General features: G+C 51.2%; 1 protein-coding gene across 1 annotated transcript; it reads right to left on the bottom strand.

The window, feature by feature from the left end:
• Nucleotides 1-29,601: 29,601 nt before the first annotated feature.
• On the bottom strand, nucleotides 29,602-59,545 carry LOC131492394 (liprin-alpha-1-like). Its single transcript, XM_058696022.1, is given in 14 exon segments — nucleotides 29,602-29,770; nucleotides 30,436-30,587; nucleotides 35,203-35,422; nucleotides 37,201-37,280; nucleotides 38,510-38,572; nucleotides 39,864-39,995; nucleotides 41,966-42,049; nucleotides 43,607-43,734; nucleotides 45,330-45,483; nucleotides 47,004-47,339; nucleotides 47,725-47,889; nucleotides 48,161-48,262; nucleotides 58,005-58,097; nucleotides 59,439-59,545. Coding segments are annotated over 13 exon segments (1,842 nt in total). The 5' UTR covers nucleotides 58,062-58,097; nucleotides 59,439-59,545.
• Between the last annotated feature and the right edge of the window lie 12,275 nt (nucleotides 59,546-71,820).

Below are 71,820 nucleotides of genomic sequence, written 5' to 3'. Positions count from 1 at the left end.
AAGCACACGAAGAGCCTCTATGCTTCTCCATACAGTCCAGCACAAAAATAAAAACAAAGAAGAAATGAAAAGACAAGATAAGACAAGACAAAAAAAAAGACAGAAAAGAAAAGAAAAGAAAAGAAAAGAAAAGAAAAGAAAAGAAAAGAAAAAAACAAGAGAAAAGAGGAGAAAAGAAAAGAAAAGAAAAGAAAAGAAAAGAAAAAAATGAAAAGGAAACGAAATGAAGGGAAACGAAAGGAAAGGAAAGGAAAGGAAAGGAAAGGAAAGGCAAGGAAAGGAAAGGCAAAGCAAGGCAAGGAAATGAAAGGAATGCCTGGGTGGCTCAGTCGGGGAAGCATCCCACTTTGGTTCATGTCATGATGTGACGCTTTATGGTTTGAGTCCCACGTCGGGCTCTGTGGTGACAGTGAAGAGCCTGGAGCCTGCTTTGGATTATGTGTCTCCCACTTTGTCTCCCCCTCCCCTGCTCAAGTTTTGTCTCTACCTCTCTCTCTCTCTCAAAAGTAAATTATATTAACAAAAAAAATTCTTTTAATAAGAAAAGGAAAGAAACAAACAAGAAAACAAAAAAAGAGAGGCACCTGGATAGCTCAGCCTACTCGTTTAAGTGACCAACACTTGGGTTCGGCTCACGTTTGTGAGTTTGAGCCCTGTGTTGGGCTCTCTACTGACAGAAAAGAGCCTCTCCTCAACAGTGTCTCTCTCTCCCCCGTCCTCTACCCCCACCGCTGCTCTCACTTTCTTTCTCCCTCAAAATAAATAGATAAACATAAAAAAAAAAAAGTTTTACATCATATCGACCCAAAGAAGAAAGAAGAGAAACAGACCAAGAGGAGACACATAGACTGGAGTGATTGGATGCAAAAGTCAACTGTCCAAAAACCATTCTTGACAAATGGGAAATTTTCAGAGACTCAAAACAGATTCTCAAACTGCAAATTATCAGAGCTAAAATTAAGATCTCCAGGTGCCTGAGTGGCTCAGTGACTCACTCCAGGTGCCTGAGTGGCTCCAGGTGCCTGAGTGGCTCAGTGGCTCAGCATCTGACTTTAGCTCGGGTCATGATCTCGTGATTCGGGAGTTTGAGCCCTGCGTTGGGCTCCGTATTGACAGTGCAGAGCCTATAGCCTGCTTTGGCATCTATGTCTCCCTCTCTCTCTATTCTTCCCTTACTCCCACTGTCTAGCTCTCCAACATAATTAAAAGACTAAAAAATCTTGTCAATGGCATTAAGAACTCAGTCCGTGGGCTTCACATCAGACTAGACACAGGTGAATAGCCTCAGTGAACTGAAAGATGGGTAGGTAAAAATATATCTAGACCATACACAGAGGAAACGTCAAGAAAATACACAAGCCCAAAAGACACAGAAGATATGGTACAAAGGTCCAATAGGAACCCACAAAGTAGAGGAAACACAGAATGGGTAGTACCACTTCACTACAAAGACAAGAATCAAAACTGATAAAAGAACCATGAGAGTGACTCCACAAGGAACACCTCAGGCAAAAAGATGTTAACAGTCATGAGAGGACAAAGAGACCGCCTTCCATGGGACAACAACAACAACACTACCAGCTGACTCTTCAAGAAAAGCAAATGAAGCCAGATGATGGATTGGCATGTATGAAAGGTGAACTAAAATAGCCACCAACCTGGAAGTCTTTACCTAACAGAAACATTCTTCACAGTGAAGGCAAAGTAAAGATGTTTTTCAGGCAAAACAGAAGCAAAAACAAAAATAAAAACTGAACAACAAACAAAAACAACACACACACACACACACACACTCACACACACAAACCATGACTACACATCAACTACAGACACAAACTAAAATCAATATTAAAGCAGCTTGTTGCAGAAAAGAAATGTAGTCTCTGAAAGAAATATAAAAAAACAAGGCTTGCAGAACAACGTGACAACAGAAAGGGTAACTATGAGAACAAACCTTAACAAGTATTAAGTGCACGAAAGAATGACAACCAGGGGAAAATCCATCTAAAACATAAAAATATTAGCCAACGAAAGGTGAAGAGGAGTTCAGTGTGGTTCAAGTGTCAAAGAAAAGAGCAGGGGCGCCTGGGTAGCTCAGTCAGTTGAGTGTCCGACTTTGACTCAGGTCAAGATCTCACGGTTTGTGAGAAGGAGACCCGCATCAGACTGTGTGCTGATGACTCAGAGCCTGGAGCCTGCTTCAGATTCTGGGTCTCCCTTTCTGCTCTGCCCCTCACCCGATTATATTATGTCTCCCTCAAAAAACAAATAAATCTTAAAACAAAGAAAAGATAAAAGGAGAGAGCAGTGTCAGGGAAGCAGTACAAGTCCTGAATCAGGCAGGGGTCAGTTTAAAATGCACTTGCCTCTAGAAATAGATATATTCCAATTACCTAACAACTCAGTGTACAGATAAAAACTCCCTCCTACTTCTAAAGGAAGGCTAGAGACCAAAAGAACACAGAACAGCTGGGACAAAGAAGAAACTAATAATACGGTACGTGTAAACTAACATATCAGTCATTACATGTGCACAAATACTGCAAGCAAAAGGTTGACTCTCAAATGCGTTAGAAGGAAACTAAGCCTACGCTGGTCACAAAGGTACACCTTAAAACGTAAGATCACAGACAGGTGGAAGTAAAAGATCCCCAGGCAAACCCTACCGAACAGAAAACTGATGTGGCCGCTAGGACCCTCCAATAAAGTAACCTCTATAGCAAAAAGCTCTACTAGAGACAAAGAGGAACATTTCGCGATGGAAGTTCCATCTACCAAGAGAACAAGACTTCTAAACTTGCATATAATAACGCAATCTCAAAATACAGAAAAGTTGACAAACATAGAAAAGGAAAAAGAGCCACATCCATAAGCACGATGGGAGACTTGACGATACATCTCTCAGTATCTGACAGAACTGACGACAACAGAAAACTCAAGGCAGTGTGACGGGGCTGTCCAATATGGGGTCACGTGCTTTACTGCAAGTACTTGAACCGCGCGCGGCTCCTCAAAGTGTGACGTGTGCAAAGTATAAAATGCACACCACATTTTAAAGACAACGTGATAAAAGAGAATGCAAAATCATTCATAATTTTTTCTCACGCCGGCTATACACTGAAATGATATTTTGGATATGCCTGTTAGTTATATTATTAAACTCATTCTCGCCTATTCCTTACTTGGTTTCAAGTGGTTACTAAAATCTGAATTCTGTCATTAAGAAACTTCATCTAACCTATAAATAGAGACTACTGCATTCCCCCAATACACATTATTTTCACGTGCCCGAGGAACAGTTCATGAAAACGAACATATGCCAGGCCATTAGGAAAGTCAGCTCAACTCAGAGGACTGAAATACTGCAGGGCATATTGACAGATTGCATTAGATTCACAGTTCAATTCCCCCAACAATTTATCACGCCCAAAATGATGGGATGAAGACAGGGAGACTTCTGGTAATGACCAGTCATGGGCGGCTGAGAGAGCACCGTCACCCCTGCCACCACAGGAGGACAGGGAGAAGCAGGCTGTCGATGAACCAGGAAGCTGACTCTCACCTGACTCGGAATCTGCAGATGCCTTGATCTTGAGAACTTCCCAGTCTCCTCAACTATAGGAAAGAAGTTTCTGTTTCTTATTAGGCAGCCAGTCTATGGTATTTTGTTACAACCACCCCAAAACACTGAGACAGATACCTTCATGGAATTAAGCTAGAAATCTGCACAAAGAGAACGAGAAAATCCCCCGAAACATCAAGATGTGTTATGCTCCTAAACATTGTGATGAATTAAGAAAAAGATGCCACAATGAAAGTTAGGAAATAGTTTCACATAAAGATAATAAACATTTGGCTTATCAAAACTTGTGAGATCAGGAAAGGTGTGCTTAAAGGGAGACTCATAGCTTTAGAATACATATATCATAGGATAGCTCAGTTGCTTGGTGACCAACTCTTGATTTTGGCTCAGGGTATGATCCCACGGCCACAAGATCGATCCCCAGCCTGGCTCCACACGGAGTGAGGAGCCTGCTCGAGACTCTCTCTCTTTCTCTCTCTCTCTCTCTCTCTCTCTCTCTCTCTCTCTCTCTCTCCCTCTGACCCTCTGCCCTGCTCATGCTCTCCTTCTGAAATGAATCAACACACTAATAAGCAAGTAAATACAATACACATACTGGAAAGGAACAAAGGCTAAAAATCAAATGAAGGATTTAGTTCAAGAACTACCAGATGGGACAGCAAACAATCACCAAGTAGATGGAAACAAAAGGGCAGAAATCAGTGCTGCAGGAAACAAATAGTAAATCACAGAAATCAAAAAAGCCCAAGTTGGTTCTATGAAAAAGAAACAAAGCACAAAGTACCAATATCAAGAAGTTCTAAAGCAACTATCACACCAGATGCTGCAGATAGGAGGGATATTAGAAACCAGTTGACACTTACTCCTTGGAAAGTTTGGGAGGTCAGAGCAAACTCCTAGAAAACAAAATGCCTTATCTAAATAGACACAAGAAGATATGGGAAATCAGAAAAATCCTATTTCCCCTTAAGAAAGGAATCTGCAATGAAAACCCTTCTCACAAGGAAAACCTTACACCAGCTGTTGGCCTAGCACTTCTTCCCAAAAGAAAAGAACACACACAAAAACTTTTCTGGGAAAGCACAAGATGTGCTTCTTCCTACGTTGTTTTAGGAGGCCAGCACGACCTTAAACCCAAACCCCAGCAAGGACGGCACAAGAGGGTGCAAGGGAACACCCACCTCTCTCTTGAATACACATGCAAGAATGTAAAGCACACTATTTACAAATGGAATCCAGTGCAAAGAGAATGCATAGACATCAGGTTTGGATTAATCTAGAAGGCAAAAGTTGTTTTAAGTTAAACCACAACATTACACAAATCACTTGTCCCCAAAGATGCACAAAACACATTTCAGAAAATTTAGTATTATTCTTTCTTTGATGATTGTTAAAATATCAGAGCAAACTAAAAATAGAGGAGAATTTTCATGTTTTGACACAACTATCTACGAGTAACGCCACGGCAAGTGTCATATGTACTGGTAAAATACTGAACTCTTTTTTTTTTTTTTTTTTTTTTTTTAATTTTTTTTTTTAATGTTTATTTATTTTTGGGACAGAGAGAGACAGAGCATGAACGGGGGAGGGGCAGAGAGAGAGGGGGACACAGAATCGGAAACAGGCTCCAGGCTCCAAGCTATCAGCCCAGAGCCTGACGCGGGGCTCGAACTCACGGACCGAGAGATCGTGACCTGGCTGAAGTCGGACGCTTAACCTTAAGACTGCGCCACCCAGGCGCCCCAAATACTGAACTCTTTGGGACACCTGCGTGGCTTCTAGTCGGTGAAGCGTCTGACTCTTGATTTCAGCTCAGGCCATGATCTCACGGTTCATGAGTTCAAGCCTGGCATCAGACTCTGTGCTGACAGTGTGGGGTCTGCTTGGGATCCACTCTCTTTCCCGCCTCGCACTCCCCTTCCCATGCATGCTCTCTAAATCAATAAAGAAACAAACAAACTTTAAAAAATATTAAGTATACAGAAAATTATGAAACCCTTCTCTCTCGTATCTGGAAGGAGACAAGGACACCTACTCTCACCACTTCCCTTCAACACAGTACTGGAGGCCCTAGCCAATCCAAGGCAAGAAACATACAAATGGTTATACTATTGGATAGAAACCAAAGAAACTTACCACAAGGCAACACAGAGAACGTAAGGCAGACATACACAAGAATGTGAAAAGCTCTGCCATTCACAGATGTGTTCCACACACATAGAAAGAACTCATTCAAATCAACAGAAAACAAAACACACAACCTAATCACAAAGTGGCTTCCAAAAGGCAATTATTTCTCAAAAGAAACATGTAAGTGGCCAAGACACACACAGGGGCGGGTCCCACGATTACACCATACCTCCCAGCACCTGAGCCCCAGCAACCAGGTAACACACGAGAAGAGGCAATACCAGGCATCGGCCAGCCCCGAGCTCCCGCACGCTGTTGCTCGTGGGGAACAGACACGTGCCGCCACTCACGCCCTGCTCCTCCAAGGCAACCCAATATGATGCATGTGGATCTGCAGGCAGCCTCTGCACAAACCGGAGCAGCCACAGCAGAAACAATAAACCGTGCTGTGCTCACACACTGGGCCTTCGACAGCAGGGGAGGACCAGCACAGCCACACAAGGAAAGCAGGTGCATTGCGCACACACAGCGCTCAAGGGTTGGCTCAACATGAAGCGAAGAACAAGCCAAAGCAATCGCCGGTGAAAGTCAAGACCGTGGTTGCCTTTGGGGGACGTTCGGTGGGAGTCAGTAGGAGGTAGGAAGCATGGTAAGGTTCCATTTCTTCATCCAGGTGGTGGTTCCAAGAATGTGTTCGCTGAGTGAAAAATATGGAAGATCAGCTGAAAGTAGTGGCCTAGGATGTTCCAAACGTCCACCGCGTGCCACACAACTAGGCCGCTCTGTGCGGGCAGCTAACCCCCAAGAGAAGCAAGGAAGCCCCACCCATCTGAGTGCAGAGTCAGGAAGGGGCATCCAGACACCCGAGGAGCTACTGCCACACCCTACTCGCCTCCAGCTGTTCCTCTGGGGGAGTCCACATCGCCTTCCTAAACATCATTGGCCACAAGACACTGAATGCAGAAGCAGCTGGAAGAATAAACATCTTGCACTAAGCCAATGCCAATGCCAATGCCACGCTTCTACACAGTGTTGTTCTGAAAATGTACGTATTTTTTGCATGAAAGGTATGAGTACATTAATCTGCCCTAATTTATTGTCTTTAAGTGAATTCATCACATCTGAGATGCTCGGATTTGGTTTGGTTTCCTTAATGTTTGTTTTTGAGAGAGAGACACAGGGCATGTGAGGGGAGGGGCAGAGGGAGAGGGACACAGAGAGTCTGAGACAAGTCCAGGCTGGCAGCTGGCAGCACAGAGCCCCGCATGGGGCTCTAAACTATTAACTGTGAGATCACCACCTGAGCCAGAGTCGGACCCTTAACACAGAGAGCCACCCAGGCGCCCGCTTCAATTCTCGGTTTAACCTCACCACAGTAGAGATCCAGAGACACAACCCCCACACACGAAGGCTCTCTGGGGCCCTCAATAATCCCCTGATGTCCAAGTGTCCCGACACCACCGAGTCTGAGAAACACTGACCCAGGGAACAAAGGACACTCTCCCCTTCTTCTCGTCAACTTCCCAATTTCGATAGGGTTTCGCCAGCTCACCAGACTCTCTAAGGCCTGGCCCACAGGACACAAGGGCCTAAGGCGGCCTCTGTTCGTGGCAGCCGCCTCGGGGGACAGAACGTGTGCAGCCTGTGCGGGGTCAGGGGACGGACAAGGCGGGAAGGTCTCCGACAGCCTCTGCGAGGGCGGGCGGCACACTCCTTACACGACAGCTGCGGTTGAGGCAGGCACCCGGAGAACCTCCCAGAAGCCACTACCTGCAGTGAGAAGGGCCCTTACTGCCTGCCAAGCGGTTAAGCCAGCACTGCCACGGGAGGCGCCCCCACACACACCCCGCCGCCACAGAGCGGCCACCACGACTGACTCACGTGAGCCTGCGGGCCTCCACACAGACAGGACGGCCTTCCTCCCGAGGGTGGCCAATTGCTGTCCCCCAAGTGAGCAGAACCAGGGCGCCCCGAGCCACCCGGCCTCTCACGGCTGGCACTGTGGCCTCTGCGGGAGTCCGAGCGGCGCTGGGTCCACCAGAACTCACCTGCCTCAAACAGGAAGGTCTTCGGAGAAACAGGGACCCCAGGGCGACATCCTTGTAGGTGGAAGACTTCTAGCAAGGGAGAAGCCGGATGCTCAGAAGAGCACATCCCTCGCCCTCCACAGCACCTGCGGGCTCCTACCGCCTTCAAGAACCCGCCGGCCTCCTGCCCACCTCTCCGCCTGGCAAATGCACTGTGGCGCCAGCACCAAGAACCATGTGTAAGAACCATGTGTGGGCTAGGACCAAGGGAAACCTACTGCAGTGTTTCTCCAGAAAGGGGTGAAAAGTTCCTGGCACTGGCTTTTGTTGCCCTGTCCTTTGAAGCCAGTAGTGACACCTAGTTAACCGATTCTGACTTGCGGCCAACCCTCAGGTATTTGGAGAATGGCTCTGCTGCACCAGTCCTTGAGTGGGCTCGGTCCAGCACGTAGAAGATCCTGAAGAATATTGCCAATGGATGAAGTGTCTGCTCTGCAGGGTGAAGGCATCTGTATCCTCCAGTGGTTGGAGTTCTGCTGACGAACCGATGAAGATTGGGGGCGATGGTGGGGGTGATCCAGAGCCCAAGACCAAGAAAGATCTCCTGAAGACATCTTTCATACAAAAAAGGTGATTTTATTAAACGATGGGGACAGAAACCACATGCAAGAAAATCTGCACCGGGGTCCTGACGGGTAACTCATTATTACACACCATCAGGTTGGCAGGGTGTCAAGGATAGGGTTAGGGTTAGGGGGAAGCAAGTTTTCAGCGCCTTGAGGGACTAGGTGTGGCTAGGGAAATGGCCTTCATTACCACATAATAAAACCCAAGTCATGACACCCATTCAATGTATATGGGCGGGTGCATAAGCTTGGAGGAATACTGCCAGCATATGCCTTCGGGCAGTTGAAATAAAAGAAGTTGACTGGAATGTTTTCAAGGTTGGGATAATGTTAGGCTTAGGTTGTGTTTTGCCCCTAGCAAAGGGTCATCACCATCACCGAGCAGCTAAACTCCTAGAGGGATGTCACTCTATCCGTTTCAGGGATTGTCAGTGGGCTATAATCAGTAAGGGAATTTAATTTTCATTTGCCGTAGCATCACACATTACCATGACAAGCGCTTAAGGCCCTTCTCTCTGTACTCAGGTGGTCAAGACTGTCCAAGGTATAACAATCATATCCCACCCAGGGTGGGAGGAGGGGCTAGCTTGTGCTTTACCCCTCAGCCTGCCTTATGCTCCCTCATCATATCCTCCCTGAAAAATGTCAAATTTGAAACCTTGAAGATGGATGAAGGTGGAAGGTCTCAACTTCTGTAGCTTCTTTGTGCTGAGTAGGGACATAGAGTCATCCCTACCTATATGGATCCTTATTGGTCTCGTGGGCAACGTACAGAGGAGTTACAAAAGGCAGTGGCGGCTGGATCCAAGGTGGGCCTTCTTGAGTAGAAAGGCTCATCATTTGGCTTCAATCAAGTGTAGTGATGGAGTCGGCAACAGGCAGGGAGCGTGGGACATCAGGCCGGTGGAGCCTTCCGGGCCCTCCCAGCCGGGTTCTATGGGACTCCTCGGCAGCCTTAGGGCGAGCGAATCCAGCCACCCGGCCCTTCCATCCCGACCGCCCCACCTGGTGCAATCCCGCAGCGGAGAGCCCAGCGCCCGCGGGGAACATCTCCAGCCCGAGCCCGCTGCCCTAGCTGGGCGTCGGGAAATGCCAGGGGCCCTGGGGCTGAGGGCTCCTGGGAGGGAAGAGGTCCAGGACCCAGGGAGCCCAGACCTATGGCGGAGTCGGAGTCTGGGGTCTCGCTGCCCCGGCCGCCTGCCCACACTCTCCTGGGTTCTCTTATCCACCCACCCAGCCCCACCCTCCAGCCCTCAGGTGCCAGCCCCCGTCCCGCCCTCACCGTTGCCCCCCTCCGTGCGGGTGCGGGTGTCGGTGGTGTGTCAGGAAAGTTGCAAAGCTGTGGGTGGGTTCCAGCCGATGCAGTGGGATTTGGCCGGGTGCGGGGAGCGGGGAGCGTGCCCCTTGTGAAGTGGGCTGGGGTGTGTGGGCCCGGGATCCAGGTGGGGCAGGGAGGGGCCGAACCAGGCCTGTTGGCTTTCTTGGCTCTGGAGGGGCCTAAGGAGCAGTGCCTGGGGTGTGTTTGGCCCCAGGCGCCGCCCTCCCTGGAGAGAGAGGGACACAGGCAGGGAGGGGGGACATGCGGCAGGAGCCAAAGGAGAGGTGAAGGAAGCCAAAGGCAAAAGCCAATGGCACATGGTAATCCCAGGCGCTCTCCCATCCAAGTTCTAACCAGGCCGACACCGCTCAGCTTCTGAGAGAAGACTGGGGTCGGTCACTTTCATGCTGGTATGGCCATAGACGCCAGTGGCTGGCGCTGGGTGCCTCAAGAGCCTGCTCCCCGCCACCCAAGCCCAGCGGTTGCCGCGCTTCCCCATGCACCTTGCATCCTGCCTGCCTGCCTGCCTCCGCCCTCCGCCTCGGGTGCCTGGAGGGAGGCGGAGGCCGCACAAGAAGACCCTGGCAATGAGCTGTGGCGCAAGCCCCGTCGTTCTCCCATCCTGGGACTCTTGCAGGATGCTCCCGGCCTGGCCCCAAGCCCGCCACCTCTTCCATCCCGCACCGCACCGCACCGCACCGCCCCTCGCAGCCCCGCACCACACCGCACCGCACCACACCAAGATGGGCTGCTCAGTGGGAAGAGGGTGGAAGCTAGCGTGGGGCATCAGGCCGGTCGAGCCTTCCAGGCCCGCCCAGCCGGGTTCTAAGGGCCTCCTCCGCAGCCTTAGGGCCAGCGCATCCAGCCACCCGGCCTTTCCCTCCCGACTGCTCCACCTGGTGCAATCCCACAGCGGAGTGCCCAGCGCACCCGGGGAACATCACCAGCCCCAGCCCGCTGCCCTAGCTGGGCGTCTTGAAACGCCAGGGGGCTGGGGATGAGGGCTCCAGGGAGGGAAGAGGTCCAGGACCCAGGGAACCCAGGCCTGTGGCGGAGTCGGAGTCTTCGGTGTCGCTGCCCTGGCCGCCTGCCCGCAGTCTCCTGGGTTCTCTTATCCACCCACCCAGCCCCCACCCTCCAGCCCTCAGGTGCCAGCCCCCGGTCCCGCCCTCAGCGCTGCCCCCCTCCGTGTGGGTGCAGGTGTGGGTTGTGTGTGAGGAAAGTTGCAAGGCTGTGGGTGGGTTCCAGCCAGTGCAGTGTGATTTGGCTGGGTGCGGGGAGCGGGGAGCGTGCCCCTTGTGAAGTGGGCTGGGGTGTGTGGGCCCGGGGTCGGGGCGGGGTGGGGCGGGGCGGGGCCGGACCAGGCGTGGTGGCTCTCTTGGCCTGGGTGGGGGCTAAGGAGCAGTGGCTGGGTGTGTCTGGTCCCAGGCGCAGCCCTCCCTGGGGAGAGAGGGACACAGGCAGGGAGGGGGGAGATGCGGCAGGAGCCAAAGGAGAGGTGAAGGAAGCCAAAGGCAAAAGCCAATGGCACATGGTAATCCCAGGCGCTCTCCCATCCAAGTTCTAACCAGGCCGACACCGCTCAGCTTCTGAGAGAAGACTGGGGTCGGTCACATTCATGCTGGTATGGCCATAGACGCCAGCGGCTGGCACTGGGTGTCTCAAGAGCCTGCTCCATGCCACACAAGCCCAGCGGTTGCCGCGCTTCCCCATGCACCTGGCATCCTGCCTGCCAGCCTGCCTGCCTGCCTGCCTGCCTCCGCCCTCCGCCGCGGGTCCCGGGAGGGAGGCGGAGGGGGCGCAAGAGGACCCTGGCAAGGCGCTGTGGCCCAAGCCCCGTCGTTCTCCACTGCAGGGACTCTTGCAGGATGCTGCCTGCTTGGCCCCACGCCCGCCACCTCTTCCATCCCGCACCGCACCGCACCGCCCCTCGCAGCCCCGCACCACACCGCACCGCACCACACCACGATGGGCTGCTCAGTGGGAAGAGGGTGGAAACGAGCGTGGGGCTTCGGGCCGGTTACCACACCACGATGGGCTGCTCAGTGGGAAGAGGGTGGAAGTGAGCATGGGGCATTGGGCCGGTCGAGCCTTCCGGGCCCGCCCAGCCGGGTTCTAAGGGCCTCCTCCGCAGCCTTAGGGCCAGCGCATCCAGCCACCCGGCCTTTCCCTCCCGACTGCTCCACCTGGTGCAATCCCACAGCGGAGTGCCCAGCGCCCCCGGGGAACATCACCAGCCCCAGCCCGCTGCCCTAGCTGGGCGTCTGGAAATGACAGGGGCCTGGGGATGAGGGCTCCCTGGAGGGAAGAGGTCCAGGACCCAGGGAGCCCAGGCCTGTGGCGGAGTCGGTGTCTGGGGTGTCGTTGCCCCGGCCGCCGGCCACCTGCCCGCGGTCTCCTGGGTTCTCGCATCCACCCACCCAGCCCCCACCCTCCAGCCCTCAGGTGCCAGCCCCGGTCCCTCAGTCGGGCTGCTCACTGGCAAGAGGGTGGAAGCGAGCATGGGGCATCCGGCCGGCCGTGCCTTCCCGGCCAGCCCTGCTGGGTTCTCATCGCCTCCTCCTTAGCCCTTGGGCGAGCGAAGCCAGCCACCAGGCCTTTCCCTCCTGTCTGCCCCACCTGTTGCAAACCCACCCCGCAGCCCCCAGCGCCCCCAGAGGACATCACCAGCCCCAGTCCGCTGCCCTATCTGGGCCTCGTGAAATGCCAGGGGCCCTGGGGATGAGGGCTCGAGGAGGGAAGAGGCCTATTTCCCAGGCAGCCCAGGCCTGTGGCACAGTCGGAGTGTGGTATCTCTGTGTCCCTCCCGCCCCTTTTTTGTCCCCACATCCATGCACCCCAGCTCCAAGCCTCCATCATGGCCCACCCCCCACCCTCCAGCTCCTAACTCCAGGACCCCGGACTCCGGATCCCGGACTCCGGACCCCGGACTCCGGAACCCGGCTCTGCCTGCAGTCTGTGCTGGTGTATGTAGTATTTCAGGGAATGTACAAAGCTGGGGTGTGGCTTCAAACCCATGCAGTGGGATTGGGCCTGGTGTGGGGAGTCGTGAATGGGGAGCGGCCCCTTGTGACATGCAGTGGGGTGTGCAAGGCAGGCCAGGCCATTGGGCTGAACTGGGAAGTGCTGAGGGAGCACTGGCTGGCTTGAGTTTGGCCCCAGGAGCGCCTCTCCTGGTCAGGGAGGGAGGGGGGTGGGCTGGCACCATAGAAGAGGTCAAGTAGGTCAAAGGCAAAAGGGAAAATCCTACAGCACCCGGTGTTCCCAGACGGTCTCCCATCCAAGTACTAACGAGGCCCGACCCTACATAGCTTCCAACACAAGAGGAGATCCGGCGTGTTCTGGTTAGTTTGTCCCCAAATGCTACCTGCTGCAGTTGGGCTCCAAAAGATCCCTGTCCTCGCCTCCCAAGCCCCGGGCATATCCCATTCACCCGTGAACCTGCCTGCCACCTTGCCTGCCTTCTTGACTGGCTGCCTCCCGCTGCCGACCTCCGAGGGCCCCGGGTCGGTGGCGAGGGCCACGCAACAGGCCCCGGGCACCCCGGAGTGGCGCAAGCCCTGGTGTTCTCTGATCCCGGTACTCTTGCAGGCTGCTCCGGCTTGCTCCCACGCCAACCTCCCCCTCCATCCCACAGGTCACGGCACCGCATGGCACCGCACATCGCAGCATCTCTGCACACCACACCACACCACCACTTACCACACCACACCACACCACACCACACCAAACCACACCACAGCACAGCACACCATTCCAGGTCCCGCTGCTCACTGCGAAATGGGTGGGAGCGAACAGCAGCATCCGACAGGCCAGGCCTTAGGGGCCCCCTGGATTCTTAGCGCCTCCTCCCCACCCTCGGGCAGCCCCCACCTGGCCATTCCCTCCCATCTGCGCCAACTGGCTCAAACGCAAACCGGAGCCCCCAGCGTCCCCAGAGAACATCACCAACCAAAGCCCGCTGCCCTAGCTGGACCTTGTGAATTGCCAGGGGCTCTGGGGATGAGGGCTCCGAGGGAGGGAAGAGGTCCAGACCCAGGCAGCCCTGGCCTGTGGCATAGTTGTAGTGTGGGGTCTCTCTGTCCCTACCGCCCCTCCTTTGTCCTTGTATCCAGGCACTCCAGCCCACACTCTCCACCGCAGCCCCTAGCTACCACTCTCCAGCCCCACGCTCCCATCCCCCAGCCTCCAGCCCTAGTCCCCAGCCACCGGTCCCGGCCGCACTTTCCCTCTGTGCAGGTGTGGGTGGCGTGTTTCTGTGACTGACTGATTTCTCTCAGCTTACCCCCTTCCTGTTCCATCCACATTGCTGCCAATGACACGATTGCGTTCTTTCTCATTGCACATAGGGCCCATTAACTCCCAGTGAGCATACGTGAAGGTTGTTTTCAACCCCCACCGACAACTAATTTCTGATGTCAACGAAAACGTGTTGTGCTCCTCAAAACCTGGGGCATTGAAGTCTCTTGTTTGTGCAGTGACTATTACTGTGCTCTTTGCCCCCGCCACAGACTGCCTCAGCATCCTGCTTTCGGAGACTCTCAGGGATATTGCATGCCCAGTCGTTTCGCCAGCAGGTGAAGCCAAAGAAACGACTCAAAAAAAACTACACAGAATCAGAACCCAGTCCTACACACTTGGGCATCAGCTCGTATGGGGACTCTGCCCTCCAGATCAACAGTGTTTTACCTACGGACAGGAAAAGCTGCAAAGATGGCAAGTGCTCCCACCCCCCTACAGTGTGTGATGACAGATGTAGGGTTTCTTTTGGTACATTCAGGCTCCTAGGTGTAGCTAAAATATGTTCCATTTCTCTATAACCCACAGATTTTCCATAGTCATAGGACACCAAGCTTCCCTGGGGAATCGTGCTCCCACTCTCCTCCCATGCTACCTGAAAGCAATCATTGGCTGATTTACCAAAGGATCCATTGACCTCCTGTCACTTATCACTCGGGGCTCAAAAGGCTGCAGTTGGCATGGTAAGAGTCATGACGAGGGAGAATGAGCCAGGCTGAGGCTAAAGCGCAAGTTAGAACCCCCCTTGCCACCCCACGGTGGGTCTGAGGGATATCCCCTGGGCACCACTGCTACTCAAGAACAAAGGAAAGGGGCTTAAGCCCTTGCCGTGCTAATGTGGGAAACTCAGGCACAGGAAAAATTAAATTCCCTTAATGCCTATAGGCCATCGACAACTCCTTGAAACCAGCACAATGACCTCCCTCTAAGAGCTCAGCTGCCTAGATGATGGCTCTTTGCTGGGGGCAAAAGAGAACTGTAGCTTAACATTACCCCAACCTCCAGGACCCTGTAAGTCCACTTCCTTTGTCTCAGTTTCGCCGAGATATATGCGGGCAATCATCCTCCAAGCTTATGGCCCCTGATCTACATTTAAAGGATCTCATGACTCGTGTTTTATTAAGGGGTCATAAATAGTGTTTCCCTAGTAACAGTTAGCCCCTGAAGGTGCTGGAAACCTTGCTTCCACAATTCCTTAGAGACTTATTCCATCCCTGACCTCCTGCCAACCTGAGGGAATATAACGATGAGTTAGTTGTAGGACCCCAGCACAGCTCCTCCAGGCATTAAGAAAACCACCTTTTTGCACCAAAGACGTCTTCCAGAATTCTGTGTTGGTCATCAGCTGTGGACCAGTCCACCATCATTCCCAAACATCATCATTTTGGCGTCCCAATGTGGGGCTTCGAATCTTCTCACCTTGACTCTGTGCTTCAGTGTCAATTTGGTGAGTATGTTTTCTCTTTCCTCATTTACTCTCATTTCAGGGGATTTTTGAGAAGTAGGGTCTTATGGGAACACTTTTGTGGGGATTGCTCTGGCTGCAATCCTCTAGGCTGTGGCGACTCTACGGGGAGGAGAAAGCCTGCCTTTTGGTTGGAAGTTAGGACCTTGGGCAGAATGGCAGTGAGATGCAGAAACTTGACGCCCTCTCTTTATTCCTTTCCGTGTCTACAGTTGTCTGTCTTGGGCAGTGGACAGCCACCTAAGTGACTACCATGTCTGCCAATCTTAAGACTCCCGTGTGTGAGGATTCCTCCTCATTGGTCGAATGTGACCCCCTCCATATCTCTGGGCTAGCCTCTTCTGCATGCCAGATCTCCACTGAGAGCTGACCGAAACCAGTACCTGACTGAATTAAAACCCAACAGGGCGCCATTTCCTAGGGAGGTTCGCTGTGAAGACTACGCGGGTCGAAATGCCACTTATATCATGATGGATTTCTCTTCTGTTTTCCCTCAATGTCCTCTACTAACTACTACTTAAAATTGGGTCATTTCCCCTTGTCAAACTCTTCTAGTATTTTCCATGGGTTGAAAATGGCAGTTCCTTCTCTGCCTTCTCAGCAAGGGAGACGCAGGTCTGTAAGTCAGGCACCCATCTGTTGTCTAGAATGCAATGGGGAAGCCGGTAGGGGTGGACAGGCTAGCATCCCTCCTTCAGGAGCCCTTCCCCACCTGGTTGGCACTCATAGTGATTTCGTTCAAGGGATACCTCGGGTCACTTTGACATCTCGGGAACCCCTGACATATCCTGTGTGGGGGATGCTACTGGGGAGTCGGGATGGATTCTAGGGGTAATGGACCTTCTCTCTCTCTCTCCTTTTCTCTCTAGGTGGAACGTGGGAGTTCCTCTTTGGTCCGCAAGGATTCTCCCTTAGGATGCCTTTTGAACCCACTGGAAACAATTGGGTTTGAAAAATGTGGAAAGGACTGATCCTGTAACACTGCATGGCCTTACTAAACAGGGCACATGGACGGCTGTTAGCCTAGGTTCAGCCCGTCAGGGCTAACCAGGCCCAAGGGCCTCTTGCAGGATGTGTTTGGTCAGTAACCAGGCCGGTGAGCTCCCCGTGGATATGTTGATGACAAATGTCTAAACAGGCCTCCTCCTGAGAAAACTCAGGCACTGAAGGAAACACAGGCCATCCCTGAAAAGGGAACGCTGACTCTTCCTCCCTGTTCCTCTGCCTGATAGATGTGAGAGCCTCTCCCTCATTCTTTTCGTGGGTTAAGGGCTACAACTGGAGGCAACTGTGCTCAGGCTACCTCAGGATGGAGACTTTAAGGAAAATTCCCAAGCAGCTGCCGAGCAGGGACTGGGGCGGGGGGCTTCTGGAAGCTCTGCACCTGGACGGCCACCCCTCAGGCCTGAGTCAAGGTGCTATCTCGAGAGGCCCAGTGCATACCCTGCTCTAGAGGGAGGGGCTCCATCACCTGCACTCTGGTTCCCATGACGCCTCACTCACCTGGTCAACTCTGCCCACCTGGACACCAAACTTGCCTCCAATGCCCCTGATGGACTGGACCTGGGACGAGTGCTTGGAGAGCTTCGACTGATACTCATGGCCGACAGCTGATTGAAACAGGTCACAGAGCAAAGGTGTCAGCTGCCGGGCATAGCAGCTGTATCAGACACCCCCGGGCATGGTCCTCGGGGAACAGGCCCCACCTTTGTCCACACCAGGGCTCCTCCTGGGAACAGGCTCTGTGTGCAAGCTGGTGGAGGAGGGATCCCCGAAGCCACCCAAGACCCTACCAGGTGGGGCTTGTGATCTGAGGGGCATGGGGAAAGGGCCACGAGGCCGGGACCATCCACAGCCGAGTCTGACACCTGGCACCCACAGATGGCGATACAATCACTAGCCTGTAAAGCGAGGCACTTGCCTACCGTGTGGCGTAGGAATGAGGACCAGAGATTTGCGGCGAGAGGCGGAGACAGACTCACGCTCTTGGTGACACCATGTACTCCACCACACTACCCAGAAACTGCAATTGCAACGCCTGCTCTATCCACATACATGGTCTGCCACGCAGGAAAGTCTAGGCTTCCCGCCACTCTGGCCTCAGCAGGGTCGGCCACCCATAGCCTCCATGCCACACCGGGCACCACAGCACTTTGTAAACAAAGCTTCTGGAATGCAGCCCCCACCAAGCATTTATATATAAGCCCGTTTCTGCGATCTGCCCACCAAATTCAGTAAATGCCAGATGTCCCACATCCTCCAAAGCTGAAAATATGGACTACCTAGCTCCCCGGCAGCCCCCGGCCCTGCCTGGCCTCCCAGCACCAGGCTCTGTCCCCAGTGTGGACGGCCCAGACGTGTGACCCAGTGCAGGCATCTGAACCTTCCCTCTTACTGCCTGGGACACGGCACATACACACCCCTCCACCTGGTCTCTCCAGGGCCGTACAAGATATCTGGGTCAGGAGAGGCCGGGGTGAAGAGGAAATCAGGAGGCCCTTCTCAGCACAGTTGAAGGGAGAGAGCGGCGAGGTTTATTCCAAACTTCGGAGCCATGCCACTCTATCCCCTCCACGGCTCTGCTCTGATGTCCATCCTGCCTGGAGACCTGAGGCACCCTGGACTCCCACAGCCTCCAGGCTTCTACTCAAAAGTGCTGACAAAGCTCCCCTGGAGGACAGCCTGCGGAAGGGACTCCCCAGCACAAAACTTAGCAGAAAGAAGTTGTAAGAGAGCTTTTCTAAGAGTACTGCCAGAGATGCAGAGTGGCAATTTTTCCAAGTTTTTTCTTTAATCAAAACAGGTTGATCCAACTGAGAAAATCATGCCTATAACTAGGCATCAGCACCAGGGAGGGCGTGGTCTGGAAGCCTAGTTTCATGGTCCAGGCAGGGGGTTGGCCCAAGGCCAGGAAGGAGCCCAGGAGCGAGAGCAGGAATGAGGTCCGCCTCACTGGCTCACCCGCAGACAAGGGCAGGATACCAGACAGCAGTGCACACTGGGGACTGACGGCTGCCACACCTACCCAGGCCACACTCATGCAAACACGTGCCTGCCTGAGCAGAGTTTTCCTCTCCAAGACTCCATCACATTCTCCTCAAATCTTAACACAGGGATCTCAGGACTCTTTCCAACTCAGAGAGGACAGGTTACAAAGAACTTCAGAGGTACGTATTTTTGAGTCTCATTTTTTCATCTTTATTTTTTTGTGTGTGTGAGACAAAGACAGAGCATTTCAGGGAGGGCAGAGATATTGAGAGAGAGAGAATCCCTAGGAGGCTCTGCACTGACAGGAGACAGCCCGATGCAGTGCTCAAACCCAGGAACCGTGAGATCATGACCTGAGCCGAAACCGGGAGTCAGACACATAATAGACTGAGCCACCTAGATTTCTGACAAGTTGGTCCAATCTGGAAGAGCTGGAAGCCAAGCTTGCCTACAGGTGCAGGGAGGCACGGAGAGAGGGGCTGTGAGCCCATGGCAGCACCCCACCAAATTCATCTGTAAGGGCAGTCTCCCCACTATACCAGGTGTAGACACCTGGGCATTTCCGTCAGCTGTCTGGGTACCATCACCGAAGCGGCTGGTAACTCATGAGATATCGCTGAGCGCCTGCACGGTGCCAGGCCAGGCCCGAGGTAAGGAGGACAGGCCCCAGCCGCAGAGAGCCTCCACGGAAATACAGTAATGTCCAGGGTGAGTGAAGGACCACAGGCAGAAGACACGGGGGAAAGGCAGCAGCAGACAGGCTGGCGGGAAGGAGGGCTCCTCAGGGAAGCTTCGGGGCCTAGTAAGGCCAGAGCTCAAGGTGTTGAGAGGACAACAGAAGCAGAGAAGCCAGCAGTGACAGCTTTGTTGTTACTGCCATCAAGCTTCTCCTTGATAGATTCATTGTTTGCCCCAATGTGTCATTTTGCCAACCCAAAGCTAGAGACCCAGACAGAGCATGAATTTCTCTCCGTTTCAAATCCCTACAACCCCATGGGCACAGGCTTTGTTTCAGGAAGGAAAGGCCTCTACCTGTTTCTCTCACTGTCCCAAGCACGCGGGGGTGACGGGTTGTCTGTACTACAAAAGGCAACCAGGCAACTTTGTAGAATCCAAAGATGATTCCACTCCCCACTCTGCATGTCTAGATATCTCCGGGAATGATAGTCACACCAGGAAACGTCCCTGCCTGTTTCCTGTAGCTCACTCTTTGTCCAACCCCAGCGTAGGCAAATTCCAGACCTGGTGTGCGGTGCCCCTAGGACGCCCCAAATATCTGCTCTGTGTGAACACAGTTCAGCGTGGCTCACTGTGACCCAGTGGTGCAGTTCTGCACTTGGCTCAACACTGAGTCCGATCTGAGCAGCATCTGGAATTACAAGGGACAGGTTAGAATTATAGACCAGAAATTCCATATCAGCTGATGGCTTCCCTTCTATGCACAACAGAGGCAGACATCTCTTGGGTCCGAATAAGAGACACTGCTCAAACTGGGAAATTCACATCTACAGGGAGGTCTGCAGAATGTATACAGGTACCTCACTGGAGAAACATGTAACACCACCCCGCTACACCTGAGTCTCTTGCAAGGGGCGTGGAATAGAGCAGAAGAGCTCCGGGTGTCTCAGGACAGAGGATGCAAAGTGCCACCAAAGGCTGATGTGTGCAGTCAACCATGCTGAGCTGGATGGCAGAGGAGGCTCGCCCACTGTCCTCAGTGAGTGCTCTCTCCCGGACTCACAGGAAGTGACTACACAGAGGGCCAGGTCGTCAATGCCTGAAGGACAGCAAAGCACCTGCTGGCTGAAGCCTCGCCCGCACACTGAAGGACAGCCTCAGGTCTGGTTCTGGCACCAGCTGGCTGAAGTCTCGCCTACGCCGTGAAGGAGAGTCTCTGATCTGGTTCTGGTCTACACACTGGCCCATATTAGGCTCGTGGTGAACTGGGGGCAGCAGTGACACCAACACCCACACTCAAGATGCTTCTGGGCTTCCGTCCTCCACCCAGAGCCCCCCCCCCACCCCCCAGTAAGGCCTTCTGCCACATTGCCCACACCCCGGCACACATGAGAATCCTAAAAGAGCTTCTAAAACGCAGGAACACCTCATGAGAAAGGTCAGTCAACAGAGGAGGATCTCACCTTCAGCGCATGGACTCAAAGCTCTTCTGCAAGAAGTCTGAGCCCCTACTTCGCCAACTCTGTGCCCGAAGTGAAACGGCACATGCTGCCAACACTGACCTTGTCCATCCAGTCCTGCCACGTGCCGAACTTCCTGCCATAACCATGAGAGGCTTTTGTTCCTCTTTCAAGCTCTTTTCCTTGAGGGTCTGGTGTTCTTAAACCTCATTCTCTCTCAACTTGTGTATGCTTGAAGGGAAGAAGGGGAAGGGAAGGGAAGGGAAGGGAAAGAACTGGGAATTGTGGGAGGGCGTCGGTGCCTTGTAAGGTGACACGTGAGGTCACCTGGTGGGATCTCTACACCACTAGGCCCCATTCCTCCACACCCCCAGTCCCTGCCTTTGCCAGTCTCCCCTTAGTCTGCCAGGCGCATCTTGTCAGTAGGGCTCAGAGTCAAGTTTACAGGGAAAACAGAAACTAATGTGCTCCGGGCCAGTGAGTCATCCCAAATCCAACAGTAGGTGTACGAAACTTGGAATTTTCTATATTCATATGGTGAAAAGGTTCTCTTTCATCAGGTAGCGGGATTAGGAGAAGCACTTTGCAAGCCTCAGCTCATAGCAGAGGGGGAAAGCAAGTCAACAATCCCACATCCCAGAGACTCTGAGGACGCTAGTCAAAGACAGTGAGGCAGGGGCGCCTGGGTGGCGCAGTCGGTTAAGCCTCCGACTTCAGCCAGGTCACGATCTCACGGTCCGTGAGTTCGAGCCCCGCGTCGGGCTCTGGGCTGATGGCTCGGAGCCTGGAGCCTGTTTCCGATTCTGTGTCTCCCTCTCTCTCTGCCCCTCCCCCGTTCATGCTTTGTCTCTCTCTGTCCCAAAAATAAATAAAAAAAAAAAAAAAAAAAAAAAAAAAAAAAAAAAAAGACAGTGAGGCAAAATGTTTAGACAGCATCTCTTTACTTGAAGTACTACTGGGTTTACATATTCTTACATACTCGAAGGTGACCTAAGAGACTATCAGAATTTATCATCTAAAGCCCCTTTCTACATTTAACACCGGGAATAGTGAAGCAGATCCCAAGCTGTGGTCAAAATATGGCAAGTCAAGAAGCCTTTAGAGCTGTCACAATCAGGGGACCACAAAATGGTACAAAGGCCACTCCACAGGGCTGTCCAGGGGTCACCACGTCCACACATCTGGATGACAATCCCAGAGTATACCGAAAAAGCAAACCGGCCCTGGCCACTGCCCAGTGTCCTTGGGATTTGCGATGGGGGTAGAACCGGCTCCAACACCTGGAACGGCCACAGGGTGCCCACGACTGTCCCAGGGGTTCTCCCAACATCCAGCATGTTTCAAAGCCACGGGAACAGAAACGACGATGAGAGCAATGGTGACTCCACCAGCTCGGGAGTCGGCTCCCAGGGCCTCGACATCCTCACGTGGCTTCTGTGGAAGGTGTGGGCTCAGCAAGTCAGGGAGGAACCTACACTTGTGTCTAAAATACCCACACGACAGACTTCACCCTCTTTTGGGAATGATTTCCTGGCTCTGCCTCAGCCAAGAACAGCTTCATTTTCCTGAAAGATATTGGGGCCAAGGAAGTCGAGCACCGCAGGTGACCAAACAGATCAGAGGGATGGTCCCTCACAGTAGGGACGGGAAGGTCCAATCGGAAGCCGGTGAAGCCTAAAGAAAACTCTGAGCACAGTTTCAAGGTTCCTTTTACCTACACTTCCTGACTAGGAAACACCACCGGGAGAAGTGGCAGTGTAAGGCCATGCCGAGTCAGGTGCAGGGCCCGCTCTCCCACGGGACAATCCCTCGGCTCTCCTATTTGGGGCCTCTCATGAAAATATGGGACTTAGAAAACAGCTCCCCAGTATATCCCACGCGCAGTGACAGAGCAGGAAAAGTAGAGTCGTGGAGGGGAGTTTAAGGTCAAAAGTATTCCAAGACATGGTGTGTGGCAGGAACGCCCACTAGCAGAGAGCATAGGTGACCAAGTCCCCTGATGAAATCTCTGCTCTTGAAGACAAGATGCTAGAATCATCAATACAGGAACTGTTTGTGATGGGAGATTCTAAGCCACCACGTACCTACGCGAACACATGTATAGAAGCACAGGGTCACGTGTTGTGGGAACATCAGCTCCCAAGACAGACCAAATCGTGCCAGTGTGGGTTCACAGGAAAGCTGTGTCCCCCTGGTCTGTGTCTCTGCCTTTCAAAAGACCAATTTCACACTAGCATTAAGATAGTCTCTTCCTTGGTGTGCTCATGGTGCCCAGAAACTTTCACGGTCTTGGCCCCCATCTCTGCTCCTTTCCACTTATATCATTCAGAAAGGTGTGGTCAATGAGGAGTGAAGCCCACACAGGGGATTGTAAGAAACACAGACAACCCAAATGAAAACAAGAGGAAAATCACCTTTGGGGAAAAGGGAGACAGAAGGACACTGGTGACTCATAGCACAAAATAGGGTCAGTTTCCCATGGATCTCATCAGCACCCCCTCTTCCTTGGGAATGGGCATGGTGTGGCCTTCCTAAGATTCCACATCTGAAAGAGCAGGGCCCCGGGTTGGGGATGCCTGGGAGAACGGCTCTCAGAGGCCACCAACAAGCTCTCTGGCCACAGTGTGACAGCTCTAAGCTTGAGGGGCTGGGCAGCTGGGCCACCAAGTGCACACCCACAGCCCCGTGGGTTTAAAAATTAACATGAATAAAAAAGAAAATAAGATGTTGGAGACCAAGACAACCTTAGCCCTCTATTTTTGCAATGTGACGATGCCTTACTCACTGCTTTAATTACAAGTGAAATTTTTTTTTGTTTTTGTTAACTTTATTTTGAGACAGAGCACATGCATGAGTGGGGGAGGGAAGAGAGAGAATCCCAAGCAGGGTCTGTGCTGTCAGCCCAGGGCTCGATGCGGGCCTCAAACCCACAAACCATGAGATCGTGACCTGAGCCGAGGACAAGAGTCAGACGCTCAACCAACTGAGCCACCCAGGCTACCTTAATTAAACAATTTTCAATTAATGGACATTATTTTATTCTCCTGAAAATGTTTACAAATAGCTTTTACTTAATATTCCGAGAGCATCCTGGCCTGAAAACCAGAGCCATGGCCCTGAAGCACGGAGGCCAGGCTGTGGGCCTCCCCTCAGCACCAGTGGAGAAAGGTTCTGTTCGCCTCCTCTTAGGATGGCTGGCCGGATGCACTGAAAACAATCCAAGCAAGCGGGACGGCAGCCACCGGTTGCGCAGGAGAGGCTGACCTACTCTCTAACTGCTGGATGTGCTCTGGTGTGTGTGCCCCGAAACCCTGTAGGCAGCCACCATGCCCATGGCTCACAGCGGACGGAGGCCTTGGAGGCGGCACAGTGGGACACAGGCCTCCCTGCACCTGGCCCTCACCACAGCCCAGGCTGGCTGACATCCTGGCGTCCAGGCCTGATGCTGCTTCCTCTCACGTGTGGGCAGGATGGTTTCCTCTTGCATCACTGTCTCCCACGCACGTCCTAGTGCCTTTCCAGAGTGGTTCCTGTCTCACGGGTCCCTGAAAGTGCCTTCTACCAAAGCAGAGAACACACACCCCCACCAGGCCCACGCACGCTCGTGGCTAGGAGAGGTCCAGCACACTCGAGTGAGAAGATCAACCGGCAGTAATCCTGATGCACACCAGAGGTCCTCTTGACAATTTTCCATCTTCTGCTTTCTGCCTGGACAGTCTAGGGCCTGTCGTGTGACCCGAGAGTCCTCTTCCCCGTGGGAGGGTTGGGCCCGTCCTCCCCACCCTGATGCCTCCGCGGTAGGACTAGGCAGAGCAGGCCTTCTCCAGAAACAGGTGGACTGGGGAGGTGGTCCCATCTATGTCCAAATCTCTGGAACCTGTGCATGTGACTTTATTTGGAAAAGCAGGCTTTGTAAGTGCAGCTACGTGGAGGACCTGGAGACCACCCTGGACTCCCTGGGGAGGGGGCTGGGGAGTACACGGAGGAATGTTCTTAAAACAGGAGTCAGGTAAGACCACCGAGAAGGGACAGAGCATGGGGCCCAGCAAGCACCGAAGCCGGGCAGGATGGAGCCTCCCTGCTCCCGCTGAAATCTGCCCATGCACCCGGTGGTGTGGACACAGCGCTGGCCTCAAGTCAGGACGGGGAAAGGTGCCGCAGGAAGACAAGGAGGAGAATCAGAAGAATCCACGCCACTTGTTCCCACCGAGGACTCAAGCGACAGGGGGGTAAGAGAAAGCAGAACGTCAGAGATGTTGAGAAACACCATCAAGTGAAGCCACATCATCAGGAAGGAGGCAACAACCCCTCTTGGGCATGCGCCTGCTGCCCCTCTGCAGAGGCCATGGGGACAGACCCCTCCCGGTACCACGGAGCACCCACCTGGGAGGTGGCAGGACTCGACCAGCAAAAGGCGAGGAGGAAAGTGTGAAGTCACAACTGCATTCAGAACACTCGACGTGACCCACAAGAAAGGACCTTAGGGGCAGCAGTGATGAGTGTACAGTGGCCTCAAGGAGGAGTGTGTAGCGGGAGGAGAGTCAAGGGTATTCGGTGGGACCTGGCGGGTCTGTGGAAAGGCCTGCAAGCCCCGGAACATTCAGTATGGGGGAACACAGCCAAGGATGGCTAACGCGTGTTCTCAGAGAGGCCACACCCCTCGGACATCTGCTTGGTGCTTGGTCTGTTTCTCAACTGACATTTCTTTTTTAAGCATCATTGGATTCACCAAATCAAGTTTTAATAAACCGTGTGCAAACGAATATACCTATGGGGAATTGGTCTCTTTGCAGAAACTCTCAGATGCCTAACACTTACCCAGCTTTGGTGGGGAAAAAAACAATCTTAGATGTAAAACGCAGGGAAGCACTTTGTTGTTCCAAACCTCACACTTAACACTAAGGACTAGGAAGTGCAGAAACTAACGATCAGCCAGCAAAGGTTCTCAACAGGAAGACACAGAATGACCTAAATATGCCCTGACAGAAAGGAGAAGGGAAGTCTTACTCCACAGAAAGAAACTATGTGTCCTTCACAGTTAGTAAACGATCAGCCCTGGCGGCAGAGACAGTACAGGAAGAGGAAATCCCAGCGATTGTCAGCTGTGCGCTCCACACAAGGCCCACGGGTCAGGGCGACCATCCCTTGACCCAATGGCCATAAGCTCTCTGTGGCGGGGAGGGAAGGAACCATCCCAGAGTCGCCTGAGCTATGAGGGATCTTGTGCCACAGCCTCCCGAGGTGGCCTCATGAGGGCTGCTTCGGAATCTGTGTCTTCTCCTGTCTCTGCCCCTCCCATGCTCATGCTCTGTCTCTCTGTCTCTCAATAATAAATAAACATAAAAAACGTAAGGAAAATCTACAAATGGGGAATGAGGTCCACTCTTTAAGCTTGTTCACAAACAAATGTAAAAAGTTGATTTCCGTAAGAACAGTAAGACCTTTATTAGAGTTGCACTACATTATTTCCAGGGTCTCGCGTCTTCCTCCTGGGTGCACACCCAGCACTCTGCCCCGCGGTGGGAGCCCAGTGCTTCCTGATTGGTCTTCTGAGAGTTGTGGTGCCAGGGAGCTCAGGGTGGGCGTGGGGCAGGGGTGGGGGGAGGACTGGCCCAGGTCCCCCCCCCGCCCAGGCTTGCCGCGGCCTCAGCTCCCAGGTTCTGCGGGTCACTCCAGGCAAGCTGCCCAGGCCCCCAGGACTAGGCTCTGATAGAGCCAATGCACTGAGGACACCCACGATGCCTAGCTGTAGTAGGTGGAAGAGCACACTAATATTCAAGCAGATAAGCAGAAGTTAGGAGTCATCATAGATCATTGAAGTCTGAGCGCGCCACAGCCTTGTTACATACGAAGTCGGCCATTCTCCACCATTGTTCACATTCCAGTCAAAGAGCCTCCCGTGGCGCCGTCGCCGAGGGGCTGGGGCAGGTCAGCATGTCACGGACCGACGACCAGCTGCATCTTCTTTGGCTGCATAGAGGACAGAGAGGAAGTGGCCCAGAAGTCTGCAGGGAGAATCTCTGCTGACCCAGCAGCTAAGTCACAAATGTCCTTGGGTCTACACTGTTTTCTCCAAGAAGGTGCCTTCCTAAAGTTTTGTCATCCTCCAGAAATCAAGACTGATTGGAAATTAAAAAACAAAAGTGTATACTAAAGTTACCAGCCCTTTAAAATGACCTCGCTCTGCAATTTTGTTTACAGGTATTTACCCACATTCCTGACAGCCATCGGGCCCCCTGCCCAGAAGGCAGTCCCAGGGGGTAAAGGGAGACAGGGCCACCACACTTGTGCCAGGACCCTGACCGGGCACAAGTCAACAGAGTCCTGGGCTGCCTGGGCCTGCTCCACTGTCTATGTGAAATCACTTCCTGCCATAGAAGAGACTACCTTTTCGCTTTCCAAATAGTCTTTAAGCTGCAGACTGTGCCACACGCTGGGACAGTCCCACAGCACCCTTTCCCTTGCCCTGTTCTCCTCACAAGCATGTGTTCATTCTTATGGCAATCACGACAGTCTTAAGTAGTGGTGTGGGAGTAAATCAGTCCTGGTTTTGTAGAAGGAGAATGCAACGTTTTGTGTCTTTTCAAATAAATAACTGAAACATTCCTCCAGAGCACAGGGCCCTGGATTGCAGTGAGATATCCGGCTACCCCCAAAACACAACTTACAGGCTCTATTCCCAGGCTGCAGCCAACGTGTTATGTCAAAAACATTTCTGAAGACTATCCGTGTCAAATAGCAAAAATGAAAGAAACCAAACTCCTTATCTCTGTGAAACTATTGGTGTCTCAATAGCTAATTGGTTTATTTATTTTCTTATAGTTTTCTTTTTTCATTTTTGAAAGAGACAGAAACAGCAAGAGTGGAGCAGGGGCAGAGAGAGAGGGTGAGAGAGAATCCTAAGCAAACTCCCCACTGTCAGCACTGCGTCCAATGCGAGGCTCAAATTCACCAAGTGTGAGAACATGACCTGTGCCAAAACCAAGACTCAGATGCTTCACTGACTGAGCCACCCAGTTGCCCCTGTTTTACAGTTTGAGAGACAGAGAGAGAGAACGAGTGTGTATGAGGAGAAAGGGGCAGAGAGAAAGGAGGAAGACGACCCAAAGCAGGCTCCACGCAGAAAGCAGCCAACCCACACTTTTTGTTACCTCTGAACTTACAAAAATACACATTTCGGGGAGCACTGGGGTGGGAGAACCAGAAGGCACTACCACAAATATTAGTGTTTTCATTACAGAAAATATAAGGATGTGAAAGAAAACACATCAGCAACATCTAAGGGACAGAATTTTCCCAGCATGGTTCCAGGAGCAAAAGGTCTACTTTCAGTATCAAATTGCATACAGCCAGGTGGCAACTATCCAAGTTAGTGTAAAACACTTTTATACACTTCAAACATAGGGACATTCAAATCAGACCACTGTTAAACAGTTTCTACAAATTTCCATTCCCAGGGAACCAAAAGCCTGAGGGTTCCTACGGAATTGTGAGCAATAACAGAAATAACGGCAATTCACCTGAACTACAACTGACAGCGTGCCGGTCATGATCCTTATTATGAGTTCTGAGAAGGAGACTACATTGAGGCAGACGGAAAGAAACCAACGGACATGTCCGGGGGCTGAAGCGGAAACGGCCTCTACAGGGAGGGGCTCTGTGGGCCCAGTGTGGACTTGAGGCACCCCACTCCAGACCTCGCAGGCTCTCAGGGCATTGAAGAGTGGCCACACGCCTTGCCTAATGTCCGGTGTATCACAGAGCCCACTGACTTCAGCCCTGGCTCAAGGCCCCATCCCGTCGTCCCACCATCCCCAATGTCCCCCCTTGGCCCACCTCCTGCTCCACCCCGCTAGCCTGCAAACCACCTCTTCTGTTGAAAAGAGCTCACTTTTATTTATCAGTTGTCAGATCACTGGGATATGGTTTCAACCTGCCTCCTTCACCCACTTAACTCAGCTCTGGGACACGGTCAACCCACGTGTGACATGATCTGCAGTGGAAAGTCCCAGAGAGATATGCCCGCACCACTCCTCTGGGCCCCCATCCCGGGCATCACAGCGCCTCAGCTGCTTGGTAGCAAATGAAACCCACTGCTGTTACTCGTTGTCAGAATCGAGACCAGTTGAAAATAAGATGTACTGATTAGACTGCAAAGGTCAGAGTCTATTTAAGAGAAACTCAAACACTACAGGGGAAGGAAACACAGGGGCAGCCTAGTGAGTGCGCCAGAGAGGTCACCAGCATGAAGGACAGGTTCTGAATGCTGGTGACCAGGTCCTCACAGGGGCTGCAGTTACACATAATGTGATGCAGCTTCTGTGTTGCAAGTATCTCGTGGATATTTAGATGCAGACACTCCTGAAAGCCATGTGACGGAAGTGCTCCCACTGTTCCGAGTTACAGGTGAGAAAACGGAAGCACAGGAATGCTAATATGGACTTTCCCCAGAGCCCCAAACCCAACTGTGCAGGAGCCAGGCTCAGACTCAAGTGCTCTGGGGCCACACCCTCACGTGAGCCACAACATATCCTCCCTGCACAACTTCTCAAGGTACACTGGGAATCCATGTGAGACCCTTCAAGATTTCATACGTGCTCTACGTCCTCCAGGACCCACAGTTTCAGAGGAGCCTCAGGTTCAGCGTGGAGGACATAATACTGCTTGGCAGCTATAGACTATATTGAGCAAACAAACAGCTACTGCTTTCAAAACAGGTACAGCTGAAAAGTGTTCAGCAAGGTGACAAGAAACACAATGCTTATTTTTTAAAGTTTTTGGTGTTTTTCAGCTTGTCTGCCCAATTTTCTGAGTCCCAGGGCACCTTGGGAGGGTTTTCAATTCAGTGGCTCCAATTCAGTGGCTGTGGGGAAGCAGAGTGATGAAATGGGAGGTGGGGGGTGTCAACGGCCACGGGAGGTCTCCCGACACGGGGAGGGGTCTGCAGGCAGAGACACCACGGATCTAGAGGAATGAGGCCAGTAAGACCACCCACACGCTGCAAACACGCAGGGGACACCAACCTGGTCATGCAGGCTCGTCGCTGGCGTGGCTGGGGTGGACCTTTTCTTTTCTGGCGAGCAACCAGCGGGTGGATTTTGTGATGCCCTTCTTCTTGGGGGCATTGTTCAGTGAGTCCTCGTTATTGCTAGTGTTGCTGAGGTTGCTCAAGGGGCCATCCTGAGAGGCTGTGGATCTGGGGGACGCACAGGAGAGCATCTTCCACGCGTGCTCGTCGCACGACACACCGCCCCACGTGATTAGAAGCACAATCCCCCAGCTTCTAGGGAGGGCTGCGCCCTGGGAGCTGACACTGTCTCCCTCCCAAGTATATCTGGAGTCCAAGCACCTTGGGTGGAGAACGCTCAGCACCCCTCCCTGGCCGTGACCCGGGAGCACGGAGGACATGCACACCTGAGCCACCCCAGGACGTGGTGCGAGTAACAGAGAGGCTGCTGAAGCTGCCTGGTGGGGGTGCGGGGAAGAGAGCATGGCTCCTGACAACCCCACAGGGCACAGTGCAGCCCAGGAGAGGAGCCCTAGGGAGCATGTCACCCAGGATCCACCGGGAGGAAAAGGCAGGTCTCAGGACTGCTGGTGTGTAGGATCTGAGCAAACGAGGTTGCCCTACAGCCACCAGCATCACAAGACTCTGGTCTTTCCCACCTGCCTTTTGCCCTGCTGGCCACACCCAGGGCACCCAGGCAGGTATCCCAAGAACACCGTGCACGTAAACTCAGTTCATTGGCCTTTCTTTGGAATCGCTGTTCCGACCCTTTCTCCCCCATGGAGAGATCAAAGGGTTCTCAGAGCTGAAAACCAGCCCACAGGCATATCTCCTACGATGCCTGTGCCCCTTACTTTGTGGCGTCCCTGATGTCCTCGTGGCTGGCCTTGGGCAGTGCCCCTTGCTGCAGCCTGTCCAAGCTCAGGGACCTCTGGGAAGAAGGAGCTGATGGTTCCCATCGTGTCCTTGCCACACTATCTTGTGACTCTTCCTCCAAAGGCAGCAACTGTGGGGTGGAGAGGAGAGTGACATCAGTTCACCGTGCACCCAGACAGAGGAGCACACAACCCTGAAATGACAGCCAGCAACTCATTTGAAAAGCTATGAGCTGTGCTTTGTGCAGCGTCCAAAACGACTTCCTAGGATCGGCCTAACGCCAGGGAAAGGGTGGTTTCGCGTCCGGGCAGTGGGCCCACTGAGACCCCCAGCCCATCTGCACCGAGGGGTGTACCCTCCCCAGGACCTCGCACCACCAGGAGCCCGGCCACAGAAGGTAGAGGCGGAGACCCAGACCATGTCACCATACACCACGGCCAGCTGAGAAGGAAGGTGCTTGTTTCCTGACGCCATTCAGGGCAAACCCTGGTGAGCACGGAGCCCTCCCATGCACGATTGTGCAAAGCTCTTTGTTTGGGGGAAATGGAGCGAGCTTGTGGCCTAATCCACTGTCACTTCTGGTAGCGATGCAAGGCTGGAATCTACAGGGACGTGTGTAAAATGACAAGGCACCCAACCCCCTGACCCCACACTCGGGTCTGACTTCTGCTTCTCGGGGACATTTCGGTTGAGGTTACAAACTGACGGACTCATCGGCAGCTTACAGACAGTCTGCTCGACACGGTGGAGACACAGTGTCCCTTGGCTGCCGTCACGACAAATGAACCCCTTCTGACTCCATTTTTCCTTCTGTCACAGGTTGTGGGTCTGTGGCTATGTGGCTGTGGGCCCTGAAAAGGACCGTGGAGCCACGGACCCGCCAGCGTTATGACCCTTGACAGGTCCTGGTGGTGAGGCAGGGCCGGATCTCATGAGACACACGTGTAGGACGGGCGAGACAGGCACAGCCAACTGGGTTTGTACCAGGACCTCCGAAGCTGCATGGGGCTCGGGACACCCATGGCGGTCAGCACCAAGTGGAGCTGAGCTCAGGGAAGACACAAGCATAACCAACAATTACAGACACCTGCCTCCTCTCCTGATTTCCATGAGAATCATCAGACAACAAAAGGCTACCTTAACAGGCTACAAATTATCCACAGAAAACCAAACAGGGTTAGACTTGCTTCACGCAAGTAGATTTCATACCGAGGTGGAAGCAAGGATATGGAGAAAACAAACACCGAAAGGGAACAAGACAGGGAGCCACACTAGCGACCAGGCTATGAGGTGAGCAGAGACGGAGGGTTCCGGGAGCACACCCTCCCCTGTGTCGCAGCGCAGTCCACACACAGGCCCCCGCCCAGCACTGGGTCCTGCCAGACTTGTGCCTATGGGCCATTTCAGTCTCAACCAGAACGGGAGACTCCCGCAAGGCTGGGAAGTGCAATGCCCGTGCTGGCCCTGTCCGCATGGACCTGACTCCCACTGCACATACACCTAGACTTCATCCCCCAAAACCTCCAAAGAGCCCTCCAAGTAGCCATCAGTGAGCTGGGGGAGCAGGCCGTCCTGCCTGGGTGTTCATCACACGACCCTCTGTTCCTTGAGAAAGGCTTGCCACAGAGGAAAAGGCAGCACGAGCCAGCAGAATGCAGGGCGTGCCCTGTGCCCCGTCGCCGATGTGAGCTCCTGAACTCTGAGGACCGTGCACCGATGGGCAGTGTGTGGACACCCCAAGGGCCATGATTCTTTCGCTGTCCTCACTTACCAGGAGGGCAAGGCAGGAGAAAAAGACGGTGATTAATACACCCCGGTCACAAAACCACCAGTGACCGAACTGGCACTTGAACGCGAGAATTCAACTGAACGGACACACCATCTCTGCAGTGGAGGGGCTCCCCCAGCTGCCGCCCAGCTCTGTATCAGAGGCACGGCCCTGTCAGCACATGGCTGGGAAGGTCTGGGATGGGGGTACGATCCAGGAAGCAAGGCATCCCAGTTATGAGGCGGACTCTCTGGTCGAGGGTTCCGACCCGAGGCACGGCGCTTCCCCTGAGAATGGGCACACCCACATCATTGTCCCCTGGACACAGGAGGTGTCCTGTCCCAGTGAGGGGCACTGTAAATGGGAGAAGGGCGCCCGAGCAAAGGTGGGGTATGTGGCAGAGTGGTTTCTTGGCCAGTGTTTGCCCTGCAAAGTGTCCTCATGCACAGGACCCCGGCTCTCGGGCTCTGGTTGCACATCTGGAAATGGGCTAACCACACAAGCTGTGGCTCGCGGGGATGTCTGTGAGGGCCAGGTAACAGGATCCTAAACCACTGCACACACCAGGTGGCGAACCCGAAGAGCTCATTGAATGCTACTGGCTACGGCTGTCAAAAGCGGTTATCCCGAAATCGAAAGTCTATGGCTCTGCTTCAGTAATTTCTCTTCCTAGAAACTTCTATGTCTCATGGAACTAAGTACGCAGCGCAGCGAGCAAGACACAAACGAGAGACAACGGCGAGCTCTGGTGGCCGTCGCAGGTACCGTGGAAACCGGCCGCCACGCTCGAGTCCCCAGTGGCTCCTGTACTTCCCCGCACACGCCAGCCGCTCGTCCTTACCCAGCTGTGGTGCTCACTGTGAAGAGACGGGCACTCTCCCCCACACCACAGACAAACACGGCTAGGTTGCACTACGAAACCCTTTCGCTTCCTCCGATGCTTCCTTACATCACTAGGCTGACAGAGGCATGCAAAGAAAGGAAGAGAAATCAGATTTACTGCACACTAGGAAGTTAAAATTTCCAAGACAAAACGAGCAAACATATTTTAAAGAGAACAACAGGATGGATATAATTGAGAGAAGATTTAGAAACAACCACGACTGGAAGCAGAACTTTGTGCCACCACACATGTAAACGTGTGTTTACCAGAGACGCTACCAATTATCACTCAGGGACGTAAAACTCCATTACAACATACACAACTCATTAAAACATGGCATCCTGCCGAACAAAGACATCTAACAGGTGCCTATTCTAAACTTTCCTGTAACTGTTCTCCTTGTTGAAAACCAAGTTACACCTTTACAGTATCACCCTAGGGGATGCCGAAGTTCCCGCAACACCTTGTATAACTCCAAACAAACCCACTCTGTTAATGCCCTGCTGGACGTGAATGTGAAATCCTGACCTAGAATTTGAGTGACAACCTCTCACAAATCACTGTGCTGGTTACAGGAGGGTGCCCTGGGCAGGTACGTGATAAAAACGGGCTTAGGGGCAGGTGACAGCTTCACTTGTAGGAGTCCTGAGTTTCAGTGTAGAAGGCAGTACTTGTGCTCAGTAAGCCCATGAGATTTGGAGTCCTGAACACGAGCGTCGGCTCCGCAAAGCGTGCTGTCTGTATCGAGCTTCCGTTCAGCTATGCTCAGTGCCTTATGTCTTTTGAAGAAACACTTCGTTTACAGATTATTACCTAGATCAAACCCGTATCCACCTGTACTATACAGTGATACGCTAACGACAATTTATCACTATTGGGGCAAAACCCCACTATCTACTGACAAATGAAGATGCAGGAGAAACAACACGAGCCAGCCACGACTGACCACAGACGCTCCAGGGCAAAACAGCAAACTGACAAAACACAAACCACAGAACTTTTACCCTGTGTCTCCTTCCAGCTAGCACTGCGTCTCTGCTCCCAACCAGAGTTCAAGTCCTCCAGAAAGCTGCCCCTACTGTGTCTACACAGACTCTGGAACTCTGGCGAGTGGGCTTTAGCGCAAGGGCTCCTGGACCAGACCACCGTGCTCCTCGGCCTCCACCTTGCCTGGCCCCACCCAGCACGACCAGGCCACCGCTCTCCCTTTCCCTGAGCACCTGGCTCACTGAGCTCCTTCCACCTTGTCGTGACCGCTTGGTCTCTGCCAGTTCTGTGTCTCTCTCTCCACTGCCACACTGGGCAGTGCCCAGAGACCCACCCTTGGACTCTGGGGCTATCCACAGGTGCCCACCTAGGGACTTGTCAATCATCTGTCAAACAGAAATAGATTACTAACACACATATCGCCTTACTTCCCTTTCGCTGCTGGTCTCTTCTCACTACACTGTGCACACATAGGGGTGCAGGCCTATCCTCTGACTTTTTATCTATTTATTGCTTTCTTTGTTTTATTTCAAGTGGGGGACGAGCAGAGAGAGGGAGAGAGAGAGAATCCCAAGCAGGCTCTAGGCGCGGTCAGCACAGAGCCCCATGCGGGGCTGCGGGGCTCCGGGGCTCGATCGCACAAACCCAGAGATCGTGACATGAGCAGAAATCAGCAGTCGGACGCTTGACCGACTGAGCCACCCGGCGCCCCTCATCTGGGTTTTTCAGTCATGCTGCACCCTAGCTCTGGGACGATGTCTGCACCAAACTTGTTCCATGACTACAGGTGCTCAAAACTTACACAAATATATAAAAATATACGCAGCCGAAGAGACAAAGGACAAAAGTACTTAGACTCCAAAGGTGAATTCTTTGTTGTTTAAGGATGAATACACGTGTTCATTTAACCTTCATTAGCGTTTCAAACCCTTACTAATTTGCATTGTGCTGTACTTAACACTAGGTCCTATCTTAATCCACATTGCTACTTGATACAAAGAAAGAACAAAAGCTCTCAAAAGTAAATTCTAAGGCAGCAAAAGAAGAATGGGGGAAGCAGCAAGGAGAAAGCAGCCTATCAGTCCTTTAGTTCCAGAAGAGCCTCACAGACAGGAAAAGGCAGGTGACATTGGAGCTGGCAGGTCGGTCCCACGAGAGCCCCCAGAGGATGGAGATCCTTGCCTTGGAAGGCTCATGTCGCAGACGGGCCACACGGCCTTTCCGGCGGCGCTGCAACACCGTGCTGCTGCTGCTGCTGCTGCTGGCATCCGTGGGGCTGTCCGCCAGACGGAACCTGGAAGCTGGGATGCTGCCGACATGCGTCCACCTGAAATACGGAGGGAAACAATCAACAAACACGCACACACACACCGAGGTTGTTATCTAAAGAAAAGGGGACTTTGTCAGCCAGGCCAAAACCCGTCAATTAGGAAAATGAGGTCACAGAAAAAGGTCTCCAATGAAGGCATCCTTGCCCCTGGCTCCAGTGCAAGCCCGCTAGCCGGGTCCTGTGGAGACAGGGTCTCCCGGGCCCAGCAGGTGCAACGCATCCCCGCGGCCCAGACGTCCCCGAGGTGGAGCAGCGCCTGCCCCCAGTCAAGCTGTCATCCAGCGTGTCTGCACCACCTCCTGCCCAACTGACCGGGAAGCACTCCTATACGTCCCTCTGGCCTTCACCTGCCATCGGCCCACGTGTGCCAAGGCCCTCGCTGTGATGCCAGGTGACCCCAGGTTTTCCTCCACCAGCCACTATCGGCCCCAGGGGCATCCGCGGCAGGATCATTGGGAACCACAGCTCGCAGCTCCCGTACACAGGAGGCAAAAGCGTCTCTGGCCTCTGTGCAGTTAGACTAACAGACAAATGTCCCCCTTGGCCACAGAAGTCTCCAGAAAAGTTCCATGGAGCCCCCAGCCCCTAGGGTGGAGTCACTTAATTGGGCTGTCAGCTGCTCCCCTCAGCAAAGGCTCTGGGCACGAAGCGGTCAGCAGCTGTGAAGGAGCACCCGCCAGCCCACGTGCCCGGCCTCAGCCACGGGTTCACCCTCCACACTTGAACCCTGCACGGGAGTCCAGTGGCTCCTTGATCTCTGGAAAAGAAGAGAAGCTGACTTCCGTTTCACAAATCCCAGTGCGGCCTGAGTGGGCCTGCCTTTGGAGCAGGAGCCTGCACCTAAGGGGGCCCAGTCAGCTACTCGAGGCACTGTCACACCAGAATGACTCTCACCTGGTACCTATTTCCTACAAAGAAGCAAGCAAACCTTTTAATACCTTGCTGACAATTACTGTCTGCAGGAAGCAGCTCACAAGCCGGCTGACCCGCTCCCTCACAGGCGACTCACCAATGTCCCAACAGACTTAAAGCGATTACATGTCATTCTCCAGTCTTTTCAAAAAGCTAAGAAACTGGGAGCACTGCGCTAACCCCACCAATGTGAAGGTGACCTTCACAACCATGGCCACGTGTCCACTCCCATGGTGACCCCACTGGTGTTACCGAAGGGACCACAGCTTCCGGGGACGCTGGGTCCGAACCTGGCACGCTGGACCCCTCCTAGCCCCACACCATCACTGCCACACTCGGTGGAGGGAGGCCGCAAATAAACCCACCCAAACACGAACAGAACTTTCCCTAACTTCCACGCCTCCTCCCATGGCTGTGAGCTCTGTCATGCCTCCCGGTCTCCTGAGATTCCAAACCTAACCTCTGCAATGAGGTTTCACTTCTCCCTCTTGCCAACTACGAAGCTACCGGCTCCCTGAGCTACATCCAGTCACTCTGCCCATTCGGCCAAAGGATTCCTCTGGAAGATACACAGCAGGTGCTAACATATGTGTTTGTGAGGTGGTTCATGTTAGGCACGGTGAAGGGCAGTGTCCCCCCCAGCCCCGCCCCATCATCAGTTAGGTGGTACCTGGAAAATGGATCGCATCAGACTACAACACGCTCAGGGTTATTGTGTGTAACTCTGATCCGGTTCGGGTCATAACATAGCACACCCACGGTTCTACATTGGAACCATGAGCTGGTTCAGGTCATACTGGTGACAGAGGGAAGCCGCCCCCAGCCGCATCTCAAACACATCTGTGACCCAGGAAATGTCATACCCGTGGTGAAGCGAAGAGCCTCTCAGTCTTGCCCGCTTTAATTCAGCCCTCAGTGCTTCCATGCTCTGTAGAAGCCGATCCTGCAAAGCAGCAAATGACAACGACACTCACTGCAAGCAAGGTTAACGATTCTTTGCCTCAAGAGTCCGTTCAACACGGAGCACAAACTGGTAGTGGCCAGAGGAGAGGAGAGTAGGGGCGGTGGGCAAAAGAGGTGATGCTGATTAGGAGGCATAAGCATCCAGATATCAAATAAGGCCATCTCGGGGATGAAAAGCACCGTACAGGGAATACGGTCCGTGATACCCTAAGGACTCTGTATGGTGACACACGGTGACCACAGTGATGGTGGTGAGCACAGAGTTACGCGTGCAATTGGTGAAACGGTATGCTGTCTACTTGAAACTGATACAACACTGTAGGTTCATTACACGATGGGGAAATTTAGCAGTTACAAACCCCAAGACCATTGTCTCTAAGAGTCCTCCAGTAAACACCCGGATCACCAAGTGAACGTCCTAAACCCTACTGAACAGTTAGGTCTCAGGCCTAGCAAGGTTACAGAGGAGAAACACCGAGCCACTAACACTTCTTCCTAATTATGTAGAGAGGAGCAGGACTTTCTGGGCGGTGGGGGAATAGCCCTTCTGTGCAATAGGCACGTGCTCCTTCGTGGACCCTCCGCAGCCCAGACTCACGTCTGCACACGCAGCACCAGGGAGCAAAACCGAAGAGGACCTTCGGTCACACAACAACGCCCTAGGCAGTGCCGTCCCAGGCAGCAGACACCGCCGCACGTGGCTAACTGAGCGCCCAAAATGGGGCTGGTCCCGACCACAGGGGATGGAACTGTGAGACGCCCCGTCGGTTGCAAGGACTGAATGTGGAAAAACATTGTAGAGTAGCTCCTTCATGTCTATACTATTTACATGATACAGTAACACGTTGCCTGCATCGGGCTACATGAAAACTAACATCACCCGTCTGTTTGACCATTTCGAATGCAGCCGCGAGAATCCTTGGGATGACACCCGTGTCACCTGTTACCTTCCTGCTGGGCAACGCTGCACTCAACGAAAGGTTTGCGTGAACATTTTAGCTTTCGAGCGGACCCCCGAAGGGACTCAGAAATCTGAACCCCATAGGCTGCACAGCTCCAACTCCGCCACATGCGTGCCATTCAGACTTGCCAGCGTGGGGCCCCTCGAAAGCACAGTGGTGGCTCGCCTTGGAGGAAGTGTCAGCCCCAGAGGTCACCTGCTCCTTTCCAGTCTCAAGGGATCACTGAATGATTGAGAGATGGAAATACCTTCTCACGTTGCGTTTCTTGTAACTGTTTTTTCAGATTGCCCACTTCTCCTAACGGAGACTTCTGAGAAAGGTACAGTCCTTTAGTGTTGATTCTTTCAAACGTTCCACATGCTAGAGTACACCTACGTTTCTCTTTACAATAACGCAGCACCACAGAAAAGGCATGGAGTGGATGGCCATACCAACGAACAGGGTCACATGACCACAGAGTGAAATGCTGTCTGTGAAACTGCAGTAACAGCCTTTACTCATACTTTGTCCATGTACAATTTCTTCACGGATCACTGTCTGACTGTAAGTATGACAAGTTCCTAAGTTTACTTGCAGCAGGTACACTGGTTCGTACTAGCTTTTAGGGTCTGTGATGCCTCAGTCACTTGGAAAACCTGACCTAAGTTTCGTACATAGAATTCCAATCTCACATACAACTATTCTACCTAAAGGCTGGCCCCAGTGATCAAGGTAGAACCTCACGTGGGGTATAATAACGCACCTCATAATGGGTTTTACCCAAAACAAGTGTGTCGTGTAATTAGCATTGCTCACTGGTGTCTCCAAGTGCCCATCTTAGGGAAGATTCTGGGCTCATCTACAGGGACACAGGTGTCACCAGAACCGGTAGTATCAGGTCCGCACCCAACTGTCACCACCAGAGCTTCTCTCACAGAGATCCTATGATACTGCTTCCCTCCCGTTACACCTCAAGTGTATCCGTTATGATGGTGTAAGAGTCCAGGCTTAGACTCTTTCCAACTCAGATGAAAAGAGGGAAGGCAGGAGATGGAACAGGAGAAACTCTGTTTTCAGCTGCTTAAATGCTTGACAGAAGTGCGCACTCCTACCGGTCCGTCTGGACAAAAGAGGTACAAATTAGCTCCCCAGACAAGAACCAGGCTGAAGGTTCCAGCACAGGGGTGGCCAACGAGGGCCTGCTGACCACATCCAGCCACTGCCGGGTCCTATCAACAAAGGGTTATCGACACACGGCCCCTCCCCTTAGTTATATACTGCCTATGGCTGTTTCTGGGCCCATCTTTGATTAGCATGAAGCTAGCTTACTCCTTACCTCTCAGTTAGTAAAAGCCTAACATACTCTCGGGCCCTCCCCAGACCATACTCCTCTTCTAGACAGTAAGACTCACCTTCCCGCACACATACGTCGGGCAGGGACAGGACACTGGGAACTTAACGCAGACAGTGGGTAACAGCCTGCAGTTTTCCGCGTGAAAGAATCATTTCTACTTTCTACAGTGGCTGTTAGCCTCTCTTCCACGCTGCTCCTCAGGATCACAACGTGAGCGTCTCCTCTGTGAGGACGGGGAGGCACTCAGCCGCTGTCTCTCATGTCCTACCTTATCTTCCACAGCAGCCATTCTCTCCTTAAGATGACGCTGAAGACGCTCATCAGATTCGGAAAGGAGCTGGTCAATAGTGCCCGACAGACATTTATTAGTCTCTTCATTCACTTTTTCTCTCTGCCTTACCTGAAAGAGAAGACGCAGGCTTGAAGCAAAAGTGCGAACATTGGCTCAGACGTGCGAATGACCAGCGGTGCGACCCACACGCACGCCATCCTCGGCTGCCCCTTCCCACGGCACTCTTGGGCGTGCTTGTGCCTCACTGCCAGCACCGACCTCCCGGGACACAGAAACGCAGGAACCTGCTTCCTGGGGTCATCACTTAGCAGGTGCCTTTGTTTCTGGGAAACAAAACACGCATGGGCCTTCACGAATGTCCTCATTATTAGCTCTCAGATGGGCTCAGGAGGCAGATGTACATGCAGGAAAGAGCATATTCTTAAGGGGATCAGCTTATCTACACACGGGAGGAGGAATATTCCGGGGCGGAAACAGAAGCTCGGATCTGGCCTCAGGGGGAAAGAAATGAATCCATTGACAAAACCGAAAGATAAAACAAAATCCACTTTGGGAAAGATTCAGTGGTGAGAAAGACTTTCACCTGTTTTTCGTGAAGTTCCCACATCTCCTGAACGTTTTGTAATGGAACTTGTATTAGAAATTCATAACAAATTACCTCAAGTAATTTCTGAACGTAACCGCAAAGTTCACGGGTCTGTGTTATATACAACTCTCATCAATCGTCTGGTTTAAAAACTTGTTTCTGCCGCATCTCCTGAATTAACCCAAAACAGAAGCGCCGAGGACAGGCCGGCAGGATTCAGGGGCTCCTGCCGGGCGGAGGGCCGTGGGGTACGGACTACACATGTGCCCTGCAGTCGGGGGGCCCAGGGAGGAGGAAGAGCCCACAGGACACACCCGCAGGCTAGGCAATGGACAGTCCCTCCATGCTCGGGCTTCCTCATCTCTAAGCCACACCTGCTGGCACCTCTTTCCTTGGGAGCAGGCAACAGAAAGCACGACCACCACACCTAACACGCAGCAACGGCCATCACTTGGCCACCCCACAAGAAGGGATCAGCACCCAAGTATTTTTCAAGCAAAATAGCTTAAAAATTTCCTTGGAATTGTCTCAGTTATACTAGATTCCTTATCTCAACACCTGTCCTTCCAAACCAGCATACAGTGCTAAAGGCAATGAAGTGCTTCTCTAAGTAGGTGAGGTCGAATTCTTGGCCCAAGAGGCTAGTGTCTGGTTGTGCTCGCTTGTGTGCATGTGTCATGGCAGGCTGGGGTCGGCCAACACGAGCCGTCACGCTGGCATCAGAAGCTTCACTCCGCGGAAACTCATGTTTTATTCTCTGACCCTGAAGGCCAAGCACACGAGTTTCTGGTGTAAGTTACGGGAGAGTGCTTTGAGTTTTCTGGTGAAAACAAAACCTGATGGCCTTGGATGGACGTCCCAAGTTGGGGAGGCTGCTGCCTGGTCTGTCTCCTGGGTGTTTCACGTTGACGTCCGACCAGCTACCCAAGGAAAAGTCTCAGGGGATTCAAGGGACAGGGGCCTCCCTTTCGTCAAGTCACGATTATGCTATTCCTCTTCTTAGGAACATCTACCCTGACCTGTGCCTTTACATCTCAACTAGAAATTCAGGATGTGGGGACCAAGGTCAGGCCCATGACCTGATTTCAGGACCTCAGTGTCATGTCCTAAGGAAGGAGGCCCCTCCTCTAGGCTGCCCTACCCCAGGCCAGTACCTCCGCTTTGGCCAAGGGACACCCACGAGGTCCCGCGTCAACCGTGAGTAGCTGCTAATGAGCTGCTGGGCACAGTAGGCTGTGTGGGTGCCTCCACCCCTAAGCGGCACTGCCTCCGGGGCCCCAGCGTCCAGAGAACATTGTCCACATGCTAGGAGTGTTAACTAGCATCCAACTCGCACAAGAGTCCACTGTACCCCTGATGGGATCGAGAAGGGGCCTGGCGTCCACAAGGGGAAAAGTAGGAAACAAGGGACCACTCCATACCCCCACACCCCAAGCCTGCGCCTCATCCTCAACCACTGCCAGGTGCGCGGCTGCTCCGCTCGGACACGTACCCGCTGCAGTTCTTGTTTCTTTTCCTCCAGCTGGGCCTCCATCTGGCGCAGCCTTTCCTCGATGTTGCCACGCCTCTGCTCGGCCTGTGGGCGACAGCGGGGTCAGAAGAGCTGGCGGCCCCACACCACACGCTGTGCCTACGCACGACATGCTGTGAGCGGCCTTCCGCCTGCTCACAGTCCCTACCGGCCTCATGCGTGCCAGTTGGAAGCAGTGGGCTTCCATGCTGGTGACCGGGGGTAGGCAACGGTCTCGTCCCCACCCCGGTTCCCGGATCCTTGGACGGTGCCTCGTCCCCCGGGAGACACCCCTGGCCACTCAGCACGGACAGGAAGAAGCAGCAAGTGGAAAGAGCAAACAGGCGTGCTGCCTTCCTAAGCTGGGAAGTCACTTCCAACAATTTAGCTTCCTCAGCAGCAGAGTGTCCAAAGACAAACGGTCGGGCTACACGGCTGACCAGGGACAGGAGAGAGGACAGGCGAGAAAACAAACGGAGACTTGACATGCAGATCACAAAGGAGGAGAGACTCTGTTGGAGCCTGGGCCTGTGGGTGCCCAATACCGCCTGCCTGAATTGATGGCAGCCTTGAGGGTCAGCATCCCGTGACGACCCCACCCCCTTCCCACTGGGACCCTCACTGCACTGGAACCGGTGACACAGAAGCACCGACAGGCTCCCTGCTACAGGTTCCCTCAGCCCAGGTTCCGGAAGGACGGACTGGCTGCCCAGTCATGTGCTCCCTCGTCCTGTGCGCATCACTCGATCCCAGCACCGACCACATCATGTTTGGAAACTACCTCTTCAACTCTTCAACTGCTGCCTTCCTCCGTGGGTGGTGAAGACTGTGAGAGCTGGGAGGGCAGGGACTGTGTCTGGCACGTTCCTCGACTCTATTTGTTGAACCTCCGAGTGAATTCCTTAAAGATTTATTTCCTACAGGGGTGTCTGGGTGGCTCAGTCAGTCGGGTTCTGACTCTTGGCTTCAGTTCAGGTCATGAAGTCAAGGTTTGGGAGTTCGAGCCCTGTGTCAGGCTCTGTGCTGATAGCATGGAGCCTACTTGGCATTCTATCTCCTTCTTTCTGCCCCTCCCCTGCTCATGTATGCGCCCAAGCTCGCTCTCTCTTTCTCAAAATAAATGAACATTTAAGGATTTTTTAAATAAAAAACAATTGTGTTTAAAAGAGGATAGGATTCTCTCATTTCTCGGAAAAATTCTATTATTTTATTTTATTTTTTTTTGGTAAGTTCTACACCCAACAGGGAGCTCAAATTCATAACCCTGAGATCAAGAGTCCCAAGCTCCACTGACTCAGCCAGTCAGGTGCCCTTGTCCTTCTCTTATCCAAGGCTACTATCTTGAGCTTTGAGTCTCTGACTTAACTCTGAAAAGCAGTGAGTCTTAGATGCAGCCGCCGGCAAACAGCACACATCGGACAAAACCGGAGGGACCAAAACTGGAAATGATGACTGCCGTTTGAAAAGCATTCCAATCTCAGACATAGTAACACTGAAAACAGATCTCAGCTGGTTCGCGGAATTTGGCACGCCGACGTTACCGGTGAGAAATGAGATACAAGAACGGACCGCCATGAAAATGACATTCCCACCATGGGACCCAGAAGGAAAGGCGGGCCCCACCTTGCAGAGGGTGGCCACCCTCTGGGCCGGCTCGGCTTCCTCCTCGGGCAGCATCTTGGCCTTCCTCGGGGTCTGCTGCAGCTTCCGCTCCGCCACGTCCAGGCGCTCTTGCAACTGGCGGTTTTGATCTCCAATCTAGGAAATGAAGGCAAAGCATCAAAGTGTAGCAAGTCTTCTCTCCGTTTCCATTTTTAATAAAGTGAAACAAAAGCTAAATGCAGAGATCTACTGTTCGTTCTGACTGAAGCCAACAGTTTGGGAGGTGCTTCAGAGTAAACCTTTCCTTTCTGCAAGGAGTCACCCACTGCCTTGGTCCTCGTTTCACTACGCAAAACATGTCTTTCCAAACTCTTTGCTCTTCTTCAGTATCTTCAAAGAAGTCTTTCAAAAGACAAAGTTCCCACACATTAAAGAAAACCCATCTTCTGGAGGAGCTTGCTCGTTCTTCCTGACAAGTTAAGGAGAGAAGGATTCGGTCCTAAGCCTTCGTGAACATATTTATACTGTGGTCTGAGGGCTCGCTCCATAGGGCATTCAGAGGTGGGCACATCAGCCAGCACAGAGCTTCTGAGAGCATGCCTGATGCCAGTTGAGTTCTTTTTGGAAGTGTACCATTATTCAACAAAAGCACTCTCCCTCTTGACCAAAAACGTGGAAAACTTCAACGTGGAAAACTTAGACACGAGAGTTTTTGTTAAAGGACTTTTAGGGAAGCCGAGGTGGCTCAGTCGGTTAAGCGGCCAATTCGGCTCAGGTCATGATCTCATAGCTCATGGGGTCAACCCCGCCTCGTGCTCTGTGCTGACAGCTCAGAGCCTGGAGCCTGCTTGGGATTCTGTGTCTCCCTCTCTCCCTCTCTGGCCCTCCACTGCTCATCCTCTTTCTGTCTCTCTCTCTCTCTCTCTCTCTCTCTCACTCTGGCTCCCTCTCTCAAAAATAAATAAGCATTAAAAATATATAAAGTCATTTTAAAAATCATGTATAAGGTGAGGTTTTTGCCAGGTTAACATTTGTTCCCACAGACTCCTTCCATCTTCTGTGTGCATATAGCTTTCTGTGTATATACAGACTGTGTATCATGCTTTAAAACCCTCAAAAATAAATCACATGCTGTACACATAGTATTTCGCGATCTGCCTTTTACACTCATGATTTGGAACATCTTACGTGCTCTCAAACAGCATTCCTCAATGTCATTTTCATGGCTTCCTAGTCTTTCACTTTGATTATCATTTTGGGTCGACTGACACATTTGACAAACACACCAGGCAAACTCACTATGTTTCCAAGAAGCTGGATGCGGTTTTCCTGTTCAATGCCGGATGACCTGAGACAACCAAGGAAGAGCCGTGCGGCTTCCCAAAACACAGGGTCTCACATCCTCACTCCAGACTGTGCTTCTGCACCTGCCATTCCACCCCACCCCCCGATCTCAGGTACTAACCAAAATGGCCAGCTGCCTACACATTCCCGGCCACTCCCTGTTCCTTTGGAAACAGTGCTAACAGGCAACAGAGTAATGTGCATGTAAGACAAGACAAAGAAGGAATCAAGGAGGGTAGCCCCATAACATGCTTCCATAAAATTCGAAAGAATTAAACCCTGGACGTTGAAGTAACCCCACTGGTCAACACAAGATTCTAAGATCCTAAAACCCTGACATTGACAGTTGGTCCTTAACCTGACTTGTAATTAATAAAAGTGGAACGTAGTACAACGAAACCAACGACCTGTCGATGCAGAGAGTCCTTCTTTGTGATCTCGTTTTCAAGTTTATCCTTGAGGTCGGGCAGAGAGGTGGCTTCCTGCTGTGCCCTGAGGCAACGCTTCTCAAGGGTAGTGATCCTCTCTTGCATGTCTTCCTTCTGGGCCATGGTCTACAGCAGGTATTTCAGAGGGAAAACAGGGAAGGAATTAGCTTACGACACATTAACACACTCCAGACACAAAAACCGGGCGAAATCCTCATTTCCCAAACAAACAGAAAAGTAGCATCCTCGGGGCACCTGGGTGGCTCAGCCGGTGACGCTTTGTGAGTTGGCTCCCCGCGTCAGGCTCTGTGCCGACAGTGCGGAGGCTGCTCGGGATTCTGGCCAGGTACCCAGGCTTATTCTTTCCCATGTGTTCAAAGACAAACGGATAATAAAATCTCCCGGAAGTCACAACCTCGGTTGCCTCCGGACACCGTTGAGCTTTCCACAGAACAGCGACTTGCCTCTGGAGGCACACACCATGAGACACCATCCTTTCTCCGGGGAAAAGGTGGGGGAAATCTCATCCAATTCCCACAAAGATGGAGCAGCAGTGTTAACAAAAGGAAGCCAAACTCCACCTTGCATATAACTAGAAGTCATCTTCTATAGCCTAACCCTGTAACAACATTGTATCCCATGGTATCTGACACTGCAAATGGAACCAGACCGTCCTGCCCTGCCTTTCTTGTCCACCACCCGAGAGATTCCTCTTCCAGCCCTCTGTATTTACTAAGCAATTTATGTCAGCAGTCTCAAGAGTGAAAGTGATGAGTCCTAAGAAATGATTTTCTAAACTCTCTGCATATTGAACTCTGCTGCGGGGTCTCCCCCCACCTTTGCCAAACAACAACTTCACTGAACGGGTTATATAATTTCTGCAAATACTTTTGTTTTAAATTCTTACATGACCTCACCCACGCTAAGGTACTAAACAGACTGCTCGTGTACATACACACTCGAGGGTCTGACAGGGTCTTCCCAAGGTGGCATTGCTGGGCTGGGATTGGGGTGTGTGGGGACTGTCCGCAAAGGGCAGCTCACAGTGACAGGAGGAGGCACAGAGAAACCATCCTAATCTTACTGGTTTCTGTGACAAGTATCAGATTCCCATCGATGACCACACGTGCAGAAGCGTCCCCACTCCTCCATGACCTTACACCGGGACCAGCGGGCTGCCCCTCGCTCACTCTGACCGCCACGACCAGGAGCACGGAACCCCTGGCAGGAGGGCAGGGCGGCAGAGGCGGCCGTGACGGCCCCTCGGTAGAGCCGCCCTCGCACGGTCGTGCCCTCGGCAGCGACCTGGCAGCACCACGCTGGTTCCCACGTGCCGAGTGTGTTCCCAAAACAGACCGAGAGCATGGCATGGGCCAAGCTCAGGTGGCCCACACTCCACACCCGAGGGCACTCCGCCACCTGCCCGCCAGGCCTCGGCAGGGGAGAACCCAGGGAGGACAGATTCCACCGCGCAGACGGGGAGGCAGCCCGCCCAGGCCCCGGAGTCACATCCCGTTCTGCTGCTACTTCTACCAAAATCCAAACGTTCAAAACCCGTGGGAGATGAAGGACACACTGGGCAATGACCGAACCAAACACCCCACGTTTGGCTAGACGACGGTGTGGCCATTTCATCCGACACTCACTTCATGGACATCTCTTTGTAATATGGTGTTCATTGCTTGAGAAAGGATGAGGTCTTTCCTTGAGATGTCTAGCTCCTCTTCCAGCTTGGCCACGAGAGTGCACAGGGTAGCCAGGAGCTCTTTCATCTGGCTCTGCACCTTTGAAAGCCAGAAAGGGAAGCAACATGTGAGGGCCCCCACTGCTAGTCTTCATATGTTGTTTTTAAAACAATGGATAAAAAGGAAACCCCCTCCAATCAAATCCTGTCATGAGGTCTGCAGCTGAACTCTGCGTGTGGCCTCTAATTCTTCTACGAAACTACACCTCTCCAGTGCCACACGTAACTGCTCTCTCACCTGGAAACAAAGGGATTGAGCTTGTACACAGAGGTGTTTTCACTAGGCCTTACTGTACAGTTACCCTAAGATCCCCTTTGCCTCAAATAACATGACAGAATGCTGGTAAGTTTTTTCACGGATGTTCCTGTTCACAAACTTGCTTGTTAACAGCTTTCAATTTAACATTGGAGACAAATCTTCCCTGAAATAAATTACATTATGTAATTTGTACTAGCCAATCGATACACACATTTCCACCAACTACTGCTTTTTAACCATACAGACCTGTCTTCTTACAAGAATTCAAGAAGATGAAAAGGAAACTCAAGTCACACAAACACACAAAGTGTGCCTATAACACACAGCATGTGCACAAATTGAGAACCGCCATGGCAAGGCACACCATTTCATCCTCCGTTTTGTCGTTGTCCAATATGGACTTGAGGACCTTGAGCACCTCCACCTCACTGGACACGCCGGCCTGAGTCTTTGCCTGTCGCCTCACCAATGTTCTCCTGAGAGATCTCTCGTGTCTGCAGATTAGGAACTCCAAGTGTTCCAGGAGCACCTAGTGGGAGAGGCAAAAGGAAAAGCGTGTTTCAAGAACAACTTCAATTCCGGGCCTCAAGTTCACCAAATGCAAAACCAAGTCTGAATCCCTTCAATTCAGTGCCCAGGTAGGGAGCCATCCCCTCGAATGTGTTAAAATAGCCTCACTCCTCCTCACGGATCAAACAAGGTTTGAGAACAATAGGTCCCAGCCAAATCCATGGGGACATGTAGACAAGGGGAGTGAATGGTGTCCTGTGTTGAAAGACCCTGGCAGTGCGCCTACTGACCCTGGTGTTGTTTCTCTCCGCCTTCAGGTTGGCGATCTCCTCCTCTCTCTGCACGAGCTGCTCCCTGCAGGTGTGGAGCTCTGCAGCGAGAGCTGCACACTCCTGGGGTCGGAGAGGGGACAAAAGTGGAGAGACACAGGGGGTCTTTACCAGAGCACACCAGGCCTCCGTGGCCCTCCAGAGTCCCAGCACCCACCACCCTCAAGTAGCATCACACACACCAGTCCCCTCCTCACCACCCACAGGAGTCCCGGGGATTTTCGGAGGGACAGACACTCAAGGGGACAGACGTTTGCAGGTGCCTGGCAGGTCTAGGACTCAGGAGCTCTGCTGACTCGGGAGCAACAGGCCAAGAAGCCTGCTGCCCATCCCCAGCCTCTGGCCTCGTCTGGCAAGCAGGCTTGTGGAGCGGCAGCGGGGAAAGGCTGACGGTACTCAAAAGCTGCTGTCTTAGCCTGGACCCCTGTCTCAGTCAAGTCAACCATACCAAATGGGCTTTTCAAAAATGATGGTAGGACTCTTGTCGATAGGGAGAATTTAAGACTTATTTCTTTAGTCAAGCAGGAAATATTATGGATGAAGGGTCTCTGAGGAGAGTGATGCCAGGGCCCACCACCCCACATGGGGTTTCTCTCCCGCCAATACCGAGCGCCCGCCCAGGACATGGCGTACAGATGGGCTCCAAGGAGGTGGACGCACACTCTCCAGTCAGTCGAGCGCAGAGCCTGGTGCAAGGCTCAATCCGTGAACCAGGACATCATGACCTGAGCTAAACCAAGAGTCAGACGTTTAACGCCCGGAGACACCCAGGCGCCCCAGAGCTTTTGTCTCTGTAGGACAAATGAGGGGATAAAGGTTCGCTTAAAAACTGACATTCCAAATAAAGAGAGTGGTTGATTTCAGCCATTCTAGAAAATCCAAGGACAAACTGGTGACATACTTCAAGTTCCTTCGTAAATTAACCCTTTCCAAATCAACGGGAATGTTACCACAGAACTGAACACGTTCCTTGCAATCTGATTTGACAAGGTGAACCCACAGACGCCTATCTGATCCTTGATGTAGGACTGTGCAGGCCCATTTTTATGTGGCGATTTTTGTTCCAATAAATACATTGGAAACTTTTCTGGAGATGTGTGACATTTGGAAAGACTGGCAGATGAGCTGAGCAGCTACGAAATATCAAAGATAGTAAGTAAAAGGGAGGCCACGGGTGCATGAAATAAACACAGATACTAGGCTATTATAGCATTTCCTATCCGAAAACATACACAAACCTACTCTAACAAGATAAAACGTATCATTTTGCACACAGAAACTGACCGTACCTACCTGGTGCCATCTGCAGTCAAGAGAAAGGCAAACAAATGTGGAGACGCAGGATTAAGTCCTAACCGCATAACACGAGCTGTAGCAGACGCTGTCCTCTGGGGGAAGTGTGCACCACTTCCTGTTGCTATTGAGGTCACCTCAAGTGTTGCACGAATCTGCTTTCAGCTCTTGGTAAGCACTTCCTTTCTCCAGTAAATCAAGCACCAGAAGAAAAGTGATTTCTCAGGGTTCCTGCGTCATTTTCACCCTGTTAAGGGCAATGCCACGAACCTTATTTACACCTTGGGACCCGTTTGAAGTGTCCCCAGGGATGCTGGACGTGCTCCCGCGATGTAGAGAAGACTCATGGTATGACAAGGAAAGGCTGAATGGCCTGACATGTACTGAGGTCCACAGCTGCAGCTGCCAGCCGGCCTGCGTGAGGACCATGGAGGCACAAGGAAAGGGAAATTCTCGAAGCTCTCCCTGCGGCTACCCCAGCACATGCAAAAACCTGGTGCTATGTGTGAGACATCTTTGTGTCTCGTGTGGAAGATGTGGCATTTCTGTGGATGTAGGACTGCTGTGAGATGGGCACACCTGCAGACTCAACTCAAACTGCAAGACAAGTGAAGACCTGATTATCACGACGTAAGGCAGAAGGAAGGGAAGGATCGAAAACTGGCACATTTCAATGCAGGCACAGGATATCTTGGTGAATTTAGAAAGGGGTTTGGCTTTTCAAATGGTCATGATGATAGGAGAAGCAGCTTCTACCACGAAGAGGAAGCACACGGTTTCCCAGACGCCCCAGAGAAGATTGCAGAGAAGCAGGAACCACCATCCACCGCATGTCAACCACTCCAAGACAAAAAGGGAAAACCCAAGAAAATCAGTTGAGGAGACCATGGCTGCTTGCACAGGTTTTTCACGCAGAAGGAGATGCCCTGTCGGGGGGAAAATGCCACAAACGACATTTATTCACGAGAAAGACAAGTGAGCACCAAGATGTTGGGTAGGAAGGGGTGAAGCAGCTACCGTCTGAGCGGACACAGGCGGGGGTGTGATCAGGGCGGCTGGCCCTGTGTAGGAAGCTCACCCCAGGGTCCTGAAGGCAACAAGTGCCAGTGGCCAGTGGTCTGGCTGCACAACCAGAGCCCTTGCCCTGGACCAGTTCCATCCCGGCTCTGTCCCTCAACTCAGGAAGTACGCTGAAAGCAAGGGACTGTCCTCTAAAGTTCTTTGGCATTGGACAATGTCCTGGCCACCCAGAACCCCACGGGTCACCACCAAACGTGTCTTGGCGGCTCACTCGCTCCGGAGCGCAGCGGGTCTAAGTCAGCCTGCAGACCAGGGGCCACGAGGACCTGTGAGGCTCATGACACAGGCACTTGACAAGAAGGACAGTCAATGCTACCAAAGAGAACCGCCACAGAGGGAACGTTATGAAAGTCTGGAAGATGCCAAGGGACGTTACAAAAAACTCTGGGAAAACCATCAAGCCCTGCCATAGCCAGCCCGTCACCACAAAGCCTGCCCTGGGCAGGCACCTGAAAGGGGAGGAGGGCGGCCATGGCGGTGGGGATAGGGAGCTGGGAGGCTGACACCATCACCACTCCATGGACGCTGGCTGAGCGTGCGCAAACTGGATGGTCATTTTAGATGAATGACGGGTACTAGGCAAGGACTACTGGGTTTTGTTTTCTCTTGTAACAAATGCTGATGACCAAAATGTTTACTATGACTTCTCAGTCTTCCCTGGCTTGCTCTTATACATGTGAGTAGCCTGCTAATCAACACATCATGAACTAGGAAAAATGAATTCAATTTGAAGCATGTTTGAAGGCATCAAGGAGACCCTGAGGCAGTCACAACTGGAAGGACTGAGACCCCAACAAAAGGGAAGCCCGCTGAGCCAACTCTAATGTTCAGAGTCCTCTTTCTCCCTCAAGACATGTGAGGATTCTGAATTTCCTCAGGGATTGCAGGCAATATACCAACGAGCTGCAAAGGAAACCTAACAGAAAGGCAAGCAGAAAGTCGCAGCTAACCGAGCTCTGGACAGCACAGGGAGGCACAGAAAATGAGCCCGGCACTCGGCAAGCACTGCCTGAGAAGCTGACCCTTCCATCATCTCATTGTGCTGTGGAGGAAATAACTGGGCTTTGGGACCTAGCATCAAGGACGGGTCCTCGGAAATACTCCAGGCCTCCAAATGGAGACCCTGGAGGTCTACACGGGGGTGGGGGACAGCGTGAGCCCAGCTCACACTGCACCTTACAAAGACTGAGCCCCAGTCTCAACTCACTCACGCCTGAGTGGGACCAATAACCGCCACACTCGGGGTGTGTGGGATGAAATGCTGAAGGAATAAAAGCACATGAAGAGCCTCTATGCTTCTCCATACAGTCCAGCACAAAAATAAAAACAAAGAAGAAATGAAAAGACAAGATAAGGCAAGACCAAAAAATACAGAAAAGAACAGAAAAGAAAAAAAAAGAAAAAAGAAAAGAAAAAGGAAGAAAAGAAAAGAAAGGAAAAGAAAAGAAAAAAGAAGAAAAGAAAAGAAAAGAAAAGAAAAGAAAAGAAAAGAAAAGAAAAGAAAAGAAAAAAATGGAAAGGAAAGGAAAGGCAAGGAAATGAAAGGAAAGGAAAGGAAAGGAGAGGATAGGAAAGGCAAGGCAAGGCAAGACAAGGCAAGGCAAGGCAAGGCAAGGCAAGGCAAGGCAAGGAAAGGCAAGGAAAGGAAGGGAAAGGCAAGGCAAAGCAAGGCAAAGCAAGGCAAGGAAATGAAAGGAATGCCTGGGTGGCTCAGTCGGGGAAGCATCCCACTTTGGTTCATGTCATGATCTGACGCTTTATGGTTTGAGTCCCGCGTCAGGCTCTGTGGTGATAGTCAAGAGCCTGGACCATGCTTTGGATTCCGTGTCTCCCACTTTGTCTCCCCCTCCCCTGCTCAAGTTTTGTTTCTACCTCTCTCTCCCTCTCAAAAGTAAATTATATTAACAAAAAAAATTCTTTTAATAAGAAAAGGAAAGAAACAAACAAGCAAACAAAAAAAGAGACACACCTGGATAGCTCAGTCTACTCGTTTAAGTGACCAACACTTGGTTTCGGCTCACGTTTGTGAGTTTGAGCCCTGGGTTGGGTTCTCTACTGACAGAAAAGAGCGTCTGCTCAACAGTGTCTCTCTCTCCCCCATCCTCTACCCCCACCCCTGCTCTCACTTTCTTTCTCCCTCAAAATAAATAGATAAACATTAAAAAAAAAAAGGTTTTACATCATATCGACCCAAAGAAGAAAGAAGAGAAACAGACCAAGAGGAGACACATAGACTGGAGTGATTGGATGCAAAAGTCAACTGTCCAAAAACCATTCTTGACAAATGGGAACTTTTCAGAGACTCAAAACAGATTCTCAAACTGCAAATTATCGGAGCTAAAATTACGATCTCCAGGTGCCTGAGTGGCTTAGTTGGTTAAGCATCTGACTTTAGCTCAGGTCATGATCTCATGATTCGGGAGTTTGAGCCCCGCGTTGGGCTCTGTGCTGACAGTGCAGAGCCTAGAGCCTGCTTCGGCATCTATGTCTCCCTCTCTCTCTGTTCTTCCCTTGCTCCCACTCTATCTAGCTCTCCAACATAATTAAAAGACTAAAAAATCTTGTTAATGGCATTAAGAACTCAGTCCGTGGGCTTCACATCAGACTAGACAAAGGTGAATAGCCTCAGTGAACTGAAAGATAGGTAGGTAAAAATATATCTAGACCATACACAGAGAAAACGTCAAGAAAATACACAAGCCCAAAAGACACAGAAGATATGGTACAAAGGTCCAATAGGAGCCCACAAAGTAGAGGAAACACAGAATGGGTAGTACCATTTCACTAAAAAGATAAGAATCAAAACTGATAAAAGAACCAAGAGAGTGACTCCACAAGGAACACCTCAGGCAAAAAGATGTTAACAGTCTTGAGAGGACAAAGAGACCGCCTTCCATGGGACAACAACAACACTACCAGCTGACTCTTCAAGAAAAGCAAATGAAGCCAGATGATGGATTGGCATGTATGAAAGGTGAACTAAAATAGCCACCAACCTGGAAGACTTTACCTAACAGAAACATTCTTCACAGTGAAGGCAAAGTAAAGATGTTTTTCAGGCAAAACAGAAGCAAAAACAAAAATAAAAACTGAACAACAAACAAAAACAACACACACACACATACACACACACACACGCACACACAAAAACCATGACTACACATCAACTACAGACACAAACTAAAATCAATATTAAAGCAGCTTGTTGCAGAAAAGAAATGTAGTCTCTGAAAGAAATATGAAAAAACAAGGCTTGCAGAACAACATCACAACAGAAAGGGTAACTATGAGAACAAAACTTAACAAGCATTAAGTGCACGAAACAATGACAACAATGCCAAATCCATCTAAAACGTAAAAATATCACCCAACAAAAGGTGAAGAGGAGTTCAGTCTGGTTCAAGTGTCAAAGAAAAGAACAGGGGCGCCTGGGTAGCTCAGTCAGTTGAGTGTCCGACTTTGGCTCAGGTCAAGATCTCACGGTGTGTGAGTTGGAGACCCGTGTCAGACTCTGTGCTGATGACTCAGAGCCTGGAACCCGCTTCACATTCTGTGTCTTCCTTTCTGCTCTGCCCCTCACCCGATTGTATTATGTCTCTCTCAAAAAACAAATAAATCTTAAAAAAAAAGGAAAGATAAAAGGAGAGAGCAGTGTCAGGGAAGCAGTACAAGTCCTGAATCAGGCAGGGGTCAGTTTAAAATGCACCTGAAATAGATATACATTCCAGAAATAGAAATAGATACATTCTATTTCTGAAATAGATAGAAATAGATACACTCCAATTAACCTAACAGATCAATGTACAATTAAAAACTCCTTCCTGCTTCTAAATGAAGGCTAGAGACCAAAGGAAGACAGAACAGCTGGGACAAAGAAGAAACTAATAATACGGTACGTGTAAACTAACATATCAGTCATTACGTGTGCACAAATACTGCAAGCAAAAGGTTGACTCTCAAATGCGTTAGAAGGAAACTTACCATACCCTGGTCACAAAGGTATACCTTAAAACGTAAGATCACAGACAGGTGGAAGTAAAAGATCCCCAGACAAACTCTACCGAACAGAAAACTGATGTGGCCACCAGGACCCTCCAATAAAGTAACCTCTACAGCAAAAAGCTCTACTAGAGACAAAGAGGAACATTTCGCGATGGAAGTTCCATCTACCAAGAGAACAAAACTTCTAAACTTGCATAGACCTAATAACGCCATCTCAAAATACAGAAAAATTGACAAACATAGAAAAGGAAAAAGAGCCACATCCATAAGCACGATGGGAGACTTGACGATACATCTCTCAGTATCTGACAGAACTGACGACAACAGAAAACTCAAGGCAGTGTGACGGGGCTGTCCAATATGGGGTCACGTGCTTTATTGCAAGTACTTGAACCGCGGCTCCTCAAAGTGCGACGTGTGCAAAGTATAAAATGCACACCACATTTTAAAGACAACGTGAAAAAAGAGAATTCAAAATCATATATAATTTTTTCTCACACCGGCTATACACTGAAATGATATTTTGGATATACCTGTTAGTTATATTATTAAACTCATTCTCGCCTATTCCTTACTTGGTTTCAAGTGGTTACTAAAATCTGAATTCTGTCATTAACAAACTTCATCTAACCTATAAATAGAGACTACTGCATTCCCCCAATACACATTATTTTCACGTGCCCAAGGAACAGTTCATGAAAACGAATATATGCCAGGCCATTAGGAAAGTCAGCTCATCACAAAGGACTGAAATACTGCAGGGCATATTGACGGATACCATTAGATTCACAGTTCATTTCCCGCAACAATTCATCACGCCCAAAGTGATGGGAGAAAGACAGGGAGACTTCCGGTGATGACCAGTCATGGGCGGCTGAGAGAGCACCGTCACCCCTGCCACCACAGGAGGACAGGGAGAAGCAGGCTGTCGATGAACCAGGAAGCTGACTCTCCCCTGACTCGGAATCTGCAGATGCCTTGATCTTGAGAACTTCCCAGTCTCCTCAACTGTAGGAAAGAAGTTTCTGTTTCTTATTAGGCAGCCAGTCTATGGTATTTTGTTACAACCACCCCAAAACACTGAGACAGATACCTTCATGGAATTAAGCTAGAAATCCGCACAAAGAGAACGAGAAAATCCCCCGAAACATCAAGATGTGTTATGCTCCTAAACATTGTGATGAATTAAGAAAAAGATGCCACAATGAAAGTTAGGAAATAGTTTCACATAAAAGATAATAAACATTTGGCTTATCAAAACTTGTGAGATCAGGAAAGGTGTGCTTAAAGGGAGACTCATAGCTTTAGAATACATATATCATAGGATAGCTCAGTTGCTTGGTGACCAACTCTTGATTTTGGCTCAGGGTATGATCCCACGGCCACAAGATCGATCCCCAGCCTGGCTCCACACGGAGTGAGGAGCCTGCTCGAGACTCTTTCTCTTTCTCTGTCTCTCTCTCTCTCTCCCTCTGACCCTCTGCCCTGCTCATGCTCTCCTTCTGAAATGAATCAACACACTAATAAGCAAGTAAATACAATACACATACTGGAAAGGAACAAAGGCTAAAAATCAAATGAAGGATTTAGTTCAAGAACTACCAGATGGGACAGCAAACAATCACCAAGTAGATGGAAAACAAAAGGGCAGAAATCAGTGCTGCAGGAAACAAATAGTAAATGACAGAAATCAAAAAAGCCCAAGTTGGTTCTATGAAAAAGAAACAAAGCACAAAGTACCAATATCAAGAAGTTCTAAAGCAAATATCACACCAGATGCTGCAGATAGGGGGGTTTTAGAAACCAGTTGAAACTTATTCCTTGGAAAGTCTGGGAGGTCTGAGCAAACTCCTAGAAAACAAAATGCCTTATCTAAATAGACACAAGAAGATATGGGAAATCAGAAAATTCCTATTTCCACTTAAGAAAGGAATCTGCAATGAAAACCCTTCTCACAAGGAAAACCCTACACCAGCTGTTGGCCTAGCACTTCTTCCCAAAAGAAAAGAACACATACAAAAACTCTCTGGGAAAGCACAAGGAGTGCTTCTTCCTACGTTGTTTTAGGAGGCCAGCACGACCTTAAACCCAAACCCCAGCAAGGACGGCACAAGAGGGTGCAAGGGAACACCCACCTCTCTCTTGAATACACATGCAAGAATCTAAAGCACACTTTTTACAAATGGAATCCAGTGCAAAGAGAATGCATAGACATCAGGTTTGGATTAATCTAGAAGGGCAAAAGTTGTTTTCAGTTAAACCACAACATTACACAAATCACTTGTCCCCAAAGATGCACAAAACACATTTCAGAAAATTTAGTATTATTATTTCTTTGATGATTGTTAAAAAATCAGAGCAAACTAAAAACAGAGGAGAATTTTCATGTTTTGATACAACTATCTACCAGTAATTCCACGGTAAGTGTCACATGTAGTGGTAAAATACTGAACTCTTTGGGACACCTGGGTGGCTTCTAGTCGGTGAAGCGTCTGACTCTTGATTTCAGCTCAGGCCATGATCTCACGGTTCATGAGTTCAAACCTGGCATCAGACTCTGCTGACAGTGCGGAGTCTGCTTGGGATCCACTCGCTTTCCCCCCTCCAACTCCCCTTCCCATGCATGCTCTCTAAATCAATAAAGAAAGAAAGAAACTTTAAAAAATATTAAGTATACAAAAAATTATGAAACCCTTCTCTCTCGTATCTGGGAGGAGACAAGGACACCTACTCTCACCACTTCCCTTCAACACAGTACTGGAGGCCCTAGCCAATCCAAGGCAAGAAACATACAAATGGTTATACTATTGGATAGAAACCAAAGAAACTTACCACAAGGCAACACAGAGAACGTAAGGCAGACGTACACAAGAATGTGAAAAGCTGTGCCATTCACAGATGTATTTCACACACATAGAAAGAACTCATTCTAATCAACAAAAACCAAAACACACAACCTAATCACAAAGTGGCTTCCAAAAGGCAATTATTTCTCAAAAGAAACATGTAAGTGGCCAAGACACACACAGGGGCGTGTCCCACGAACACACCATACCTCCCAGCACCTGAGCCCCAGCAACCAGCTAACACACGAGAAGAGGCAATACCAGGCATCGGCCAGCCCTGAGCTCCCGCACGCTGTTGCTCGTGGGGAACAGACACGTGCCACCACTCACGCCCTGCTCCTCCAAGGCAACCCAATACGATGCATGTGGATCTGCAGGCAGCCTCTGCACAAACCGGAGCAGCCACAGCAGAAACAATAAACCGTGCTGTGCTCACACACTGGGCCTTCGACAGCAGGGGAGGACCAGCACAGCCACACAAGGAAAGCAGGTGCATTGCGCACACACAGCGCTCAAGGGTTGGCTCAACATGAAGCGAAGAACAGGCCAAGGCAATCGCTGGTGAAAGTCAAGACCGTGGTTACCTTTGGGGGACGTTCGGTGGGAGTCAGTAGGAGGTAGGAAGCACGGTAAGGTTCCATTTCTTCATCCAGGTGGTGGTTCCAAGAATGTGTTCGCTGAGTGAAAAATATGGAAGATCAGCTGAAAGTAGTGGCCTAGGATGTTCCAAACGTCCACCGCGTGCCACACAACTAGGCCGCTCTGTGCGGGCAGCTAACCCCCAAGAGAAGCAAGGAAGCCCCACCCATCTGAGTGCAGAGTCAGGAAAGGGCATCCAGAAGCCAGAGGAGCTACTGCCACACCCTAGTCGCCTCCAGCTGTTCATCTGGGGGAGTCCACATCGCCTTCTTAAACATCATTGGCCACAAGACACTGAATGCAGAAGCAGCTGGAACAATAAAGATCTTGCACTAAGCAAATGCCACGCTTCTACACAGTGTTGTCCTGAAAATGTACGTATGTTTTGCACGAAAGGTATGAGTACGTTAATCTGTCCTAATTTATTGTCTTTAAGTGAGTTCATCACATCTGAGATGCTCGGATTTGGTTTGGTTTCCTTAATGTTTGTTTTTGAGAGAGAGAGACGCAGGGCACGTGAAGGGGAGGGGCAGAGGGAGAGGGACACAGAGAATCTGAGACAAGTCCAGGCTGGCAGCTGGCAGCACAGAGCCCCACATGGGGCTCTAAACCATCAACTGTGAGATCACCACCTGAGCCAGAGTCGGACCCTTAACACAGAGAGCCACCCAGGTGCCCGCTTCAATTCTCGGTTTAATCTCACCACAGTAGAGATCCAGAGACACAACCCCCACACTCGAAGGCTCTCTGGGGCCCTCAATAATCCCCTGATGTCCAAGTGTCCCGACACCACCGAGTCTGAGAAACACTGACCAGGGAACAAAGGACACTGTCCCCTTCTTCTCGTCAACTTCCCAATTTCTATAGGGTTTCCCCAGCTCACCAGACTCTCTAGGGCCTGGCCCACAGGACGCAAGGGCCTAAGGCGGCCTCTGTTCGTGGCAGCCGCCTCGGGGGACAGAACGTGTGCAGCCTGTGTGGGGTCAGGGGACGGACAAGGCGGGAAGGTCTCCGACAGCCTCTGCGAGGGCGGGCGGCACACTCCTTACAGGACAGCCGCGGCTGAGGCGGGCACCCGGAGAACCTCCCAGAAGCCACTACCTGCAGTGAGAAGGGCCCTTACTGCCTGCCGAGCGGTTAAGCCAGCACTGCCACGGGAGGCACCCCCCCACACCATCCCGCCGCCACAGAGCGGCCACCACGACTGACTCACGGGAGCCTGCGGGCGTCCACACGGACAGGCCGGCCTTCCTCCCGAGGGTGGCCAAATGCTGTCCCACAAGTGAGCAGAACCAGGGCGCCTCGAGCCACCCGGCCTCTCACGGCTGGCACTGTGGCCTCTGCGGAGTCCGAGCGGCACTGGGTCCACCAGAACTCACCTGCCTCGATCGGGACGGTCTTCGGAGAAACAGGGGCCCCAGGGCGACATCTTCGTAGGTGGAAGACTTCTAGCAAGGGAGAACCCGGATGCTCAGAAGGGCACCTCCCTCGCCCTCCACAGCGCATGCGGGCTCCTATCGCCCTCAAGAGCCCGCCGGCCTCCCGCCCACCTCTCCGCCTGGCAAATGCGCTGTGGCGCCAGCACCAACGGAAACTACTGCGTCAGGGAGGAAACACTACCCGGTGGGACGCTGCACCGGCAGAGACTCCTCATCACGCACCCGCCGGAACGCACTCGGGTACAACGTCAGAGGCGAACCCGATCTCAGCTGCGGACCTTGGGCGAGGGACACACATCAGCACAGGTTTGGGGCTGTGACAAAGGCATCGCCCTGGCGGGGGTTGCGGATACCTGCTCAGGGGAGAGGCTGTGCCTCAGTAAGAGCAGGAATGTGTGTGAAATCTCTGGAGGATCCTCTCACGTTTGCGAAAACTGCTCTAGAAAACTAGCCAAGAAGCCAAAACCACCCCCAAAAATATGCATGGGCGGGTCTCCGTGCAATCATAACCCAAGTCTGTGCTCTTTCCAAGCCCCTCCCCCACCCCGCTCCTCAGCCACCGACAGGGGCTCGGGAGCCTGTAAGAGCCCCGATGCCGCTGATGGGCCACGTTTGGGCCAGCTTCGGGACACCCTGGGCTACATTGGAGCCGCGCTGCTCCTGATTGTCCATGTTTCCCAAAGCGCGAGACCCCCCACCCCTTGTCGCTTTTGGAGGACACACTGTGTCCCAGCAAAGCAGCAGTGCTGACTGCCCACCCACAGGCACACTCTGATCCGTGTCAGGTGGCATCTCAGTGTGGTTTTGATTTGTAGTCCCCTGATGAGGAGTGACTTTGAGCATCTTTTCTTTTTTCTTGTATTCAATATAATTTATTGTCAAATTGGTTTCCATTCAACACCCAGTGCTCATCCCCACAGGTGCCCTCCTCGATGGCCATCACCCACTTTCCCCTCTCCCCCACCTCCCATCAACCCTCAGTTTGTTCTCAGTATTTCAGAGCCCCTTAGGGTATGCCTCCTTCCCTCTCTGCAACTTGTTTCCCCCTTTCCCCTCCCCTCTGTGAAGTTTCTCAGGATCCACATATGAATGAAAACATATGGTATCTGTCTTTCTCTGCCTGACTTATTTCACTTGGCAGAACACCCTGCAGTTCCTTCCACGTTGCTACAAATGGCCAGATTTCATCTTTTCTCATTGCAAGTAGTATTCCATTGTATATAGAAACCTCATCTTCTTGATCCATTTGTCCATTGACGGGCATTTAGGCTCTTTCCATCATGTGGCTATTGTTGCAAATGCTGCTATAAACACTGGGGTACGAGTCCCCTGTGCATCAGCACTCCTGAATCCCCTGAATTCTAGCAGTGCTATTGCTGCGTCATCGGGTGGATCTTTTTTTAATGTGGTGAGGAACCTCCACACTGTTTCCAGAGTGGCTGCACCAGTTTTTCTTCCCACCAACAATGCCAGAGGGTTCCTGTTTCTCCCCATCCACTTCAGCATCTATAGTGTCCTGATTTGTTCATTTCTGCCACTCTGACCACCGTGTGGTTTTGATTTGTATTTCTCTGATCATGAGTGATGTTGAGTATCTTGTCATGTCTCTTGGCCATCTGGATGTCTTCTTCAGAAAAGTACCTATTCATGTCTTGTGCCCATTTCATCACCCGATTATTTGTTTTCAGGTGTGGAGTTTGGTGAGTTCTTTATAGGTGTTTGGATACTAGCCCTGTGTCTGATACGTCATTTGCAAATATCTTTTCCCATTTCATCTGTTGTCTTTTTGTTTTGTTGCTTGTTTCCTTTGCAGTGCAGAAGGTTTTTATCTTGATGAGGTCCCTACAGCTCATTTTTGCTTTTAATTCCCTTGCCGTTGGAGACGTGTCATGTAAGAAATTGCCACAGCTGAGGTCGGAGAGGTTTTCTCCTGCTTTCTCTTCTCAGCTTTTGATGGTTTCCTGTCTCACATTCAGGTCCTTTATCCATTTTGAGTTTACTTTTGTGTACACTGTAAGAAAGTGGTCTAGTTTCATTCTTCTGCATGTTGCTGTCCAGTTCTCCCAGCACCAGTGGTTAAAGAGTCTGTGTTTTTTTTCCATTGGATACTCTTTCGTGCTTTGTGGAGGATTAGTGGGTCTGAATCTGGGTTCTCTATTCTGTTCCATTGGCCTATGTGTCTGTTTGTGTGCCCATACCATACTGTCTTGATGATTACAGGTTTGTAGCAGAGGCTAAAATCTGGGACTCTGATGCCTCCTGCTTTCGTTTCCTTCTTCAATATTACTTTGAATATTTGGGGTCTTTTGTGGTTCCATACACGTTAGCATTATTTGTTCTAGCTTTGGAAAGAATGGTGGCACGATTTTGATGGGGATTGCATTGAATGTGTAGATTGCTTTGGATGGTATTGACATTTTTACAATATTCATTCTTCGAATCCAGGAACATGGAATGTTTTCCCATTTCTTTGTGTCTTCTTCAATTTCCTTCATAACCCTTGTATCGTTTTCAGCACACAGAACTTTTATATCTTTGGATTGGTTCATTAGTATGTTGAGGTTATTGATAGGTATTTTATGGTCCTGGTGCAACTGTGAACATGATCAGTTTCTTTAGTTCTCTTTCTGTTTTGTTTTATTGGTATATTAAAATGCGATGGGTTTCTGTACATTGATATTGTGTTCTGCGACTTTGCTGAATTGATGTATCAGTTCGAGAAGACTTTTTGTGGATTCTGTCAGGTTTTCCAGGTAGAGTATCATGTGGTCTGTGCCGAGTGAACGTTTGACTTCATCTTTGCCATTTTGATGACATGTATTTCATTTTGTTGTCTGATTGCTGCTTCTAGGAATTGCAAAGCTATGTTCAACAACAGTGGTGAGAATGGACATCCCTGTCATGTTCCTGATCACAGGGGGAAAGTTTTCAGTTTATCCCCAGGAGAATTATATTAGCTGCGGACTTGTATCATACATCGCTTCTATGATGTTTACATATGTTCCTTCTATTCTGACTTTCTTGAGGGTTTTTATTAAGAAAGGATGCTGTGTTTTGTCAAATGCTTTTTCTGCCGGTATTGACAGGATCATGTGGTTCTTACCTGTGATTTTCTTAATGTGATGTATCGTATTGATTGATTTCCAAATATTGAACCAGCCCTATAGCCCAGATAGGAATCCTACTTGATCATGGTGAAAAATTCTTTTCATATGCTGTGCGTTTGTTTTGCCAGTATCTTGTTGAAAATTTTTGTAGTCTTATTCATTAGGCATATTATCCTATAGTCGTTTTGTTTTTGTTTTGTTTTTTTTTTGCTGGGTCTCTGTCTGGTTTGGCAATCAAAGTAAAGCTGGCTTTGTAGAATGTGTCTGGAAGTTTTCCTTCCATTTCTATTCTGTGGAACAGCCTGAGATGGATAGATATTAACTGCTTTAGATGTCTGATGGAATTCCCCAAGGAAGCATGTGGTCCAGAAAATGAGATAAATCTTAGGATGCAATGACTAGGACAACTCCCAGACAAGCTGATGGTCTCAGGAATAAGATATGGATAGATATGAAACACATATGGGTACGGCAAAGGGAAGCCTCCGTCAGCTACCGTGGGAACCCAAAGGCAAGATGCCTGTGTTATTACCTTAGAAATGAGGGAAAGCTTCTGGAGTTCACTGTTTTCCCTTGCCATCCTATCAGTGGATAGTGAAGACAGTCATTCCAAGGTAACAGGCTTGTGCTGTAAGCTAAGCTCAGATGTTTGGAACAGGGCTTGGATGCAGTAGTTCATGAATGGTCTCTTTCTGTGCTAAGCAGGTCCTCGACAATATTGCCCATGGTGAACCAACTGTTCTTCAGAGTGAAAGCATCTTTAATGGCCAGGGAGGGAAACAAGTTGGCTAGCCATCATTTCTTCTACCAGCCACCCAAACACCAAGTACTCTCAGGAAGGCAATCCTTCCTTTGGGATCCAGAAACTGATTGCTCTTGGTTAGCACAGACCAGATTCAGAGTTAGGAGAGGCTGGCCCTCACTATGCAGGGGACAGACTCAGTGCATTACATGAGACTCACGACATGGTTATTGGGTCACGGCCTGGGAGGGGTGCTGAGCGTTCTCGACCCAGGGCGCTTGGACTCCAGATATACTTGGGAGAGAGAGAGTGTCAGCTCCCAGGGCTCAGCCCTCCCTAGAAGCTGGGGGATTGTGCTTCTCCCTCACGTGGGGCGGTGTGTCGTGTAACGAGCATGCCTGGAAGATGCTCTCCTGTGGGTCACCCAGATCAACAGGCTCTCAGGATGGCCCCTTGAGCAACCTCAGCAGCATTAGCAGTAGCCAGGACTCGCTGCACAATGCCCCCCAAAAGAAGGTCATCAGTCTTCAGTGTGCTGCTTGCTAGGCAAGAAACAAAAGGTCCACCCCGGCCACGCTAGTGACAAGACCGCCTGAACAGGTTGGTGTCCCTTGCGTGGCTCTCGCATGCGGGAGGTCTTACTGGCATCGTTCCTCTAGATCCGCAGTCACTCGACCTGCAGACCCCTCCCCCTTTCGGGAGACCTCACGTGGCTGTTGACACCCCCCGCCTCCCATTTCATCACTCTGCTTCCCCACAGCCGCTGAATTGGAGGTTGAAAACCCTCCCAGGGTGCTCTGGGACTCAGCAAATTGGGCGGACAAGCTGATAACCACAACAAACTTTAAAAAATAAGCATTGTGTTATTTGTCATGTGGCTGAGCAGTTCTCAGGGTACCTGGTTTTGAAGCAGTGGTTGTTTGTTCAATGTTCTATATAGCTGCAAATAGGTTATATCTCCTCCACAGTGAACCTGAGGCCCGTATTCAACTATGGTCCCTAGAGGACGTAGAGCATGTATGAAATCTGGAAAGGACCCCCGAGGATTCCCAGTCCACCTTGAGAAGTTGTGCAGGGAGGGCGTGACCCCAGAGCACTTGACTCTGAGCCTGGCTCCTGCACAGATGAGTTTGGGGCTCTGGGGAAGCTACGTAGTAGCATTCCTGTGCTTCTTTTTAATCACTTGTAAATGGGAACAGTGGGAGCACTGCAGTCTCATGGCTTTTAAGAGTGTCTGCATCTAAATATCCACGAGATACTATGATCACAGAAGCTCCATCTCATTATGTGTAACTGCAGCCCCTGTGAGGACATGGTCAGCAGCATTCAGAAACTGTCATTCATCTGGTGGTCTCTCTGGAGTACTCACTAGGTTGCCCTCCTTTTTCCTTCCCCTGTAGTTTTTGAGTTTCTCTTAAATAAATAGACTCTGACCTTTGCCATCTATTCAGTACCTCTTATTTTTAACTGGTCTTGATTCTGAGAACGAGTAACAGCAGTGGGTTTTGTTTCTTACCAAGCAGCTGAGGCGCTGTGATGCCCGGGATGGGATCCAGAGGAGTGGTGCGGGCATATCTCTCTGGGACTTTCCACTGCAGAGCAGGTCGCATGTGGGTTGAGCGTGTCTCAGAGCTGAGTTAAATGGATGAAGGAGGCAGGCTGAGACCACATCCCAGTGATCCGACAACTGAAAAATAAAAGTGAGCCCTCTTCAACAGAAGAGGTGGTTTGCAGTTTAGCGGGGTGAAGCAGGAGGCGGGCCAAGGGGTGACATTGGAGATGGGACAACGGGATGGGGCCTTGAGCCAGGGAAGAACTCAGTGGGCTCTGTGATACTGGACAGCAGGCAACGCATGTGGCCACTCTTCAGTGCCCTGAGTGCCTGCGAGGTCTGGAGTGGGGTGCCTCACGTCCACACTGGGCCCACAGGGCCCCTTACCGCTAGAGGCCGTTTCCCCTTCAGCCCCCGGACTTGTCCGTTAGTTTCTTTCTGTCTGCCTCAATGTAGTCTCCTTCTCAGAACTCATAATAAGGATCATGACCGGCACGCTGTCAGTTGTAGTTCAGGTGAAATGCCGTTATTTCTGTTACTGCTCACAATTCCGTAGGAACCCTCAGGCTTTTGGTTCCCTGGGAATGGAAATTTGTAGAAACTGTTTAACAGTGGTCTGATTTGAATGTCCCTATGTTTGAAGTGTATAAAAGTGTTTTACACTAACTTGGATAGTTGCCACCTGACTGTATGCAATTTGATACTGAAAGTAGACCTTTTGCTCCTGGAATCATGCTGGGAAAATTCTGTCCCTTAGATGTTGCTGATGTGTTTTCCGTTCACATCCTTATACTTTCTGTAATGAAAACACTAAGATTCGTGGTAGTGCCTTCTGGTTCTCCCACCCCACCGCTCCCCGAAATGTGTATTTTTGTAAGTTCAGAGGTAACAAAAAGTGTGGGTTGGCTGCTTTCTGCGTGGAGCCTGCTTTGCGTCGTCTTCCTCCTTTCTCTCTGCCCCTTTCTCCTCATACACACTTGTTCTCTCTCTCTGTCTCTCAAACTCTAAAAACAGGGGCGACTGGGTGGCTCAGTCAGTGAAGCATCTGAGTCTTGGTTTCGGCATAGGTCGTGTTCTCACACTTGGTGAATTTGAGCTTCACATTGGACACAGTGCTGACAGTGGGGAGTTTGCTTAGGATTCTTTCTCCTCCTACCTCTCTGACCCTGTTCTACTCTTGCTGTTTCTGTCTCTTTCAAAAATGAAAAAAAAAACTATAAAAAATAAATAAACAAACCAATTAGCTATTGAGAAACCAATAGTTTCACAGAGATGAGGAGTTTGGTTTCTTTCATTTTTGGTGTTTGACACGGATAGTCTTCAGAAATATTTTTGACATCATAACACGTGGACTGCAGCCTGGGAATAGAGCCTGTAAGTTGTATTTTTGGGGTAGCCTGATATCTCACTGCAATCCAGGGCCTTGTGCTCTGGAGGAATGTTTCAGTTATTTATTTGAAAAGACACAAAACGTTGTATTCTCCTTCTACAAAACCAGGACTGATTTACTCCCACACCACTACTTAAGACTGTCGTGGTTGCCATAAGAATGAACACATGCTTGTGAGGAGAACAGGGCAAGGGAAAGGGTGCTGTGGGACTGTCCCAGCGTGTGGCACAGTCTGCAGCTTAAAGACTATTTGGAAAGCGAAAAGGTAGTCTCTTCTATGGCAGGAAGGTGATTTCACATAGACAGTGGAGCAGGCCCAGGCAGCCCAGGACTCTGTTGACTTGTACCCGGTCAGGGTCCTGGCACAAGTGTGGCCCTGTCTCCCTTTAGCCCCTGGGACTGCCTTCTGTGCAGGGGGCCCTGCCTGATGGCTGTCAGGAATGTGGGTAAATACCTGTAAACAAAATTGCAGAGCGAGGTCATTTTAAAGGGCTGGTAACTTTAGTATACACTTTTGTTTTTTTAATTTCCAATCAGTCTTGATTTCTGGAGGATGACAAAACTTTAGGAAGGCACCTTCTTGGAGAAAACAGTGTAGACCCAAGGACATTTGTGACTTAGCTGCTGGGTCACAGAGACTCTCCCTGCAGACTTCTGGGCCACTTCCTCTCTGTCCTCTATGCAGCCAAAGAAGATGCAGCTGGTCGTCGGTCCGTGACATGCTGACCTGCCCCAGCCCCTCGGCGACGGCGCCACGGGAGGCTCTTTGACTGGAATGTGAACAATGGTGGAGAATGGCCGACTTCGTATGTAACAAGGCTGTGGCGCGCTCAGACTTCAATGATCTATGATGACTCCTAACTTCTGCTTATCTGCTTGAATATTAGTGTGCTCTTCCACCTACTACAGCTAGGCATCGTGGGTGTCCTCAGTGCGTTGGCTCTATCAGAGCCTAGTCCTGGGGGCCTGGGCAGCTTGCCTGGAGTGACCCGCAGAACCTGGGAGCTGAGGCCGTGGCAAGCCTGGGCGGGGGGGGACCTGGGCCAGTCCTCCCCCCACCCCTGCCCCACGCCCACCCTGGGCTCCCTGGCACCACAAATCTCAGACGAGCAATCAGGAAGCACTGGGCTCCCACCGCGCGGCAGGGTGCTGGGTGTGCACCCAGGAAGAAGGCGCGAGACCCTGGAAATAATGTAGTGCAACTCTAATAAAGGTCTTAGTGTTCTTATGGATATCAACTTTTTACATTTGTTTGTGAACAAGTTTAAAGAGTGGACCTCATTCTCCATTTGTAGATTTTCCTTATGTTTTTTATGTTTGTTTATTATTGAGAGACAGAGAGAGAGAGCATGAGCATGGGAGGGGCAGAGACAGGAGAAGACACAGATTCCGAAGCAGCCCTCATGAGGCCACCTCAGGAGACTCTGGCACAAGATCCCTCATAGCTCAGGCGACTCTGGGATGGTTCCTTCCCTCCCCGCCACAGAGAGCTTATGGCCATTGGGTCAAGGGATGGACGCCCTGACCCATGGCCTTGTGTGGAGGGCACAGTTGACAATCGCTGGGATTTCCTCTTCTGGTACTGTCTCTCCCGCCAGGGCCGATGGTTTACTAACTGTGAAGGATACATAGTTACTTTCTGTGGAGTAACACTTCCCTTCTCCTTTCTGTCAGGGCATAGTTAGGTCATTCTGTGTCTTCCTGTTGAGAACCTTTGCTGGCTGATCTTTAGTTTCTGCACTTCCTGGTCCTTAGTGTTAAGTGTGAGGTTTGAAACAACAAAGTGCTTCCCTGCGTTTTACATCTAAGATTCTGTTTTTTTCCCCACCAAAGCTGGGCAAGCCTTCGGCATCTGAGAGTTTCTGGAAACAGACCAATTCCCCACAGGTACATTAGGTTACACATGGTTTATTAAAACTTGATTTGGTGAATCCAATGATGCTGAAAAAAGAAATGTCAGATGAGAAACAGACCAAGCACCGAGCAGATGTCCGAGGGATGTGGCCTCTCTGAGAACACGCATTAGCCATCCTTGGCTGTGCTCCCCCATACTGAATGTTCCGGGGCTTGCAGGCCTTTCCACAGACCCGCCAGGTCCCACCGAATACCCTTGACTCTCCTACCGCTACACACTCCTCCTTGAGGCCACTGTACCCTCATCACTGCTGACCTTAAGGTCCTTTCTTGTGTGTCACGTCGAGTGTTCTGAATGTAATTGTGACTTCACACTGTCCTCCTCGCCTTTTGCTGGCCGAATCCTGCCACCTCCCAGGTGGGTGCTCCGCGGTACCGGGAGGGGTCTGTCCCCATGGCCTCTGCAGAGGGGCAGCAGGCACATGCCCAAGAGGGATTGTTGCCTCCTTCCTGATGATGTGGCTTCACTTGATGGTGTTTCTCAACATCTCTGACGTTCTGCTTTCTCTTACCCCCCTGTCGCTTGAGTCCTCGGTGGGAAGAAGTGGCATGGATTCTGCTGATTCTCCTCCTTGTCTTCCTGCGGCACCTTTCGCCGTCCTGACTTGAGGCCGGCGCTGTGTCCACACCAACCGGTGCGTGGGCAGATTTCAGCGGGAGCAGGGAGGCTCCATCCTGCCCTGCTTCGGTGCTTGCTGGCCCTCGTGCCCTGTCCCTTCTCGGTGGATCTTACCTGACTCCTCTTTTAAGAACATTCATCCGTGTACTCCCCAGCCCCCTCCCTAGGGAGTCCAGGGTGGTCTCCAGGTCCTCCACGTAGCTGCACTTACAAAGCCTGCTTTTCCAAATAAAGTCACGTGCACAGGTTCCAGAGATTTGGACATAGATGGGACCAACTCCCCAGTCCACCCATTTCTGGAGAAGGCCTGCTCTGCCTAGTCCTACCCCGGAGGCATCAGGGTGGGGAGAACGGGCCCAACCCTCCCACGGGGAAGAGGACTCTCGGGTCACACGACAGGCCCTAGACTGTCCAGGCAGAAAGCAGAAGATGGAAAATGGTCAAGAGGACCTCCGGTGTGCATCAGGATTACTGCCGGTTGATCTTTTCACTCCAGTGTGCTGGGCCTCTCCTAGCCACGAGCGTGCGTGTGCCTGGTGGGGGTGAGTGTTCTCTGCTTTGGTAGAAGGCACTTTCAGGGACCCGTGAGACAGGAACCACTCTGGAAAGGCACTAGGACGTGCGTGGGAGACAGTGATGCAAGAGGAAACCATCCTGCCCACACGTGAGAGGAAGCAGCATCAGGCCTGGACGCCAGGATGCCAGCCAGGCTGGGCTGTGGTGAGGGCCAGGTGCAGGGAGGCCTGTGTCCCACTGTGCTGCCTCCAAGGCCTCCGTCTGCTGAGCCATGGGCATGGTGGCCGCCCACAGGGTTTCAGGGCACACACACCAGAGCACATCCAGCAGTTAGAGGGTAGGTCAGCCTCTCCTGTGCAACCGGTGGCTGCTGTCCCGCTTGCTTGGATTGTTTTCAGTGCGTCCGGCCAGCCATCCTTAGAGGAGGCGAACAGAACCTTTCTCCACTGGTGCTGAGGGGAGGCCCACAGCCTAGTCTCTGTGTTTCAGGGCCATGGCTCTGGTTTTCAGGCCAGGATGCTCTCGGAATATTAAGTAAAAGCTATTTGTAAACATTTTCAGGAGAATAAAATAATGTCCATTAATTTAAAATTTTTTAATTAGGGTATCCTGGGTGGCTCAGTTGGTTGAGCGTATGACTCTTGACCTCGGCTCAGGTCATGATCTCATGGTTTGTGGGTTTGAGGCCCGCATCGAGCCCTGGGCTGACAGCACAGACCCTGCTTGGGATTCTCTCTCTCCATTCCCCCACTCACGCATGTGCTCTATCTCAAAATAAAGTTAACAAAAATAAAAAAATTTTTTCACTTGTAATTAAAGCAGTGAGTGAGGCATTGTCACATTGCAAAAATAGAGGGCTAACGTTGTCTTAGTCTCCAACATCTTATTTTCTTTTTTATTCATGTTAATTTTTAAACCCACGGGGCTGTGGGTGTGCATTTGGTGGCCCAGCTGCCCAGCCCCCAAGCTTAGAGCTGTCACACTGTGGCCAGAGAACTTTTTGGGTAGCCTCTGAGACCGTTCTTCCAAGCGTCTGTGACCCCGGGCCCGCTCTTTCATGTGGAATCTTAGGAAGGCCACACCATGTCCATTCCCCAGGAAGAGGGGTGTTGATGAGATCCACGGGAGACTGACCTTATTTTGTGCTATGAGTCACCAGTGTCCTTCTGTCTCCCTTTTCCCAAAGGTGATTTTCCTCTTGTTTCATTTGAATTGTCTGTGTTTCTTACAATCCCCTGTGTGGGCTTCTCTCCTCATTGACTACACTTTTCAGAATGATGTAAGTGGAAAAGAGCAGAGATGGGGGCCAAGACCGTGAAAGTTTCTGGGCACCATGAGCACACCAAGGAAGAGACTATCTTAATGCTGGTGTGAAATTGGTCTTTTGAAAGGCAGAGACACAGATCAGGGGGACACAGCTTTCCTGTGAACCCACACTGGCACGACTTGGTCTGTCTTGGGAGCTTATGTTCCCACAACACGTGACCCTGTGCTTTTATACATGTGTTCGCGTAGGTATGTGGTGGCTTAGAATCTCCCATCACAAACAGTTCCTGTATTGATGCTTCTAGCATGGTGTCTTCAAGAGCAGAGATTTCATCAGGGGACTTGGTCACCTACACTCTCTGCACGTGGGCGTTCCTGCCACACACCATGTCTTTGAATACGTTCGACCTTAAACTCCCCTCCACGACGCTAATTTTCCTGCTTTGTCACTGTGCGTGGGGTATACTGGAGAGCTGCTTTCTAAGTCCCATGTTCTCATGAAAAGCCCCAAATAGGAGAGCCGAGGGATTGTCCCGTGGGAGAGCGGGCCCTGCACCTGACTCGGCATGGCCTTACGCTGCCACCTCTCCCGGTGGTGTTTCCTAGTCAGGAAGTGTAGGTAAAAGGAACCTTGAAACTGTGCTCAGACTTTTCTTTAGGATGCACCGGCTTCCGATTGGATCTTCCCATCCCTACTGTGAGGGACCATCCCTCTGATCTGTTTGGGTCACCTGCGGTGCTTGACTTCCTTGGCCCCAATATCTTTCAGGAAAATGAACCTATTCTTGGCTGAGGCAGAGCCAGGAAATCATTCCCAAAAGAGGGTGAAGTCTGTCGTGTGGGTATTTTAGACACAAGTGTAGGTTCCTCCCTGACTTGCTGAGCCCACACCTTCCACAGAAGCCCCTTGAGGATGTCGAGGCCCTGGGAGCCGACTCCTGAGCCGGTGAAGTCACCATTGCTCTCATCGTCGTTTCTGTTCCCGTGGCTTTGAAACATGCTGGATGTTGGGAGAACCCCTGGGACAGTTGTGGGCACCCTGTGGCCATTCCAGTTGTTGGAGCCAGTTCCACCCCCATCACCATTCCCAAGGACACTGGGCAGTGGCCAGGGCTCGTTTGCTTTTTCGCTATACTCTGGGATTGCCATCCAGATGTGTGGACGTGGTGACCCCTGGACAGCCCTGTGGGGTGGCCTTTGTGCCATTTTGTGGTCC

This window comes from Neofelis nebulosa, chromosome 13 (assembly GCF_028018385.1).
Source record: "Neofelis nebulosa isolate mNeoNeb1 chromosome 13, mNeoNeb1.pri, whole genome shotgun sequence".
In the NCBI taxonomy this organism is placed as follows: domain Eukaryota; kingdom Metazoa; phylum Chordata; class Mammalia; order Carnivora; family Felidae; genus Neofelis; species Neofelis nebulosa.
Note: the sequence above shows the minus strand (reverse complement) of the source record. Positions and strands in the feature narration are given on the sequence as shown.